A 72,089-nucleotide genomic window follows, 5' to 3' on the forward strand; every position below is an offset into this window, starting at 1 on the left:
ATGCCATCTTCTTGCTCCTGGCTTATTGATGCATCTTTAGAATTGTTTCTTCCATTGATCGTTAGTCTAATTACTAACATTCACCGACTTAGGCTATGCTGATCTAATCCTTATAATGAGCGCTCCGAATTCGGAGGCTTATTTGGCCTAAACGTGAAGGGCGCTTCGAATTCGAAGTCTTTGTTTTGGCCAATTATGACACGAAGGGTGCTTCGAATTTGGGGACTTATTCGGCCCAAACGTGATCATGCACGAGGGCGCTCCGAATTCAGAGTCTTTGTCTTGGCCAATCATGATATCCACGAAGAGCACTCCAAATTTGGAGGCTTATTCGGCCTAAACATGATCATGCACGAGGGCGCTTCGAATTCGGAGTCTTTGTTTTGGCCAATCGTGATATCCACGAAGGACGCTCTAAATCTGGAGGCTTATTCGGCCTAAACGTGATCATGCACAAGGGCGCTCCGAATTCGGATCTTTATTTTGGCCAATCGTGATATCCATGAAGGGCGCTCCGGATTTGAAGGCTTATTCAGCCCAAATGTGATCATGCACGAAGGGTGCTCCGAATTCGGAGGCTTTATCATTTTCAATGAGATGATCAATAATAAATAAAGAAAGGCATACTATATTACAAAATACATAGACGCATACATGTTTGTATAGCAACAAAAATCAAAAAATGAACTAGCATGTCGTACAAGTTGGCTTAATGATAAAATTTACGTAAGTGGGTCGCATTCTAGGGGCATAGTAAATTTATGCCAGTCATGTCTAAAAGCCGATATGCCCCCATTCCGGCAGTCGAATCAATCTGGTAAGGGCTGTCCCAGTTGGGGCCTAATTTTCCATATGTCGGATTTTTAGTAGCAGGAAGCACTTTCTTGAGGACTAGTTCTCTAGGTACATAACGATGCAACTGAACGCGCTAGTTATACGACTTGGCGATAGGGCTGAGCAAGGAATCCGTGAAATCCGTAATCCGATCCAATCCAGTCCAATCCGATAGGTTTGGATTGGTTTTTTGAATCCGTGGTTCGGTTTCGGATTGAAAAATTAAAAATCCGCAGTACACGGATTGGTTCCGGATTGAACCTCACGGTTCCGGATTGGAACCGATCCGGACCGTATACAAATAGTATATATTTTTATTATACATCCTCCCCTATAGTATCTTCTCTTATTCTATATAAAATCTAAACTCAAACCTAAAACCGTATAATATCTTCTTTTATTACTTTTTATTTGTTAATTTTTAGTTTTAATTTGTAATGGTCTAAATACTTATGGTGAAACCAGTTTTCTTATGGTTGTTTAAATTCTAGCACAGTATGTCGCTATTATAGAAATAGATGTTACTATTGTGGAACTAATATAGCGCTATGTTTATATTTTTATGAAATTAAAGTGTTATATATATTTTTTTGTTATTTAATTATGTGAATCCGTGGTCCTAAACCGATCCAATCCGTATTTAAATGGATTGGTTCGGATTGGTTCCATGATTTAAACGGATTGGATTGGTTCCAATTTTTCAGGAACCGTAGATAACGGATTGGTTCTGGTTTTACCCCAATCCGGTCCAATCCGAACCATGCTCACCCCTACTTGGCGAGCTGCTGTTGATATTGCGCCATGCATGCAAGAGCACGATCTTGGCGTTCTTCGATCAAAGTCAGATCTAAGGCCAGCATCATGTCATTACGCCCCATGTCAAAAACCTTCGATTTCTGTGTGGGCAAGCCGATTTCAAGAAGGATAATAGCCTGTGTCCAAAGTACAAGGCGAACAGTGTTTCTCCAATAGATCACCTCGGAGTGGTGCGATGAGCCCACAATACACTAGGCAAATTTTCCACCCACTTGCCTTTGGCCTTTTCCAATCATTTCTTAATGCCATCCAGAATCACTTCATTAGAGGCCTCAACCTGCCTGTTGCTTTGCGGGTACGCCGGTGAGGAAAAACAGGGTCGGATATCGTATGTGTTGCATAACTCCCGATAGACGCCATAATCGAATTAGGTGTCGTTGTCGGATACCAGTGCTCTTGGTATGCCGAATAAAGTTATAATGTTTCTCCAAACAAAGCGCTTAACATCAACATCTTGAATATGTGCCAATGCCTCTACTTCGACCCACTTCGTGAAATAGTCTATTGCGATGATCAGGAATTGTTTGTTTCCTGAAGCTCGTGGTAACGGTCCAACGATGTCAAGTCTCCATTGAGTGAATGGCCAAAGGACTAGTAATGGAATTTAATGCTTCGACAGACAGATAAGTTAATGGGGAAAACTTTTGGTATTGTTCGTATTTCTTGACGTAGTTCTTGGCATCAGTATGCATGGTAGGCCAATAATATCCCTGTGTTACGACAACGTTCTCCAAAGTGAGCACCACAACTACCCTCATGTATTTCGGCTAAAAAGTCCTCAACTTTATCTGGGCGAACACATTCCAAATATGGCCTAGAGAGAAATTTTTTGTACAGCTTTTCCTACGGATCCAAATAATATCACAAGGCTTTATTCCGCAATTTGTGAGTTTCTTTCTTATCTATTGGAAGGCTATTCTGAGGAAAGAAATACAGCGATAGGGTCCATCCAACTCGGTTTTAAATCAATGATGTCAATCTGAACTGTTTCAAAAGAAGTGATACTCAGCTCTGGGACGAACCCTACTTCGATGGTTCGTTTCACTTCGGAGTTAATGGCGGAAGCTAGACAAGCAAAGGCATCCGTATGCGTGTTCTGATTCCGGGTTATCTGATTCAGCTCGTGGTGGTCGAATTTCGTGAGCAAGAAATTCACCATTTTCATGTAGGCTGCCACTCGATTATTTTTAGCAGCATATTTTCCTTTCAACTAGTTGATGACCAACTTTGAATCACAGAAAACATGTAACCGTCGTGCACCAAGATGAAGTGCGTTTCGAAGGCCGGTTAGTAATGCTTCGTATTCAGCCTCGTTATTTGATGCATCGAAACCCAGTTTGACTACCTATTTGATTATTGCCCCTTTGGGGGTTATGATTACTATGTCTGCCCCGTTGCCATGTTTGTTGGATGATCCATCACAATACATTTGCCAGATGTCTCCAATATACATTCTCCAGCCGAGTTATGGTTGAAGGTGGACCTAATCAAACTTGAAGTCGGCATAGCATCCTGTGAACTCGGCTACAAAGTCAGGCAACACATGCCCCTTAATAACTGTTTTGGGAAAAAACTAGATGTCATATTGGCCGAGTTCCAAAGCCCATTTAGGGACTCGCCTCGATGCTTCCACGCTACAAAGCGCTGCTCGGAGAGGATAATCCGTTAACACCTCTATGGTATGAGCCTGAAGATAGTGCATCAACTTTTCAACAACCACTATGAGAGCTAGGATAAGTTTTTCTAGTGGTAGGTATCGTGTTTCGGTGTCAACCATTCCCTTGCTTACATAGTAGATTGGTCGCTGCTCCTCAAGTTCCTCCTTCAATAACACGGCACTGACTGCCCGATCGGATATCGCCAGATACAAGATGAGCAGATCGCCTGGCGATGGGGTTGCCAAGAGTGGCACTGAACGGAGATAAGTTTTCAAGCCGTCTAGTGCAGCCTGGCATTTCGGTGTCCATTCAAATTCTTTGCCCTACCGAAGTGTGTGAAAAAATTGTTAGCAGCAATTTGATGAACGAATGATAAACCTATTGAGGGCGGTGACCATTCTCTTCAACTTCTGAACTTCTTTGGCTGACTGAGGGGAGCCGAGTTCTAGAATTGATGTGCTCTGCTTCGGGTTGGCCTCTATTCCACGATGGTTCACAATGTAGCCGAGAAACTTGCTGGATTCGATGTCGAATGTGCATTTTGAGGCATTCAGTTTCATCTTGTGCTTTAAGAGAATGCCGAAGGTCTCTGCTAAATCGACTAGATGGGTATGCTTTTCCTTGGATTTCACCACCATGTCATCAATGTATACTTCCATGGTGCGGCCAAGTTGTTCCTCCAACATAGTGGTAACCAGCCTCTAGTGTGTTGCCCCTGCATTCTTTAGTCCGAAGGGCATGACCTTGTAGCAATAGGTTCCCCTTGGGGGTGAGGAATGCAATCTTTTCCTAGTCTTTTGGATGCATGGCAACTTGGTGATAACCCCTGTAGGCGTCCAAGAAGCTTATGCGCTGATGATGCGTAGTTACGTCCACAAGTTGGTCGATTCAGGGAAGAGGAAAACAATCCTTGGGACAAGCCCTGTTCAAATCCGTAAAATCCAAACAAATGCGCCAAAATCTATTTTTCTTCTTTACAACCACGGTATTGGACAATCATGTGGGAAAAGTTACTTCACGAATTGCCCCAGCATCAAGCAACCTGTCAACTTCGCCAACGACGGCCGATACATGCTCTGCGGCAGACCACCGAATTTTTTGAATGATTGGTTTGACTTTTGGGTCGATGTTTAAACGGCGTTGGGCCACAACTGGATCCACCCCCGGCATTTCATATGGTGTCTAGGTGAACACGTCGATATTGCCGAGTAAAAAGGAAACTAGCTCGTGTCTTTCAACTTCGTTCAGGGAAATGCCGATCATGAAGAACTTGTCAGGGTCCCCATTGATTTCGACTCGATCAAGGTCTTCAGCTGCCTTCTCACTGGGGGTTTTCCCAATGTCCTTGAGACTTTCTTGATCCTGTACTTTAATCGAGTTCACTTCTAGTTCCCTTAGCCTTTTTGCGGCAACAATAAAATAGCATGCCTGTGCCGATTTCTGAGAGCCTCGAATTTGCTCAATGCCATATTTAGTTGGAAAACAGAGTAATTGATGGTAGCTGCTTGGCACAGCCTGCATTGCATGTAGCCAGGTTTTTTCCATGATAAGATTGTATGGTGACGGGAGTTTGACGACTAGAAATTCCATGTCGACTGATTTGGTACCCGCCTGTACTGGTAGTGTGATCTTGCCCAAAGAATACTCGGGGTTGGCGTTAGGGGTGCAACTTGGGTGGGCTTAACCTGAACAACCCAAACCCAGCCCGATTTTTTTTAGAACATGGACAAGATATTTTCAAATTCGGTACGGTTTGGGCAAAAATTCAAAAGCCCGATTAACTTTGGGCAGGCATGGACAAAGATGTCGAATAACCCGAGCAACCCAAAGCCTGAATTATACATATATAGATATATAAAAATATTAAATATACATATAAATTATTGGTCATTACATGATATTAAAGTAATTTAGATTATTAAATCATATTGAATATATATTATATATACAAATAACATAAAACATACTCTTTTTTTTATATTTTTTTTTATTTTCATTCATAAATTGTAGGGACTACTATAACGGCATCTCTTTTACATTATATAAATTATTTGTTTTGATGGCATTAATAATTTTCTATATAAAAAAAATGTAAATAGAGTCAAATTTTAATAATTTAATAAAGTAGTTACAAAAAAAAAACTAAAATTCATTTACAATTCGGGCAATTCGGGTTTAACTCGGGTCGGACTTGGACAGGTAACCTCGGGTTACAATTCGGGCTTGGGAGGGCCTGGATAGGTCTCAGCACAACTTGGGCTGGGCTTGGACAACCTCCCAACCCGCTTGAGTTGCACCCTTAGTTGGCGTTGAAACCAAACAATGGGTAATTGACTGGTAATAGAACCGAATCAGTGAAGCCGAGTTTAATGAATGTCTTGTAATACTTTATTTCTGAGGTGCTTCCCTGATCGATGAGAACATGTTCGACCGTGAATTAGTTCACTCGTAGCTCGACGACGACGGGATCAACGTGGAGGAGAGTCACTCCATCTAGATCGGTGTCATCGAAGCTAATTTTGCCAGTTTCATGGGGCCGTTTTACTGGTGTGATCGGCTTGGATGGGCTAGGTTATAACTGAATTGTATGTACTTGGGCTGGTGACGAGAGGCTATATATCATGTGAATTATGCCAAATGGGAGTGAATCCGGCCGTAGGGAAACCATGTTTGGGATTGTTCTTTCGGATATGCTGCGCTAGTTAGCCGTCTTGCACTAACTCCTCCAGGTGGTTCTTCAGTGCATAACAACTGTTAGTGTCGTGGCCATGAACCTTGTGATATTTGCACCGCCTATCCCTCCTTCTAGTATCAAGGGGCTCCATTATCTTGGATGGCCACTTAAAGAACGGAAAATGCTGGACTTTGGGAATGATCTTACTGATCGGTTTCGCCAATTCCGTATACTTCTTATCCGAACGTCTGGTGCGCCTGCTATCCACTTGATACTGTTCGTTTGAAGGTGCGAACACTGCCTGCTTAATCGGCGCGAATCACGCCGGTTGTCTCGTTTAGCTCGATTTTGAGGTTCAGGGCTTCTTGGTGGCACGACGCTTATCGGTTGAACCACTATCGGGGTGTAGCCCCATTTTAAAGGCAATAATGGCCATAGAATCATTGCATGCATCATCTACCAAGTTGAAACACTCCTAATAGCGTGTCGAATACTTACAGAGGGTTTCTTCTGGTTTAATTTGCATCGCCCAGAGAGAGTCAACTTGCTTTGGCTGAACCTCGTTGTAGCTCGGCTTTTTCACGCCCCCTTTCGGAAGTTTGAAAAAAAGCCCTACAGTTCGGACTCCCGCGGTTCTAAATTTAATCTCACAAGTGCGATGTGAAATTGATAATCACCAAAGAGTCCAAATCTGGCAAATCTTTTGAAAAATTGATTTTGAATCAAAAATGCCAAAATTGGACTGCTTTGCCAGATATAGAGTCGCCACCTAAATACTTTATTTTGAAAAAATTTAGGAAACCCATGATTCGTGCCAAAGGCCACGTGTCCATCATCACCAAAGTTGCCTTGGTTGGGGAACTTAGGTACGAGAGGGGAAGGTCATGAATTGAGCACCCCCGCTCTCCTGATCAAAGATCGGCCTCTACTAATCATGATATGATTTTTTATCAATATTATGTGCTCTTGTTCCGGTTATTTGGCTAGCATTACTATGTGATGCGCACAATCAAGTATAGACTAGTTTGCTCAAATTAAAACAATTCGATTTCATGTTTGTTTGCGAAAAGGGTTTGATTTTTCCACCTCAGGTGAAAGTTTGCGAATTTGCCACTCAGCAAAGTAAGCTTAAAGTATACATTTGTTGAATCATTCCAATTCAAGCAACAAACCTTCATCCATAGGGATTCAAGCAGTTTATCAAGTAAGCATTCAGCCTCATGGCAAGCATGCTAGTTATGACAATCACTTATACTCATGCAAATATGCTAAAGCGTTAAAAACTCACCTAGTACTCCAAGCTAAGAAGATATGAGTTAGAAAAATATGCATGATTCCTAACTATGCGAGATGACTAATTGTAACATGCCCGGGGAGGGACCCGTGCGCGTTAAACAATTCAGACCCTCAGTCTCTTTGATCTAGTCTCACGAGTGCAATGTGAAACATAAATGAGAGTCTAGATTTGGCAACTCTATAGAAAATCCATTTTATTACAAAATTATTACCACAAATGGACTACATCACCAGATCTTAGAGTCGCCACCTAATATTATTTTGGAAAAATTAGGAAACCTGTTACTCGTGTCAAGGCCACTGTTCGTCGTAACCAAAGTTGTCTCGGTTCGGAACCTTAGGTATGAGAGGGGAAGGTCATTAATTGAGCGCCCCCTCTCACCCGATCAAAAGATCGGCCTTTACGAACCATGATATGAATTTTATTTTCTTTATATGTTCATGTTCTGATTATTTAATAAATCCTAAAATTTACTATGTGAAAAATACAAGTATAGACTATGTCACCCACTTTGGAACAACTTGATTTCATGTAGTTTTGAAAGAGTTTTAAAGATGTACAACCTAAATAAATTGAGCTTACAAACATGAAAATCAACATCATTCTAAATTAAGCGACACAACCTCCATCCACTGGCATTTATAGAGTTATATCACATAAGCAAATAGTCTCATGGTAGAATGCTAAACATTGTAAGAAAAGCACACACAAATAGGATACTAAAGCATAAAAACTTACATGTTTGATGACCCGCGAACAAGCTACAAAACAAAGTTAGTAAAATATGCATGATCTTGTATACAAAATCATAATACAATTCACTCATGAGATACAACTAAAGATTCGACTTCTAAGATATGACATGTGAATCATCTCAAGAACATGAGGTAGAGCACATAATCACATAGGAATTAATTAAATTCACAAATGCAAAATTAGTCGAATCAAGATGCATGAAACATGGATACAAAGCATGGATATAATGAAAGACGAAATATGATGCATATTCACAAATAAAGAAAGCAAGTAAAAGAACAAGATAGAAAGAAGTAGGGCGGGGAATTATTACAACACTTTGAATAAATTATTACAAACCAAATAAGAGAGAGAGAGAGAGAGAGAGAGAGAATATTACAACAAAATAAAAACCTCACAAGCTCTCAAAATAAAAAATAATAATAATAAAAATAAAGAAACTTCATGTGCTTTAGGGATTGCCAGAAAATATTTTACTTGACACCAAAAGACTGCTCCGTTCTGCCTGGGGAAACTTATTTTGCGGGAGTACTATTCATCCCGGGGCACTATTCATTGCCGACAATACTATTCACCACGATAATTACTAGTTACCCTTTTTGATCGTTATTCATCTTATTGGGCATTTTTCATTCGCAGTTACTATTCATTGCTGAAGGTACTATTCATCGCGGGGGTTACTATTCACCAGCAGAGGTTACTATTTATTCGGTGGGATAAATTATTTAAAGTAATAAATTACAACAGTTTATATACAATATTTAAATTACAGCAGATATGTAGGTGGTGCAGCCTTCCCGTTAAAGTAGTAAAACAATTATATTAAAAAAAAGTAATTTACAACAGATATGTGAGTGGTGCAGCCTTCCCGTTAAAGCAGTAAAACAATTATGAAAAGCAGTAAATGAAGTATTTAAAAAAATTATGTCACATTTTTAAATTAAATGAAAGTTTGCGAAAGCTCACCTTTTGGGAAAATGATGAATTTTTTGAGTCACAAACTTTCTTTTGATTACCCTCAAGTCTGTGGAATGTGTTCTCAATTCTCAGTCCAAAATTTGAAATTACAGCTTTAGTGGTTGTTTTTTGAATGGTGTATTAATGAAATGGAAATAAAAATATTAAAGAAAATATTTTATTTTCCCCTCTCTCTCAAAACATAATTTTCCTTCTTTCAGATTCTTTTTCTCTCAAACTCTCTCGCACCACTTCTTTTTTCCTCTCTAATTCTCTAATCTAATTCTCTCAGACTTTACAGATTAGCCCCCTCCCGAGCCTCTCCCTTTGATTGCTTTATATAAGCAAAAACTAGGAAGAAACAAACAAACAAAATATAATATAATATAATAATATAAATATTATATAATATATATCTATATGCAATTGAATCCAGCAAGCCAGCCAAACTCTCTCCACAAACAAACTATATACATATAATATAATAAATATTTAATATATTATATATATGCATTATGTGCTTGGATTTGGATGTCGGCAGCCAAGGGCTAACCGACATAAATTTTTTTTTTTTTTTTTATAATATATATAATATAATATATAATAACAAAAATATATAACTTATACAAATTTATATAAAAACACCAAAAATATGAACAATATTTGTCTTGTATAATATATATATATATATAATATAATATAGAATATTAAAAATATATAATTTATACCAATTTATATAAAAATACCAAAAATATGAACAAACACATAAAATTATGCAAAATTACAAAATACTAAACTAATAAAATATTTGATAGTTTAAAACAATTTTGTAACAATCTAGATTTTTAATTATTCTGTAAAATTTATACTAATATTATTTAATCACAGTTAAGAAAATATATAATTTATTTTGTATTATTATGTGTAATTTTGTAAAATAATATAATTATTAAAAATTTAGAGGTCAAAGTATAAATAAATAATAATAATAATAATGGATGTGAAAGTAAAATAAATAATTAATTTTCTGTTGGTATATGATAAAGTGTAATTTAATTAGGGATTAATTTATTTATATAATTATATTAAAAAGTTCAGTCAAAATGTAATTATTTTAAATATTTATTAAGGATAAGAACGAATCTATGAAATTAATTAATCGAATATGAGGGAGATTCGCTCAGGCCACGTATGCACTTCCCTCTCTATAAATAGGGAGGAGGTGATTCACCTGGGCGGAAGAAAAAGGAAAAGAAAGAAAGAAGGAGAGGAAATGAAGGAAAAAAAATAGTGGAAGCTGAGAGGGTCTTTGATAGTGGAAAGAAAGAATAATGTATTAAAGTTAAAGTGAGTTATATTATACCTTAAGTTACCATAATGTATTTTACGTATGTTTTGACTTACTACATTTATTTTATACAAGTTATGTTTTATAAATTATTATAAACTATATTATTATTTCAGTTACATGGATTATTTTTTTAACCCTATTTGCTTAAAAGGAAACCCATGGATATGTTTGTTTATATTTTAAAGAATATTTGACTATAACCTTATAAAGAATTATGTTTTGTAAGTACCACCACGGGAGTCTCATGCCTTGGGAGACTTAAATAACCATTGGCCTCTGTTTGACCACTTTGTGGTCCTCTGTTTGTCATGGATCCATTGACCTCTGTTCTGTGCGGAGATAAGTGCTACACTATTGTGGAAGCCACCTCTATAGTCCGTACGAGCCACCTCTATAGTCCGTACATCTGTTTTGACTATCACTTTTGTGACTTCTGTTCTGTTCTATTCTGTAGCGTGGTTATGGTTATTTATTTACATAATTTCTGTATTTCAGTTTCTGCCACTTAAATGATTTGTTTACTAATGATTTATTTACCAAATTTAGTTATGTAAATGTTTTGGCGATGGTTATTTCGTGTCCCTTTTACTCTTGGTATAAGATTTCTCACTCTGCCAGGTGCTTATAATTGTTTACCAATTTTCAGAAAACAATACAATTCAGAAATAACTTTTGGAAAGTCTTAGATACGGGGCTGCAGAATAGACACACACAACACTTTTATGATATTTTTATATGTAAATATCGGCATTTTTGGTCAATAAGTTTTGTAATAAAAGTATAAGCTCCAATGATTATTTTGGTACTCTCACTTAAATATTACTTCCGCTTACGTTTATTAATTTGTTTAAGAATTGGCTAGAGCTAACCTCAGTTACTGGCCATCACGATACTTAACCCTTGGGTACGAGGAGCGGGTCGTGACAAATTTGGCCATAATGGTGAAAGTTGGGATTAAAGTTCAAATTCCATCTCTCTTACTGAAGATTCTGTGAGAAACATATTCTAATTGTCATCATCAGGTAATCAAAAGAAAGCGCCCAAGTCTTAGGTCTGGTCAAAATGAGGTGTCTACACTAATGCAACACATGCAATAATACAATTAAAAGGCTCGGCTACTAATATGGCATATGAGGCAATTTGATAACATACGGTCTAAGCACGTATTCAAAGAAGTATTGAAATGACAATACAGTTTGAATGATGCGTTGAGCCTCGGTGCATGCAAGACAAGATGAATGTATGCACGCATAAGGTATGCTAATTGAAACATGATGTCCTTAATCTAAGCATCGAAAGCGGATAAATAAAAGGGAGAAAGACGTGGGGTTGGAAGACATGCACATTATTACATTTTGCTCTCACGAAGGAGAGTCCGAAAAAATAAACTAAGCTAAGCTAATTAAACTATGCTACTTAAGCTAATTATTACAAACCAAAATAAATAACTAGCTACACTAATTAACTAATTATTACAATAACAAATGAATTAATTAGCTAACTAACTAATTAAATAATTACAAAACAATTGCAACTAATAATTAAACTAAGTAACTAGACTAAGCTAATTAGCTACTCCGCCTCGAGAAATGAAAGATATGCATGCGCATGCTTGGTTTCCACCCAAAAAGACCTCCATTTTGCTCTTGAAAACCTTTGTTTGCACAGTTGAACACTTCCAGAATCATTTTGCTCCACCTTACTAACATTCTACTGAGACTTGCATCAGTGGCCATCTAACCACTGGTGAATATTGCCTGCCACCTGCCGGCCATCAATGGTGCTCTGCTGGCCATGGATAGTGGTTTGCTGACCATTGATGCACTAGTTAATCTTGCTGCAACAGAGCACAAACAGAGCAAAAAGAGGGTATTCCCAAGGATTGTTTGCACAACTCACCCTTCCTTTTCATGAACAAATCCAAGGAGTTGTGAACTTAAGCCACAAACCATCAACTTAAGCAATTTCATTTGCATGATGGCTTGTGATTCAAGATGTGCAAGCTCAATAAATGAAAAATGAGACACACAAGAACCATCACCATATCATGCATGATCAAAGGCAATGGAAACCTAGGAAACTTGACACATTTCATCACTTTGAGTATGAAATGTCCCAATTTCCTTTGTGTTCAATTGACATCTGATTGAACACACAACACAAGTGTTATTATCGTGCTCATTTTTTAATCCCAAGTTGTTAGTTACTCATTTTACTTTACCAACCATTCTTTAATCCAATTAAGTCCAAAAGGTGAATTAAAGTCCTCTAATGGAAAGAGGGCTCAAAACACAAGTTGTTTTGGGTATGAAATTGGTAATGAACCCTTTATGGGATTAAACCATTAAGTATGAAACCTCAATTTCACACTTAGGAAAACAAATGACTTGAAACCACTTTCAAAGAAAAATGAAAATTCAAGAAAGGAGGGAGGTTGCAGAGATGATTAGTGCTGAAATTAAGTATGAAAAGCTCTAAAAACATGCAATCAACTCAAACAAGCGATGTCTAGAGATCTATAACACCAAACTTGTGAGGACTATTACCCTACAAGCTGCAAAACAAGACTCAAATGCAACAACCAACCCAAAACAGAGTTAAAATAGCCTAAATTAGAGGCTAAAACACACTGGAATTAAGCTACAACAAGCTAGAAAAATAAGCTAACACATGGGACCAACTAGGCTAGCAAACAAGACACAAAGAGAGGAGGCTAACCCCTCTAATTTTGGATCTCAAAACATAATTTTCACCACTAAAAAAGCTCTGAAATTCAGTGGTTAAAAGCTTAAAAAAAGATAGTTTGAAAGTGGAAAACATAAGTGGGAAAACGTAACAAACAAGGTACAAAGAAGGGTGAATCACCCCTACCTTAAAATGGCTTCAAATCACAAATTTCAACCCACTTTAACAGAGTTTTTATAGCCTAAAAACAACTCAAAAATAGTGAGAAAAAGATAGGAAAACAAGCATGCAAAGTAAGCTAACAAAGCAAATATTATACCTCTCGAAGAGAAGAGTGATTCTAGGCAACAATTCAAGCCAAAACCAACTTCAAGAGCTCCAAAAAGACCCCAAGGAACCTCAGCTCAAAGGTGATCAAGTTTGGTTAAGGAAGTATAGGCAAGAGTGTAGTGTAAGTAGGCAAAAGTGTAGAGAATTTGTAGAGAGAGAAGAAAAGTTTTTAGTCTAAAATTTTCTAACCTCCAAACATGAGAGAGAGGGTCCCTATATATAGAAAATATGAAATCTATACAAGGAGATCCAGCCCTCCACGTGTGGACAGATGCAAGCATCTGTGCAAACAGCTGGCACAGTTGGCATAAAATATCTATAGAAAACACTGGTAGTCGGTAAGCTATCAGTGATGGGTCGCAAGGTATCATGGATGGCCGGCAAGGCACATCAATGGCCGGCAGACAAGAAATGATGGCCGGCAGCCTCTAGGGATGGCTGGTAGGCCACCAAAGATTGTAGGCTGGAAAGATAAAGGCCTAGTCCAAAAATGAGACAAAAAGGAAGCAGGGTTTGAAAGGCTCAAAGTTGTGGCATTCCGCTAAAGACTTCGAGCACTCGGCGAGCAAACAGACCTATCATCGGATATACCTGCAAGGACATTCAAGTCTTAAGGGCAGTCAAAAATGGTGTGTCTACACTCGTTAGCGATGAATCTTGCCCTGAAGGACTTTTGGAGCTGATGAAAGTTCTTTATTGATGTTGGCTCCAATTTGTAATACCATCTGATAGCCGATAGCCCCAGGCTACTTGGAAACATTCGACACATGAGGGCTTCATCATCAGCATGCAACGTCATCGCTTGTTTGTAATGACAAATATGGTCCGTGGTGTCTAACTTTCCATCGTACAGGGTAAATGTCGGTGCTTTGAACTTTTTAGGTAGTGCAACCCTTGCAATGCGTCATACGAAAGGGTCGTGCCTGCCTTCTTCATCCGAACCATCACTTCCTTCCCCTCGCCTGTGTTATACATACGGACTTCCCTCGGATGAGCTGGATACATCAACTCACCCCTTCTTTCTGGGTTCTTGAGATGGCGAGTCGGAATCACTACCATTATCAAGTTTCTGAAGTCAACGCCGTCGATCATCCTTCTTCTTTTCTGGTGATCAGCCTCGGTTATGACGTGCGGCCTGTTGAGATTTGGCTAACTCTAGGGCCAATTCCTTATGTAAATGCTCGTTCTGAGCCGTCATATCTTCCAGACACTGTTCATTTCATTTTGCTTGATCCATGATCATCCGCATAGTCTCCTACACAGAGGTTGAGGGTGAGGTTTGAGCCACTGGATCGAAGTTCAGGGCCCTTTGCGCGGTGATATTCTCCGATCCAAGCATGTTTCTTAGAGTATCATTATCTCTTGGTGTAACATTGTCAGCAACTACCAAAGGATCATCTGTCACGCCTGCCACGAACGCACTTGAGTATTCCCACAGACGGTGCCAATTGTGGTAAAAAAAGGTTTTAAGAATACTCTTGGATCCAATCAGACGATCTTGATCCATTGATTACTACTTGAAAAAGAAATGAACACTCCGGTCAGGGGTGCTGAAATTAGCACTTCGATGGACAAGTCAGTATCCTCTCAAGTTTACTTTTATTTCAAGTTATCTCGTTTATTTTCACATACCCCAGTTTGGCTGAAACTCCTCATTTTTATAGTACACTCTAGGGGCCCGCTTTTCCTTCATCTCCTTTCGCCATCATATCTGGGACCCCCAGATATGCCAGAAGAATTTCGAAATGCTCGGCTTTCGGATATATTCTACTTGGCCTTGGTCTTGTTCAAATGGGTCTGGTTATGCTGAATTATCCTCGCCAGTGTTTTCGACTCTCGGTATCTGAGCAGCTCCTAAGTTGTCTCTTTTACTCTGCTCCCACACATTTAATGAAATATTAATTTAATGACAATTATATCCTAAACAAAAATGACTATAATAGGCATCTAGCAACATCCATAATATTATATGAAAAAATTATCTATACACATCTTTTAAGAACAAAAAAAATCTCAATATACACGTTTTGAATTAAAAAAAATTAAACCCTAGTTTTTCATTCAACAACTGATCGTTGTTTATCCTCTCTAGAAAACATGCTATGTATTGATATACATCTGCTGATATGTTTGCCACTGTTAATACCACCAGGCTATTGAACACCATTTGCTTCTTCTTTCTTTATTTTCTTATTACTCTGTCTCACTCTCACTCTCTCTCTCTCTCTCTCTCTCTCTCTCGTTTCTATTACTAATTTTTCATTCTTTCTTGTCTCTCTCTTTGCTTGTGAATTGGGTCTCATTGAGTAATTAGTCGAACTAATACCATTTATTCGGAAGTCAATTTCCAAATTTACTCTATTGTTTTGGAAAACCAGTGCCGGAACCCCCAAATCGTAAATCACAAGAACGAAATTGAAGGTTATATGCCAATGAAGCGCACATAGATCCAAAAATAGTAAATGTATTAAGAAAATGGAAAGTTGCCTTATCTTCAACACTATTTTGGAGGGTTTTCAATGGTTTTCAATAGAGGTCTTCTATGCACGTCTTCAATTGAGGAAATTTCACTTCAAACCAAAGTCTCAAGGGTGTCTGGGGGTTTACAAATGTGGAAGTAGAGTCAATCAAAGTGTGTGGAAAGGAAGGTTAGTGGTGTTTGTACAATGGTTATGAGTGAAGGGTATAATTGTAACTTTAAGTGTGTGGATTGAGAAAATTAATTAATAATCAAATTAGTAGATGTTATATTGAGAAAAGATGTGCCCTGAGCTAATTAGGTGTGTGGAAATAGAATTCCCCAAACATATTAGACGCTGTACTAAAAGAAAAATCATTTTTCACGATGGAAAAAATCATCTATAAACAATATTGGTAATGAGAATCCCATTTTATTGCGGAAAGTAACTTTCAGGCGACAATATATTTTGACAACTGCAAAAAATTATAGCAAAAATGACAAACCGTATATTTAGAGACTAAAATTATAATTTTTTCAAATTTACTAATGAGGATCAAATCAAAATACTTTTTATAAATTAAGAATTAAATTGACACAATTTAAATATTGATTAAAGACAAACTAAAAAGTCAAAAATGTTTGGCACGCACTAAAAAATTAGGAAATCTTTTGTACCAGTTTGAACGATCAAATTGCTCTCATAGTGCATAGATGTTTACCTTTGAAAGGAAAAAACAAAAAATTCATGCGAAAAGTAAAAATATGTCACTTTTTCTCTTGCAACTAAAAAGATCATTTCCAAATATAATTAATTTTTTTTATCTCCTAGAAAAACCAATAAATAAATAATAATAATCCCAAACACTTATTAGTGTACTTTTTAACTTTTTATGAAAATATGTACAAAAAAGTAGAGAGGTGATGTGACCAAAAAAAGATAAAAAGTGTGTACTTATTAGGTTACCCCAAACAACCCCTTACGAACTGTGCCAGAATGACATTTGGATTATTAAATAATGAAAAAAAAATCTCAAGGTTTGACATCGATAACAAACCAAATCCTAATTTTTTTAATTGTTTCAATTTAAACTATAAACATCATCCCCTCTCTCATTAGCATTGACAACAACCTTCCACTTTTACCATTGTCTATCACTACCCCTTCATCTTTTTCAATCCATTGTCATCCCTCCATCCATTTTCCTTGTCCACCATCATTCCTTCTTTTCTCAAGCTCACTGTCACCCCTCTTATTCTTTTCTAGTTCATAGTTGTTATCGACATCCAATACCATCGATAAAAAGTGATTAAATAATCTAAATTATTTATATTTGATTAGAATTGAAACCATTTTAAAGATTAAGATTTAAATTAAATAATTTAAAAAAAAATTATTACTAAAGTCAAATTTTAGATTTTCTTTAACCCTTCGTTTGGGAAAAGTTAATTTAGCCTGGCTTTTTGACTTTTTCGCAACTCTATTTCGAAAAAACTTTGGACTTTTTTTGATTTGGCCACGATGATTAAAAACAAAAAAGTGAAATAATTATGATTTGAATATGACATTTTATTTTATTAATTAAATTAATTGTAGACATCCCATTTTTAACCGCCCGTAAGACTTCGACGCTTTGTCCTGCGCACTCTGTGATGAAAGTTGCGTTGAGTGTGGTTTGAGTTCTCAACGAGGGATTTAAGTTCAAGCTCCAAAACCAATCCCAAATTTCATATTCATACTGTTCTTAACCCAAAAATTCCATTTGAACATTGTACCACCCTACACTGAGTTTGAAATAGAGGAACAGGGAAACACATTGTATATTGTGAGCCGGCCGTGAGCATTGGGGGCTGGACGGCTCTCTTTAGCGAGAAACACTGTTCTGGGCGGGAATTAACCAGCTGTCCATTTTTGAAGATATTTTTGACCTATTTTGCTCAAATTCTATAAATACGAGCATGTATCTCAGTGTTAGAGGTTGGAAAAATTTCAAAGAAGTTAAAACATAGTTGAGAGCCCTTTCTTTTTGTGCAAGCTAACTTTGAGATATTTGATCATCCATACACAATATCTATACACTACGTACAACCTTAGAGCACAGCCTTGGAGCCTTAGTTGAGATTTCTGAATCACAATTCAAATTTGAGAGCGTGCTTGGACCAAGTTTGGTTCACAACAATAGCTTGTCCTCTTCAAGAGGTATAAGCTTACCACATTTTCTCTTACTTTCATTTATGTCCTTTTCTATCTATTTTGGGTGTCTTTGTGTTGTTTTGGATCCATTTCAAGTGTTAAAACTTGGGTTTGAATAGCTACCAAAGGTAGAAAGGTTTAACACCCTTTCTTGCACCTTACTTTATAGCTCACCCTCTTGTTTTTAGACTCTTTTCTTTGACTTTTAAACTGATTTTTAGAGTTTAAGAAAGGCTAAAAAAACATGGTTTGAGGTCTCAAAAATGGAGGGGATAGCCACCTCTCCTTACTCTTGTTCACTAGCATTGTATTTCCTTGTTTTTTTCCTACTTTTTTTATGCTCTTTAACATAATTTTTGGCCATTGGTTTTTTGCATATTTAGGGCTATTTAGGGCTATCCTAATTTATTAAATTAGTTTATGCTTTGAATATTTGCTTGTTGTATTGTACGTCCTTATAGCTTCGGTTGTTTAGGCCTTAAACATCGAGTTGTTTGAGTTGATAGCTTTATTTGTTTAATTTCTATGTTGAAGAGTTTCATTCTAATAATTGATCCCACAATCATTTCTGCAACCTCCCTCTTTTCTTCTCTTCTTTTGTTTGAGAGTCACTTCAACCAATAGACGGTTATTCAAAGCATGAGAAAGAAACCTATGCTCAGTGGATTAATCTCTACGGAGGTTCATCGTCAAGGCATAGGCTATCTTTCATGCTTAGGATCGCTTTTCGTTTGACGTTTCTTCTCATTTAGTGGACTTAACTATCACTTTGGACAAATTGATTAAAGAATGGGAAAGACTAATAAAATCGACTTAAAATGAACTAAACCGACATAAAGAAAATATTTAGAGTTGGTTGGATTCGGCCGGACGTTATGCCGAGTCCATCGTTCCAAGAATTGTTACGTATCAATCCATAATATGTTGATAACACTTGGTGCGTGTCTACTTCCCTCTTTGAGTCTTCATGATAGGAGAGAAAACTGGTTTTCCATTGCATTTGTTAAATTTTGTCTAAACGTGTTCGAAATCATCAAGTCATCAAATTGTGCTTATTGGTGGTTTTGGACTCGAAATCGTTCTTCTCTTGAGTTTCCTATGACAGAGAAGTGCATAAGGGATAAGCAGAGCCTAGAAGGGCTCTGTCTGCACTGTTCTTACCTCAGAGCACAAAAAGAGTTTTGACATAAAATTAGGGCACGACCGGATCTCATTTTGGGCCGGTAGGCTCCTAATGTTTGGCAAGCAGTGAGTTTTTTACAGAAACAGAGGGCAGTGGCTGAGGGTGAGGCAAAGCAGTCTGGGTAGACAGAGTAGCTTCTAAACACTGTGCATACAATCATTGTGCCTCATTGTTACTTGTATTCGTATTATTATCTTATTATTGTAATTATTGTTGTTGTTGTAAATATTAATTGTTGTTGCAATTGCATTGGATATTATTGTCGTGTAATTAGTATTGATATAATATCTTTGTTGTAATAAATTAGATAGTTAGCTTAGTGTTCGTCGAATTTGTAATAAGTAGTTAATTAACTTAGCAGGTTAGTTATTTAATTCATTTATTCGAATTTGTAATAATTAGTTAATCCGGACATTTGGACATTTATTCGGACCCTCTTGCATGAGGGCAAATAATGGTATATCTCTTCCAACTCCCATTTCTTTCTCCCTTTTATTTACCCGTTTATAATGGTAGCTTAAAGCATCATATTTACTTAACATTCCCATGTTCGCATACACTTGTTTCATGTACATTTGGGTTCGGCTCATCATACTAACTAATGTCAATTTCAATTTCATTGCTTGAAAATGTGATTTATCACATGTCTTGGATTAGATCATATACCATGCTCATAGCCGAGCTTATAAAAATTGCATAAATGTGTGCACTGCATAGTCACATTGTATTGTTTAGGAACATGCATATCTTCTAATCATTTTTCTTTATGGAGTACTAGGTGAACACTTATTATTTTAGCATAACGTATAAGTATGATTGTTGCCATGCCAAACATAATACCATGAGGCTAAGTGCTTAATTGATATACTTGTTTTAATGCAGATGAATGAAGGCTAATTGTTAAAATTGGGATAAATTGATTAATGTACATACAAACTCACTATTTTAAGTGATGCATATTCAAAATATTTTTTTTTTTCAAAACAAACATAAAATCAAATATTCCAACTTTTGCAAATTAGTCTATACTTGCATGCATCACCTAGTAAAGTTGGCCTAATAAATCGGAGCCGAGACACTTTGGTGATGACGGATAAGTGGCCTTTGGCACGAGTCCCGGGTTTCCTAAATTTCTCAAAAATATTTAGGTGGCGACTCTGTAATCTGGCAAAGTAGTCCATTTTTGGCATTTTGATTCAAAATCGATTTTCCAAAAGATTTACTGAATTTGGACTCTTTTGTGTTTATCTATTTCACATTGCACTTATAAGATTAGATTCAAAATCACAAGAGTCCGAATTGTAGGGCTATCGTATCCGAAAGAAGCACGAAAAGCACGCTACATTAGCCTAGTTATTTTTTTGTTCTTATTTAGTCATTTTAATCATTCTCAAACAAGGCTTAAATCTTCCCTAAAAATATTATCATTTAGAACATCTCCAACGGAGCTGCTATTCAACCTGCCAAAGCTAAAATTTGACAAGAATGGCAAAAAGAGGGTCTCCAATGGCCTGCTATTCTACTTGCCAAAGATAGCAGATGCCATATCTGTTCTCAAATTTGACAGGTTGAATAGCAGCTGCCAAACTTGCCAGATTAGCAAATATCAACAGATTTTTTAGCACCAAATTCAGTTGAAAAAAATAGAATTGAAATAGTAGGGAACCCAAAAAATTCAGAATCAAACCCAAGTATGAGAATCAAACCCAATTTTCAATTTTGTTGCCAAATTAACAAATTTCAAAATAAATTTGGCAAACCCAAATTTGGTTTCTCTTAATTTTTTATTTTTTTTAATCATTTATCACCAAATCAGTCGATCCAAATCAGATGGATATTATCACAATAAACCAAACCAAAATAGGCTTCAATTCTTTGAAGATCAAAATAAAATAAATGGATAAACAAAATAGATGGATGAACAAAAATTAAACCAAAAATCAAAATAAATAATTAAGAAAATTTTAGCAAACATACTAGATTGTGTTCTTTGAAGATCCTTCTAGAGATGCTTGAGTTCTTTGAAGATCTGGTTTGAAGCCATCGCGAGAATTGAGTTTCAAAAATCGCGATCACCTCAGATCCACATTAACAACCAGAAAAATCAACAAAAAAATCAAAGCATATATATATATATATATATGAATATGTATATAGATGGAGATCGTACCAGAGACAGAGACAGAGAGAGAAAGGAAATGAAGGGTGATTGTGTGGAGGTGAAGACTTGGAACCAAGGACAAAGTGAGAGAGAGAGAGAGAGAGAGAGAGAGAGAGAGTAGACATGTCAGAGAGTAGACAGATCGGTGAAGACTTGAGCTCAAGGACAGAGACACAGACAAAGAGAGACATTTGGATGATGGAGGAAAGTGAGAGAGCAAGAGGAAGAGTGAAAACAACTTCATAGGTAGAGAGAGAGAGAGAGAGACGTTTCGATCATGGAGAAGGAGAAGGGACTGGTTTGAGGAGATGGAAGATAGAGAGATGAAGAGGAAAAAGTGAAAACAGAGAGAGAGGGAAGATAGAGTGGAAACACAGAGAGAGAGGTTTTGATCATGGAGGAGGAGAAGGGAGAGTGGTTTGAGGAGATGGAAGACAGAGTGAGAGGGAGAGGAAGATGGTGCATATCAGTCGAATAGAGGTTGGATGATTCTAGAGAAATCATTTCAACCATTGAAGTTTTATACGTGGACGATGGAGATGCTCTCATTCTGTATAAAAAGAGCCGTTGTGCTCTGTATGGTTAAAATTATAATAAAAAAATAAAAATAAAAATAAATATTAATTTTTTTTACAACAGCTATCTTCAACCGGCTATTTCCCCCCAAACGGTAATATTTTGAATTTCTATAAATTGAAACCCTCCATGTCAATTTTATTTCACAACAAACATTTGGAATTAATTTTTCTTTTTTCCTCTCTTCTCTGAATTTGATTTCATAGCAAACCTCTAAAATTATTTTCTTTTTGGTTTTTTCATCCATTCACTATGGAAGGTTCATAAAAAATAAAAAGAGGAAAATCATTCACCATTGAAGAAGATATGACAATTTGTAAATCTTGGTGTCACGTTTCGGAAGACCCAATTTTTGGCAATTTGTAAACGTATGCTCATTTTTTGGAGAGAATTTACGAAAATTATTGCTTGCTTCAGAATGATCAGTCAAGAACACAAGTGTCTATTCAATCTCGATGGGGTATAATCATGAAATGTTGTAACAAATTTCGGGGGTGTTTAACCCAAGTCGAAAATCTTCACCCAAGTGGATATCTCAAGTTGATATAGTAAGTTTTCATCTTCAGTTATTATGTTTAGTTTCTTATTCTAGTATCGTATAAAAATTAACTAATTAAATAATGTTTCAATTTTTTTTATACAGATGCTTCAAGTAAAACTGTTATACCATCAAGATGAAAACAAACATTTTGCTTTTGAACATTGTTGGCCAATCTTGCAAGACAATATTAGGTGGCAAGATATAACTCCTACGAATATGGTAAAGTCAAGGATGCATACAACGTTTACCCCTAATTCAACCCCCGATTCCCCCATGAATAACTGCATTTCTCTTGAAGACGACAACAGTCCAAGTGTTGGTAATAATCCAACTGTTGTTGAGGGCAGTGTCTCTGCAAGGGATAAAATGCCTATGAATAGGAAAGCTGCAAAAGAATTATTTCAGAGAAATCAAGTCATTGAAACTGAAGTCCAAAAAATGAGCATACAATTGGAGACATTTAACCAACACCTTGCTGAGAAAGAAAAGAAAAAAAAGGAAAGAGAAGAAAAAATGATTCAAGCACTGCAGTAGATGAATGAACTTGAGATGAAAAAACATGACTTTGAAATGAAAAAAGAACATATAATAATGATTATGGACATTTCTCATTTGGACCCTCAGATGAAAGCGTATTAGACAATGCAAAAAAATGAGATTTTCGCCAAGTGGTCCTCAAATGTGAGCAACTCAAATTTTTATTTCCCCTATCTCTTGATGAATAATTACCTGATAATGTATTTTTAAATTTTGCAATGTCATTTAATTTTTGATGTAATTGTTGGTCTTTATTTGCAGTGTCATTTTTTATTTTGTAATGAAATCTCATGTGTGCGTGTTTTTTTTTTTTTTTTTTTGAGTTTTTTCTACAAAACAATGTAATATTATTTTTGCAATGTATAATGTTGACTAATTTTTAAAATAATTTAAATTTTTCAATAAAGTATAATGAAAAAAATAAATATATTTTTTCAAATGAAGGCAATAAAAAGATAAAATACATTAAATGAAGATAATTTTATTATAATAAAAAGGCATTAACTGTTATTAAAAAGATAAAATACAAACTTAATCTAACTCTCCAGCTCGGGACCACAATTGTTCAATTAGATCATTATGATTTGCATTATGGGCTTCAGTAGATCTAATCCTCTGCCGATTCAATGTAAATTGAGCATACTCCTCGTTCGGATCACGTGACACTTGACAACGGGTATTACTGGTATCAGTCTCAAGTTGTGCTGCACTACGTTCATTTTCTGGAATATTATGCGCATCTTCAATGATCATATTATGCAAAATAATGCATGTCTTCATGATGTAATACAGATCCTCATCACTCCAACCTCTAGTTGGAACTCTGACAATATTAAATCGTGCTTGGAGCACTCCAAATGCCTTTTCAACATCCTTCCGACATGCCTCTTGCATCCTCACAAATAGTTGTCTCCTTGCGCCTTAAGGTTGAGATATTGTTTTCACAATTGTTGCCCAACGAGGATAGATACCATCAGCAAGATAATACCCCATGATATACGCGTGATTATTGATGGTGTAGTTGGCAACAGGGGCACGTCCTCTAGTTAATTCAACAAATAAAGACAACCTATCAAGAACAGTAATATCATTTAGAGAGTCAGGCATGCCAAATCCACAAGTCATAGGAGGTAGCTACCTCGAGTACAACTGTTGGTTTGTGGTAGTGTCTAGTGTAAGCACTGACTTGGGCAGTTGGACATTTATCCCAATGCCAATGCATACAATCCAAACTCCCTAACATTCCAAGAAACCCGCGTTGCTCTCCCTCTTGCAATAATCTGGTGACATCTGCTTCATTTAGGGATCTTAAGTAAACGGCTTCATAGGTAGTAATAATTGATCTGGTAAAAAATTTCAAGGCGGCAATTGTAGTATTTTCGCCAATTCTAATGTACTCGTCTACAACATCAACAGGCACGCCGTATTGCAGGATCCGAAGTGCTGCAGTCATCTTCTTTACACTAGATAATCCAGGAGCATCAGTGGCATCACGGGTTTGGATAAAATACTCATTCACTTGTTGAATATCATGTAAGATACTAACAAACAATGATCGTCTCATTTGAAAACATCTTTGGAAATTTTTTTCTAGATAGACAAGATTATCTGCAAAGTAATCTCTATAAATTTGTTCGTCGCCTTTGATCCTCTCACGATTAATGTATCGATGACCACTTGTGGAACCAACACGTCTAGTTGGTTGGTTTAGGCTTAACGCTTGTATTCTTTGTTGTTGCACTGTGAACAGTTGCATCATGATGATATCATCATCAGATGATGAAGATTCATCAAAATCTCCATCGAATATGGCTTTAGTCAAATTGTTCATTGTAGGTGGATGGGTGAGTGGGTGAATACGAAAATTGTAGAAAATCTTCTGAGTGGGTACAGAGAGTTAGAAAGATATGAAAATAATAGGTAGGTGAATATGAAATTGTAGAAAACCTTGTGTTATATTTATAGAGAAAATTATGAGTGGGTGAATAATGGATGGGTGTTGGGTGTGTAGTTGTTGGTGAATGAATGCTGGGTTAATAATGAGTGGTTGTTGGTGGGTAATTGGTGATTGTTTATTTTTTATGTGTAGTTAAAAAAATTTATTAAATATGTAGTGATATGTTTTTTGGTGGGGTGAATTATATTTAATTTTTTCCCCAATGTTTTAATTTTTTTTTTAATTTTTTATATTTGTTTAGTTGGAAATAATATAAATATATAATTTTTTTTACAAACAGGTAAAAAAATGTCACAAAAGTCAAAAAATAAACAAAAATAAAATCATAAAAAAACCTATATTTAAATAACACCTACAAACTTAGAGAGAAAATTAGTTGAGATTTGCCAAAATAACAAATGACCATTGGAATACCATTACTAAAATTTGACAAAATAATATTATTTATTACCAAATTATAACAATGACAATAACATTATAGCAAGCATGGGTAGATGCTCTTACCAAATTATACCTTTTAAATTGCCATTCATGCTAGAGACCACTAGTTTAGGGGTTGTTTAGGGTGTTCTAAATAAGTGCATTTTTTATCTTTTTGGACTAAAAAATTGAGGTTGAAAATATGGATGTTTGGGTTAATTTTTTGACTTTTTATGGAAAAATGTGTAATAAAAAATTGTAAAAATTGATTTGTAGAGAAAAATTCGAATTGGGAGTTGTGCAGCCATAATTGTTGACTTTTGGTGAATAATGTTAACTTTTTAACTTTTTGAGTAACTTTTTAGCTTTTTGAATTTTTTACAAGTTTCCAAACTTGGCTTTAATAAACTATTTAGCTCATTTAGGGGTTACTTGGGGTGTCCTAAATAAGTATACTTTTGTCTTTTTAGACTAAAAATTTGAGGAAAAAAATATGAATGTTTGGATTAATTTTTTGACTTTTTATGAAAAAATGTGTATTAAAAAATTGTATAAATTAGTGTGTAGGGAAAAATTAGGATTGAGAATTGTGTAACCGTAATTTTTGACTTTTGGTAAATAGTGATAACTTTTTAACTTTTTAACAATTTGCCAAACTTGACGTAACTCTAAACTCACCATTAATATGGTGGAAAAGTAATTAAAAAAAAAAAAAAAAAAACAACACAACACGTACCGTAACAATAAACAAGACCCACTACAACATTATTAATGATAACTTTAATTACAACTTTCACTCATTTTCCATCGTCATTTACACAACTATCGCAGGGAAGTTGACCTTAGAAACACCAAGTTCCATGTCCTATGTGAACACATTTTAAACACGTGGGTTAAAAATAAAAATCAAAAAAATAAAATTTGCATATTCCAAATATTGGAAGAAGCAAAAAATTAGTGGAAATAACAATTTTTTAATATTTGGATTTTGGGAAGTTTGAACTGTGACACTGTCCCGCTCTCTCTCACGCTCCTATCTTATATCTCTTCTTTATTATTACAACCAACACCACCACCACACTCTTCTCTCTCTCTGCAATTTGTGCGATTCGAAACCCTAACTCTGCTATGAAGACCGCCATTGAAAAGGTCTATCGGAGCTCTCAAATGCAGCCGAGTAAGCTCACCTCTCTCATGCGTTTCATCTATTTCAAAATTCAACTACATTGAGCTTCATTATATGTACTTACATTGTCTTCTTTCCAAATCCTATATCGATGCGTAATTACATGAATGAGTATGTACATCTATATGTATATATATATTCAGCTTCGCAACGCAGATCTGTGCTCGGCTCGGTTTTTACTTATTTTTGGCCTCTGTTTTTGGTTATTTGCTCCATAATTCACTCGATTTTGTTATAATTTCCTGTTATTGACGTTGAAGATTTCCTTAAAAGCTTCAAAACTTTAATTGTTATTTCTTTGTTTCTTTTAACAGTCTTATTTATTTGAATTTTAAATAAGTGTTTGGTTTCAAAAGCAAATGGTGTGTCAGGTCCCAACAGACCTCAAAGAGCCTATATTAGTAGGACTGTAACTCAGGCAAAAAATGATATTCCTCATTTCTGGGCAATCGATACGGACTTGGCAAATCTTTTTCGTGCAACAGGTCATTGTGTCAGATCCTGTGAGTTTTTCGGTTGTATCTTGAAGTCGTTTGTGTGGAGGGAGCACATAATGACTTTAGGATAACGTTTTTGACGTGCCTCTTACAATTGCACAGGCTATTTTCTGAACCCTTTTTGTCGTCTTCTTCTTATTCTGTTATGTGTATATATATATATATATATATATGGTTTTATCAAATTAGAAAAAAACCCTTTTTCAGAATCTGCTCTGTTTAATATCTTTATTCTATAAAATTGATTTAGAGTAATTATTGTTCAATTCCCACAACAATTGGTTGATTATGTCTTTTGAGAAAATAATTGTATAAAATTTGGGCTACATTCTGAGATTTTTTACTTTTTTATTTTGAGTGTTTTTGTACTTTGGTTTTATTGTGTACATTGGTTTGGATGTGAGTTTTGAACCCTTTGTTACATATATTGATGGAATTACGAAAAGCAGAGAGATTTGAAGAATCTAAAGCCTATGTGGTTTATGATACTTGATCTTCTTGACATCGTATATGTTAACATATAATATACATATAATATATCCCCCACTATGTATAGCTGTAACCTTGCATCTGTAAAGGCAACCTTGCATCTGTAAAGGCTCCATGTGTAGCTGTAAAGAAGGGAACTTCACTTTAGCCTTAGTTAATTCCAGGCATCCGATGCTAATTGTCTCCCTCTCCTCTCTATAAAGAGAGGGAGCTTGCTCTCTTGTAATTAATACTGAAACATAATACAATAACACCAACTTTCAGTCCCTCTCTTTTTCTCTCCCTCTTTACCAAACTCACATGGTATCAGAGCTTAGAAACACAATTCTGGCATCCCTCAATTTTAGGTCTTAGTTCCGTACACAGTGGACTATACCAAACAGCTCGGAATTTCCCTACGATCCCAACGGCACCAAGCCCATCACCAAACAAGCCTTCACGCGCTCTCACGCGCCGCTTCTTCTCTCGGCGCGTCTCTGCTTCCGTTGCCACTCTCACACGCGCTGCCACGCGCCTTCCATCCTGCCCTGTCGTGCGCCGTACCTGCTACCGTGCACCAGCGTGCGCCGTTCGACTACCGTGAGCCGCGTGTGCGCCGTTCCGCTATTGTGCACCCGCGTGCGCCATTCTGCTAACATACACTGCCAGTCCCCTCTGCTACCGTGCGCCGCACGCCCTTCCTGCTAACGTGCGCCGCTGACCTCATTTTCCACCCTGCTGACATCATCCTTGCACAGCCCACCTTTCCTAGCTATTTTCGACCTTCCGGACTCACTGGTACACTCTGTTTTACCTAATTTTGCTCCTACAGGTCTCTCCCTATCCATTTAGACCTCCTCATCTATTATTATGGATCGTCCTGATGCCTCCCATCCTATTTCCGTTATTTTGGATGGTTCCAACTATGTTCTATGGGCCCAAGCCATGTCTTCCTTCCTCAAAGGAAAGAAGCTCTGGCGAATTATCACCGGGGACATCACCCAACCGGTCAAAGACACTGCTGAAACCACTATTTCCCCTGCTACTCCTACATATGAAGATCGCCTTGAGGAATGGGACAGTAAGAATTACCAAATCATTACCTGGTTTCGGAATACGTCTGTTACCTCTATCAGTCTTCAGTTTGGCCGCTTTCAGCTTGACTCTGTCACCACTCCTGCCAAAGATATCTGGGATTTTTTGAAAGAACGCTACCAGACTACTGGTCTTGCTCATCAATATCAACTTCAGAGCCAACTTCATCGGATGCGCCAAGAATCTAGTCAGTCCATCAATGACTTCCTCTCTCAAATGTACTCCGTTTGGGACCAGCTTGCTCTTTCTGAACCAACTTGGCCTCACCAAGAAGATGCTGTTTTATTTACTGCTTATCGTAATCAGCAAAGGTTGGTGCACTTTCTTATGGCTCTCACTTCATCTTTTGAGCCTGTACGTGCCTCTCTTCTTCATCGCCATCCCTTGCCCACTCTGGAACAAGCTATTTCTGAGTTGCTATCAGAAGAGACTCGTCTTGGTACTCTCCAACCTCATCATGTGGACTCTGTTCTTGCCACTCCCCCGTACCAACCATCATTCCCCCAGCGGACCACTGCCTGTCTCTACTGTCAGAATCGGGGCCTTCCTTCCACACATCTCCTGGTCAATTGCCCAGTCAGAACCTGCCGATATTGCAACAAACTTAGTCCTGGTCATCTGCAACAGGATTGTCTTCGCCATCCATCCCGCTCATCCTCCAACAACCACTCTTCTCGCGGTGGTTCTTCTCGGGGGAGCTTTCATCGTTCCAGAAACCAATCTCATCCTGGGAATCAGTTTCCTCACACCGCCACTGCTGCTGCTGCCGCTGAGGGTTTTTCTGAGTCTCCGGCTCCGTCTACCCCTCTCTTTTCTCCAACAGATGTCGAGGCCATGTTCAAACACCTTCTCTCCCCTTCTGGTACACCTCCTCCTACTGCTTTGTCTGTAATTCCAGGTAACTCTTCTTGGTATTTTGATTCTGCCTGTTGTAATCATATGACCTCCAGTTCAACTATATTTTCTTCTATCTCTTCCTCTCCTCATATTCCCTCAATTCAAACTGCTGATGGTTCTCTCATGACTGTCCGTCATCTTGGTACTGTTTCCACATCTTCCTTAACTTTACCTCAAGTTTATCATATCCCTGCTCTCACTTTAAACCTTATCTCTATTGGTCAATTATGTGAACTTGGTCTAACTGTCACCTTTTCTGCTACTCATTGTTTGGTGCAGGACCCTCAGACGAGGCAGACTATTGGGATCGGCCGTAAGCATGGACGTCTCTATGAGCTCATTCACCTTCATGTTCCTGCCTCTCCTCAGATTGCTGCTCCTGCCTCTGCTTCCTCATTATCTCCTTTTCAGCTTTGGCATTGTCGCTTAGGACATATTTCTATTACTCGCTTAAAGTCTTTGGTTTCTAGTGGACAATTGGGTCATGTAATTCCAGATACTTTCGATTGTATACCCTGTCAACTTGCCAAACAACCTGCTTTATCATTCAATAAAAGTACTTCTGTTTCCTGTGCACCTTTTGATCTTATACATTCGGATATTTGGGGCCCTTCCCCTACCACTACTATGGGGGGATCTCGTTATTTTGTTGTTTTCATTGATGATTTTTCACGGTTTACCTGGATTTTTCTCATGAAAACTCGGTCTGACCTCAAAACTCTTTATTATCGATTTGCCCAAATGATCCACACCCAATTTTCTAAAACCATCAAACTTTTTCGCTCCGACAATGCTATGGAATATCGGGATTCAGATTTCCTTTCTTTTCTTCAGAGTCATGGTACACTGCCTCATCGTTCCTGTGCTGGCACGTCCCAGCAAAATGGCCGTGCTGAACGGAAACATAGGCATATTCTTGACACTACTCGCGCTCTCCTTCTTTCTTCTTCCTGCCCTGAAAACTTTTGGGGGGAAGCTGCCCTCACTGCTGTCTACACTATCAATTGTGCTCCTTCCCCTGTCATCCATAATCAAACTCCATTTGAACGTCTGCATGGCACTCCCCCTTCCTATGCTAATCTTCGGGTTTTTGGCTCTGCCTGCTTTGTTCTCCTTCAATCTCATGAACGCACCAAGCTTGAACCGCGTTCTCGTCTTTGTTGCTTTCTTGGGTATGGAATTGAACATAAAGGCTTTCGCTGTTGGGACCCTCTCTCTAAACGTCTTCGTATCTCCCGCCATGTAGTTTTTTGGGAGCACCAAATGTTTTCCTCCCTATCCTCATTTCACTTACCTGCACTTTCCACTAATGTACTGTTTACTAATCCTTCCATCGATCTCTTCTCTGATGATTTTGATACAGGTCCCTCCGTCATTGAGACGCCCTTGCTCACTCCTGCTCCCCACCAGACTGCTCTCCCTGAAGGTCCACCTCTCCCTGCACCACCTTCTTCTCCACTGGTTCTTCCTCCCACCGATCCTCCTACGGGTCGACCACACCGGGTAACTCAACCTCCTATCCACCTTCGTGATTATATTGTTGGGTCTGCTGCCTTTTCTACTTATGAACCTACCTCCTATCGTGAGGCTTGTACTAATCCTCTTTGGCAGCAAGCTATGACTGATGAACTTCAGGCTTTGGACAAAACTCATACTTGGGATCTTGTTGACCTTCCTCCTGGCAAAACTGCGATTGGCTGCAAATGGGTTTACAAAATCAAGACTCATTCTGATGGCTCGATTGAACGCTACAAAGCTCGTCTTGTTGCCAAGGGTTTCAACCAGGAATATGGGATTGATTATGAGGAAACCTTCGCTCCTGTTGCTCGGCTTACCTCTGTTCGCAGTTTACTGGCTGTTGCTGCTGCTCGCCACTGGGAGCTTTTTCAAATGGATGTCAAAAATGCCTTCCTCAATGGTAATCTTCTTGAGGAGGTCTACATGCAACCTCCCCCTGGGTCTACTTTTCCCCCTCATAAGGTTTGCAAACTACAGCGTGCCCTCTATGGCCTCAAGCAAGCACCCCGTGCCTGGTTTGCTAAGTTCAGTTCTACCATTCATGACTTTGGGTTCACCTCCAGCTCCTATGACTCTGCTCTTTTTATCCGGACTACTCCTCATGGTACCACTCTTCTCCTTCTGTATGTGGATGATATGATTATCACTGGTAATGATGCAGCTGGTATTCTCCACCTCAAACGCTTTCTCCACCGACAGTTTGAGATGAAGGACCTTGGTACTCTCAACTACTTTTTAGGCCTTGAAGTCTCTCATGATCCTACTGGCTCTTACTTATCTCAGGCCAAATATGCATCCGATCTTCTGGCTCGTGCTGGTCTTACTGATTGCAAAACTACATCTACTCCAGTTGATCCTCAGATTCGTCTCACTCCTCTCGACGGGGCTCTCCTCCCTGATGCTACTCTCTATCGTCAGCTCGTCGGCAGTCTTGTCTATCTCACAGTAACTCGTCCTGACATTGCCTATGCTGTTCACATTGTTAGTCAGTACATGTCGGCTCCTCGCACTCCCCACTATACTGCTCTCCTTCACATCCTTCGGTACATCAAAGGCACCCTGTTCCATGGCCTTCACTACTCTGCTTCCTCATCTCTGGAACTGCGTGCCTTCTCTGATGCTGATTGGGCTGGGGATCCTACGGATCGACGCTCCACCACGGGCTTCTGTTTCTTCTTAGGGGATTCTCTTCTTACTTGGCGTAGCAAAAAACAATCCCTCACTGCCCGTTCTAGCACCGAAGCTGAATACCGAGCTCTTGCCGATACTACTCAGGAACTTCTCTGGCTTCGCTGGCTCCTCACTGATATGGGTATTTCCTCTTCTGGCGCTACCGCTCTTTATTGTGACAATCAGAGTGCTATTCAGATTGCTCACAATGATGTTTTCCATGATCGCACCAAGCATATTGAGATTGATTGCCATTTCATTCGACAACATGTTACACGTGGTACTGTTCATCTTCTCCCAATTGCTTCTGCCGATCAACCTGCTGATATCTTCACCAAGGCTCATTCTCCTGGGCGCTTTCGTGATCTTGTTTCCAAACTCAACTTGGTCGATGCCTACCCTCCTTGAGTTTGCGGGGGGCTGTTAACATATAATATACATATAATATATCCCCCACTATGTATAGCTGTAACCTTGCATCTGTAAAGGCAACCTTGCATCTGTAAAGGCTCCATGTGTAGCTGTAAAGAAGGGAACTTCACTTTAGCCTTAGTTAATTCCAGGCATCCGATGCTAATTGTCTCCCTCTCCTCTCTATAAAGAGAGGGAGCTTGCTCTCTTGTAATTAATACTGAAACATAATACAATAACACCAACTTTCAGTCCCTCTCTTTTTCTCTCCCTCTTTACCAAACTCACAGTATAAATCACGTTCTGTTCAGAAGAATCTTAAATTTGACGTGTGATTTTGAGCTACAGAGATTTGAATTTAACAGGTATTCATTATTTTTTCTCTCAGTGCATTTGACATTGGTTGACTGACTATTTATTCAATCAACTTATGCAACTATGTTTATTTTTCTCTGGGCAGTTTACAGATTGCCGGCCTAGTATTGAACTATTCAAATATAAGGCTTACATTACATCTCTATATCGGTTGACCTGATATGCCATTTTGTTATGAAAAAAAAAAAATGGACAAAATGACTATTTTTGCAAGTCTGTTATTATTTTTCCCTACGTGAGTTCATTTACCTGAGAACATTGTTCCTCTTTTCACCCTTTGATATGCACATATCATTTGCTGGGAAAAAAGAAAAAAAATAAAAATCTTTTTTTTAAAAAAAAGCAGCTGTTTTTACAAACTAAAGGAAAAATGAAGACACTAGAGGAATTAGTCCCAATATGATGAATAACTAGTTATCTGCCTGGTCTAAGTTTCAAATAAGAGTGGGAGAATTTCATAAATTTTTTTATAATTGTAAAGAAAACTCATGAAAATGTCTTGCAGTATTCAAATATTTCCACCTACGCAACTATGAACATAGGTTTTTTAATTATTTAATATCGTATCTTTGGCTATTCCTAGTTGCTGAATTTGTTTTCAGGTCCTTCACTTATCTTTTCTGAGCATTAAACCAATCACAGAAATGCAGGTCTGATGAAAAGCATTTCAGCTTAAAGCCATGCATAGCTATTCTACAAGGCATGCAAATATGAATAAAGAAAATAGAACAGCTGCTAAATTTGAAGAGCCCACTGTTCGAATTACAAGAGCACGGGCTAAGGCATTAGCTACATCGGGAGGATTACCCCCATCAAAGCCTTCAATGAAACAAGAACAGAAGCTAATCCTCCAACAAAGTTCAAAAAGATCAGCATCAGATGAGAACAATCCTTCCGTTAGCATCACTGATTGTCTCCAGCATAAGAAAAGGGCAGTTCTAAAGGATGTCACTAACATTTTATGTGATAATCCATATATCAACTGCATTAATGCAGTCAAACTTCAGGTAAGGACAATATGTTAGATGGGTTCTTAATCTGAAGTCCAGTTTTCTTTTTTTCTAAAGCCAAAATTTATTTCCCATAAATTGTTTATTAGTTTTGTCGATAGCAAAATGGAGATGAATATTGAGAACTTAAATATTTCTGGGATGTTATCATTTTCTGTTCATGCAAAAAGGAACTTCTTATTTGTAGTTGGCTATATGCTCAATAAGCTCACCATCGATGTTTCTGCTTCAGTGTAGCAAACAGGTTAATAAAAGCATTGGGAAGAAGAATGCAAAGGTGGCTCCAGTTGATGTCCTAGAAAATCCTCTGGTTCAAGAGGGTGCAGATGCAAAAATAACTGAAGAAATATCCAGATTGAAGATGGAGGAGTCACAACAAACAAACTCAACAAAGGGACAAACTAAATCAATTAATGCCAGAGAATTTGGTGTAGCAGACATGATGCTTATAAAGCAAAGTTCCAATACACATGCTCGACAGCGAAGTCCTTCAAAGAAAGGTTAAATACTCTGCTTCATCTTATCCACCAGGTCATAACATATGAAAATATGGTTTGGCTTGCTATTTATATAGTGGCTGACATGAAATGCACTGTTTCAACCGCTTGATTTATGTTCCTTTTTAATCTGCATAGAATCTTGTGAGCATCTTTGTATCGACTACTACAATATGCTGATCACATTGACGTGTGAAGTTTCTGAGTTTTCAACAAGATCGCATCTATTTATTACACATTTACATTGATCTATGAATCATTTCATATCTTTTAGTATCATTGATTTAGTCTTGAATGTCCTCTTGGTAAATTCATGCCCCCTTTTTTTGCTAAGCAACAAAAGTGTCTATACGGGAAAACTGGTCATCAAGCATGCTTCTTCAACATTTGGAGTCATATTATTAGAGGAACTTGTTTTTTCCTGTCATATGTTTTAGACAGTAAAAGTTAATTGTTTAGTCTCAAAATATTTATTAAATAGATTATTCTCCTTCAATAATTTATTAGCCAAGCATAATGTTCTTTTCTTGGGTCATGCAGAAGACAAGCATTGTCAAAAACTGGACACCCCAAAAGATTTGCAGATTGCAGATGTCGATTCTAACCACAAGGATCCTCAAATGTGCAGCCTGTATGCCCCTGATATTTATAATAATTTACGTGTTATGGAGGTTTGTATGGCTGCTGACCTGCCACATCATTTACTAATAGTTGTCACTATTTTACTTGCCTTTGATTTTGACTGTGCTCAATTGCACACCCTGCTGCTGCAGTACCAACCACTTTCATACGTGTTAAGTTATTGTCAAATTCTAACAGCAAGATAGAATTATGTAATCATTATAGGACTCCAACACAATATGATCTCCACATTAGTTGAGTTTGTCTCATTGAATGGCAATATCTGAAGACAAGAACTATGCATTTGCTTAATTTCCTTACTTTTTAAATAAATGCCTTTTTGCTTTCTTTTTGAAGCACATCAGCATTTTGGTTTGAAGTTTGAATTTTTTTTTTTACAACAAAATGTTTTTAAGTTTATACGTTCACATGTGTGAATCCCTCCTATTTTCAGCTTGATCGAAGGCCTTCAGTCAATTACATGGAAATGTTGCAGCAAGATGTTAATCCGAACATGCGAGGAATTCTGATTGATTGGCTTGTGGAGGTTTGCTCAGCCACTTGGGCTTATGTACATTACATTGCTATGTAACAGTATATGCATCTGTTTGGAAAGACATGCAGTTTTTGTTTGTTCCGCTCAAGATGTTGGTGAAGCCTCATGAATTGTTCCCTTGGAATTATTTCAATAGACCAGAAACATTAATTTGTTTGTGCATGAATCTGCACCATCCATCTGAACAAACATTGGATTCATGATAAAAACTCATTTCGATTAATTTCTTCAATGCTCACTCTATAACTTTGCAAAGTAAGTATCAACTTCATTTGATTCTATCTTTCCTGGATAAGTTTCACATCTAAGAAGGTTGAAGCAATTACAATGTATAAACGCATATGGTCTTCTTTCCTGTATCTCACTTTGTTGCTCCTTTCGTTTCCAATAATTCCTTGTTTTTCCTCTTATTCTTTATTTATCTTTTTTATTACCACTGTTAAGCAGCGTAGTGTACATTGATGATTATTTTCTATCAATGAATATGAAATTTGCATTGAATCACTGATTGCTTTTTATGGGTAGGTCTTTGCTTTCAACTTTTTCTCTTTTCTTTCCTTGTTTTAATAAATGGTAGTCAGTTCTTATTTTGTTTACAAGTACCTAACCGCTATTAGTATTATTTTGGATCTTCACTTTCTATTCTGTAATATTGATATAAATCATGGAGTAGAGTACACCATACACTATCATATTATAGCAACATCTGATGTAAGGTTCAAACCAATCTTCGCTTGAAAACAAATTTTCACTCTGATGATCACTTGCTTTTTCTTGTACTTTACTAGTCAAGCTATACTTGTCAGAGTGTATTAATTTATGTTGAAATTTAATGTATAAAGAGAATTGTATTATTGATTGATATATGTTGTTGTATATTACAATGATTCATGATTCCTATATATAGAAGAGGGTGAGTGTGTAGTAGGTAAGGAGTAGGTGAAGTGGAGGTGGTAGTAGTGTAGTGGGTTAGGTTTAGTGGAGTAGGTGAGGTGGTAGTGGTGTAGTGGGTTAGGTTTAGTGGAGTAGGTTTAAGTGGGTGAAGTAGGTGATAGGTTTTAGGTTTTAACAGCCCCCCGCAAACTCAAGGGGGATAGGAACTAACCAACTTGAGTTTGGAGAGAGTTACAAAACAAGAAAATACATAAAAATAAAAGAGGATAGGTGACACTGTATGGTCGTGTCAGACCATTGGTGAAGACACTGGATGGTGGTGTCATAACGTTGTAGAGGACACGGTATGGGGGTGTCATAACGTTGTAGAGGACACTGTATGGGGGTGTCATAACGTTGTAGAGGACACTGTATGGTGGTGTCAGACCGATGTAGAAGACAGTTTATGGGGTCATGTCGGACCGTTGTAGCAGACAATGTTGTGACAGTTGTTGTGACAGTTTACAGAGTCTTGCTGGACCCTTGTAGAAACTAACCGGAATCAATGTCGGGACAGTTTACAGAGTCTTGTCGGACCCATAAAGGAGCTAACCGGAATCAATGTCGGGACAGTTTACAGAGTCTTGTCGGACCCATAAAGGAGCTAACCGGAATTAATGTCGGGACAGTTTACAGAGTCTTGTCGGACCCATGAAGGAGCTAACCGGAATCAATGTCGGGACAGTTTACAGAGTCTTGTCGGACCCCTAAAAAGTCGCACCCTCAAAAGGTGTGCCCAATCTTTCAAAAGGGCGTGCCATCAAAAGGCGTGCCCAATCCATAAAAAGACGTGCCATCAAAATGCGTGCCCAATCCATAAAAAGACGTGCCATCAAAAGTTGCGCCCTCAAAAGGCGCGCCTACTTCATCAAAAGTCGTGCCCGACAGAAAGCGTCGAGCCATCAAAAGGTGAGCCGGAGACGCGGCGAGGCACGTGAGCGACAGAGTGGCGTGTCGGCCGCGTCGTCTGTGTCGATATAAACCAATGCGGAGGCTGTGCTTGAGGCAGAAGCGAAGACAAAAAAACCTGGGAAAAAACTTCTGAAAAACTCTTCATTTTCTGAGAGATTGCCTCTAAGAGCTGCAAATCTTGAAACACTCCCCTTCCGAACATTATCAGTCTGAAATTGCTATTTCGCTGAAACACTCAGCAACCCAAAAAACATGGCCTCTTCTTCCCGTTCAGCTACCCAGAATATGGCCTCTTCATCCCGTGGTCTGCTCACTCTCTTTCCCGACCTCAATGAGTCAACAAGAGAGAGAACTGGTGCGGTGGCCAGTGAACCTCAACCAAACACCTCTGTGTTTGCTCCGTTGAACTTTCCGATGCGGTCGGTGGAGCAAAAAATGGCGGTGCAAACTGATATTGAGGCCAATCAGTATACTCTGAAGTCATGTGTGGAAACCATGACTGCGGTCACAAACTTGTCGCACCGGCTGCAGAGCAGGACAAATGAGGTGCAACAGTTAAACTCCCAGCTGGCTCTGCTCCAACGCATGTATAAGGATACGCGAGCAGAGATAAGTGTGCTAAAGACAGAAAACAAGGAGCTGAAGCGGAAGGCCACCGTGATGTTCCGATTTGGAGGTCCGCCATATGCTGTAGTGGAGGAGCAGGGTGGAGTGATCGTGCCCAGTGGAGTGGGAAACACGGAGGCAACACCGGCAAGGGCTGTCCAGGACGGAGGCAAGAAGAAGAGACCTGCAGCAGAGTAGAGAAGAAAAAATCCCACTGTGGATGTGGGTGTGTTGTGGTGGTTTTTTTTTTTTTTTTTTTTTTTTTGTGTGTAAAATGGTGATCGGGGTTGATCCCTGAAATGAATAAAATATGGTTTGGTGTGCAAAGCTATATATATTTTTTATATTTTTGTTTTTGTTGTTGTTGTTGTTGTTTTTTTTTTTTTTTTTTTTTTTTTTTTTTGTGAAAAAGGGAACACAAAAAAGATAAGAGAAATAAATAAAAATTCTATTTTGTGGTGAGGGAGTCGGTGAGGGAGGTGTAAAAGGTGATTAAAAGAAATAAATAAAGAAAGTTTAATAAAATATGAGTGAGTGGGTATTCAATCCTGCCAAAAGGAAGATGCTTATCACAGAGCATTATTGATTGCACTAGACAATAACAAGATGTGCAATTTGGGTATTTGCTTGATGAAGCAAGGGAGAATTGCCGAAGCGAAAGAGACTCTTCGGAGAGTAAAACCAGCAGCCATGGATGGCCCAAGAGGTGTGGACTCCCACCTCAAGGCCTATGAGAGGGCACAGCAAATGCTTCGAGATTTGGAGTCTAAAATGATGAATAAGAGCGGTGGAGATAGAGAGATGTGATGGAGGCTTTTCGTCTTCTGGAAGTTGCATTGCAACAGTCTGCAACAGATCACTCCACTGGAACCATTGGTATGGATCTCATTACAACTGGGGTTTCTGCAAGTGAAAGGATGAGAAGGGAAAATCTGTTATCCGCAACTCGCAACATAAGTATGGAGAAGATGCAGATTGGAGGGGCCTCTACTCGGTTCTTGGAGTTACTGGAAGAGTTGGCGTCAATTCGAGCTAGCAGTGGTTTGAGTTGCTGCAGTGGTTATTGGCGGTGATTGGAGAGGAGGTATGTGTTGAGGTCCGGCGGGCGGCCAAGGCGAGACTGCCGCCCGCCGGTGAAGCAAAATTACTAGCTTCTTAACCTTGCTCTGATACCATGTTGAAATTTAATGTATAAAGAGAATTGTATTATTGATTGATATATGTTGTTGTATATTACAATGATTCATGATTCCTATATATAGAAGAGGGTGAGTGTGTAGTAGGTAAGGAGTAGGTGAAGTGGAGGTGGTAGTAGTGTAGTGGGTTAGGTTTAGTGGAGTAGGTGAGGTGGTAGTGGTGTAGTGGGTTAGGTTTAGTGGAGTAGGTTTAAGTGGGTGAAGTAGGTGATAGGTTTTAGGTTTTAACAATTTAGATTTCTAGCATTTAAGTTGATCCTTCTGTTAAAGTGCATAGTTTTTTTTTTTTTTTATCAGTGGAGGGTGATGAAAATGTTTACCATTATTTCTATTTTCTCCTTCAGGTTTCTGAAGAATATAGGCTGGTCCCAGACACCCTTTACCTGACAGTCAATCTCATTGATCGATTTCTCTCTCAAAACCACATTGAAAAACAAAAACTCCAATTGCTTGGTGTTGCTTGCATGTTAATTGCCTCGTAAGTTCTTTGTTGTTGTTGGTGCCTTACTATTATTCATTTGAAATACCAGGAAAAATTGCATAGATATAATGTTCCAGATTCAAAAGCACTAATAGATTTTGATGATGATGGAACTTCTTTAATGTCAACAATATGATTGAATTCTTTACTATTTCAGTTTCTGTTTTTTTTTTTTTTTCTTTTTTTCCCTTCAAGTTGCAGCCTCTCCACAAAAAGTGTGGTCAATTGTGTTGTTAGTGTAGGCAGAAGCCTTGTGCATTAGGAATGTCCCTTTTCTTTAGATTCATGAACTAGATTGCAAGATGTATCAAGTAATAGATAGATGAAGGCCAAAGATATCATATTGCATTTGATTTGATGAATTGGGAAGGAATTAATGTTTGTTTTCTCATTTAATTGTAACGACTCTGATTTGGATTTCAACAATACCGTATTACTGTCAATACCCACAAATGGATTTGAGAGATTATGTTGGTGAATTTCAAGTAGCAAAGGGAGTTCTTTTTTGAAATCAATCCAGTAAAGGATTCTAGTTGGATGTTTCCCACCTCTAGTCTGTACTCTTCCTTAACCCCCCTGAGTCTGACACCAATAAATAAATCCCTACATGTTTTTGAAGCTGTAATTTCCAAAATCGTCATCCCAGCTCATCCTGTCAAGAATTAGATATTGGTGAATATGCATTCAACAGTTATATTATAACTGCAATTATTTGTCTGAACCCAATTATTTATCTGAAGAGTCAAGTGTAAAAAGGAGTCATCATGTTTTCAACAATTGCCTTCACTAGTCCTTCGACGAACTGATGTCAGAAGATTTGTGAAATCAATATTAAGTACATTTGAAATCTCTTACTCTCTCACATGTGCATGTATGCCCATGAAGAAGCAACAACTTACTTCATCCATCATATTATTATTACATTGCTCTTAGTTGGAAGAATTAACTAACTGCAACAATTCACCTTATCCATTATATTATCATTACATTGCTGTCTTGATTGGAAGAATGAACCAACTTGTTTGTAGTTTATATATCCCAAAATCTCTTGCATGCATTGGGATTTGGGGCTAATGTATTACATAGCTTGTGGATCTTCTCCATAACTCAGGGATTTTATTGTTTGCTTCTTTTCTATTGTTGCCTGAAGAAAATATGAAGAAATTTGTGCACCCCGTGTAGAAGAACTTTGCTTTATCACGGACAACACTTACATGAGAGAAGAGGTATGTCCTAATCTAATCTTTGAAGCTGGGTTCTTCTGAATGCTTCAATCTATATTATGCAAAGAAAGAACTGTGGGATATTCAAAAGAGAGACAGCAGATGTACCAATTCTATTTTCACTCTAAAGCATATTTCAACAACCTCAGTTTTGTGTAAGTTTTCTAAATGAAACTGTATGTTCACTTGTGTAATAATACAAAGAATACATCGGATTATATAGTAAAACTAACCCCAAGACTAAAGGAAACACTGCCTAAAACACTGCCATATATATAAATCTAACCTAACGGAAACACTGCCATATATATACACCTATACAATCTCTCAAAAAAGAAAACATTGACTAACCTAATATTCTCACACCCCCACTCAAATTCAAGGTGTTGTTATAGAAAACATTGAGACTTTGCCAAGAAGAAACTGAAACAGAGTAGTGGTGTGAGTTTTGGTAAAAAACTCAGCAAGTTGTAAAGCTGAAGAGGCGAAATGAAGCGAGATAGAGTCGAATTGTAGATGTTGACGGACAAAGTGACAATTAATCTCAATGTGCTTGGTCCGCTCATGGAAGATAGTGTTATGGGCAATCTGAATGGCACTACGGTTGTCATAATAGAGGGAGGTTGGAGAAGACTAGGGGAACCCAAATCAGATAAGAGACAACGAAGCCAAACAATCTCAGCAGTGGCATGAGTCATAGCACAGTACTCAACTTCGGCAGTAAAGCGAGCAACAACAGTTTGTTTCTTGCTTTTCCAAGAGATCAAGGAATCACCAAGAAACATACAGAAACTAAACGTGGACTTGCGATTAGTAACATCATCAGCCTAATTAGAATCAGCATAGGCCAACAAATCTAGAGAGGAAGTAGAGGACAATAGTAAACCCTGAAATATAGTATCTCAGAGATAGTGAAGAATTCAAACCAAGGCAGCCCAATGTGTGGAGCGAAGAGCAGAAACAAACAAGCTAACCACATGAACAACATAGGCAAGATCATAACGAGTAACTGTCAGACAGACTAAGCAACCCGCAAGCTTGCGATATAAAGTGGGATCATCCAGAGGGACACCATCAGTAGAGTTGAGTTTCACATTAAGCTCAGTAGGTGTATCAGAAATCTTAGTATCAGTAAGACCAACATGGCGAGTGACCTCATTAGCATACTTAGCCTGAGACAGAAAATAGTCCTTTGGGGAAAAAAACAACCTCAATACCAAGAAAATACCGCAATTGACCCAGATCCTTCATCTCGAAGGTGCGGAAGAGATCCTGCTTGACCTCAAAGATAGCAGAAGAATCAGAATTAGTGATAATCATATCATTCATATATAGTAAGAGAGCAACAAAACTAGCTGAGGTATGTTTCAGAAGCAAAGCAGAGTCGGAAGCATATGGATGAAATCTAATTTCAATAACAGCAGTCTGAAAGTGTAGCGCCCTACTTTTTATTACTCAAAGTCATTACCAAATTCATTAACTTGATTCAAGTTCAGAGATAACATGCGGAAATAAACTCTTTAGTCCCATAAGTAGAAATAAATAACATTTCTCTCATCCGAATGCAAATTAAATACAACATGAATATACTGAATAAAATGCCCGAAGGCTTACATCATTAAAGAATCAAAAAGAAGGGTGTAACCTTTTTTCATATATGGCATCCCGCCAACACAAAAGAGGCCCCGTGGCCAACAAATAAGAAGATCCACATCTTGTAGCACATCCTGCTTAACACCTGAAAAAGATTCAACAACGTGGGATGAACATATAGTCCAGTAGGGATCTCAACATGGCCCTCAACAATAATAACTTACAGATAGCTATGATCATGAATGCCCAATCTCATACTAGAATAATAATGTGGCAGTTTATACAAAATATACATAAGTATAAACTTTCCTTGAAAACAGCCATTTCATTCAACGCTATAAGCGATTCATCTTTCTTTTCTTTTCACTACCCTTTGTTCCCAAACTTTCATAACAATAACCACTTCTTAGAAAATTGATTTCTCTAAGCCCATTACCTTTCTCTCATTTTCTATACTTACAACAGATTTTCCCTTTTTCAAAACATACTTTCAAATACCCAATTTTCCTTCACACTTTCCCAAAATCTCATAATGGCATTTTGGTTTGTTCCTAATACATTCATATCTATACATGCATGCCTTCAATAAAGGGAGATAACAAATCATCAACATGTATATAATCAACAAATGAGGCAACTTGGCCCTCCAAAACTGTAAACATCACAATCCATAATATACTCAGATACACTGAGACAAAAACAATAAAACTCTGCTCTACCGGCTATATGCACAGTAAGCCAAAGATACAACTCTCACAACGGTATGCCATTTTACCAGGCACTAGCTGGAAGAGAGTGGTACCTTAGATTCTCAGCGTAGTCAGTTCTCCAGGCGCTAGCTGGAAGGTAACGGTACCTCTGATTATAAGCGTAGGGTATAACACCAATAATCACGATACAACAGAGTATAACCAACAAGTGTAATACATACACATAAACTATCAAGATACATAAGAATGTATTAAAGTATATGAACACATAGGTATGTGTGGAGTACATCCTTTATCTCCTCCCACACACTGGAGTACATCCTCTATCTCCTTCCTAACAATTATACATATATAATGTATCAAAGCACTTCATTACATACAATGTTCAATCAACACAGGTGTAATGCATATACGACAATTCAACACAACCATGTCATCCTCCACCGATGACCAAGGACAAAACCTCTAGATGCATGTATTCAATACATCTATTAAAAGACTCAACTATCGTGAGATCTTAAATCTAACAACAACGCTAGTATGATAGGTAAAGTTAAAACCCCAAATGTGTGTATTCAATACTCAAGATACAATATTTCAATTTCCAAATTCATTTTCCATTTTCAAAATCGACTTGTTCCACCACTTTTTCCAAAAACACTTTTCCCATTTCACAGAACCAATATCATTCCTCTCATTTCACAAAACCAATTTCATTCTTTCATAACCTTCCAAATCAATTACGCAAATTAATTCATTACGGTAAATTAGGGCTTTTCTCCCTCTTTCTCAATATTGACCAAAAAGGCTCAAATACCAACAACAAACAACAATGACCTCATTTGAGACCCAAAATACATATGTATTGGCCCAAAGTACAAAACCCCTCTTTCATTTTATCAAATCAAATATAAATTAGGGCTTTTTCTTCTTTCAACAATGATATACTCCCTCCGTCCCAAAATATTAGTCCCTTATTCCATTTTTCATTGTCCCAAAATATTAGTCCCTCTTCAAAAATCAAGTACAAAAATAATATAAATTTCCTATTTTACCCTTCTTTTAAATTAATAAACAACATAAAAAGTACAATTATGCATTGATATTCTCAAAAAATGTACTATCAAAAGGATAATTTTGGAAAATCAACTTTTTTCAAATGCAATAATTATACTACCAAAAAAAGTTGGATTCCCCAAAAGGGACCATTATTTTGGGACGGAGGGAGTACTAATTTACACCCCAATTGGTCCAAACCACAATCAATGATAACAAACCCATTTTCAAACAACCAACCGTAGGTTCACCCTCATGATTTTCAAACAAACCCAACATGGATATGATTTTCATGCAATACAAAACTACCACATGTCTATCTATAGACGAAGCATTGTAAAAGAACAAGGAAATCCCTACCCCAAATTTGGAGCTCAAATGGAGAAGATGATGAAAACTCAAAGTGCTCCAAATCCCAAGATTTTCGGATGGAAATGTAGCTCAAGCCAAGCTCTACACTTTTTACAAAGACACCAAGGTAAGAGATCACTCAAACTAGATCAAACCCTAGTGAGAAGTTGTGTTTTAGAGAGAGAGGCTCTCCAATGGAGGTTTTGAAAAGTAAGAGAGAGAAAAGGAGTTGAAAAAGTGATCCAAAAAGTCGAACTTCGGACTGATATACAAGTCGCCCCGCTCGAGCGTGGAACTCCCTGCTCGAGCGTCAGACACAGGCTCATGCTCGAGCGTCAAAAGCGCCGCTCGAGCGCCGGATGCACACTTTCAGAAGTTTTGCAGACCATGGTCCCCGCTCGAGCGTCAGACTCCCTGCTCGAGCGGTGGAACAAAAACGAAAGGTCCCGCTCGAGCGTCAAAACTCCCGCTCGAGCGTACGACAACCTGCAGAGACAAAATATTGGGAGATGAATATTCACGCTCGAGCGTCAAAACGTCCGCTCGAGCGGAGAAGCAACAACAAAGGGTCTGCTCGAGCGTCAAAATCCCCGTTCGAGCGTGAAGGCCAAAAGCTGGGCATTAACTTTTGATTTCTAACACAACCAACCTGTTCCAAACCTGCCCAACACAACCAAAGACTCAAATACAAAGAGTAAAAGATGGAAATGAGAATAAGACAACAACATAATCACGAAACCAAGTCTGGAATGCTATAATCAAAGGAAAGGAAAAACCGGGATCGCTATAACCTTCCCCTCTTAAGGAATTTCGTCCCCGAAATTAAGAACACGCCAAAAGCACAAGGCCAATAGATCACACAGCACCCAACACCCGAGTACTAGGAAATAAACTATTCTCGCAACAAACCTGCGGTTAGCTCTCACCAAAAGAAAGGCTTACCAAGGAAACACGTTTCAAAAGACAACACTCAGGCACAAAAAGCTTCAACAAGGCCAAACCTTTCCCGAAACAATTCACTAATATCCGACTAGCGCTTCAAGCTAAGTCACTACTCAACAACATAATTCCCAAAAAGGCAACCAAAACAAATCCTTTGTATAAATATAAAAAAAAAAAAAAAAGCATTTTCTTGTTCATGAGACATTTCTCAAAGATAGTCAAATTTTCAACGTTGACATTCCGAAATAAATTTTGCACTTTCCAACTGAAACTCAAAAGTTTTGTAAACATTTGTCACAAACATGATGCCACCCAATAAATATAATCATCTCCAGTTCATTTGCCAAAACTACTTGTTTGGAAATTCTCATAACATTCAAATTAAATCAAATCCTCAACATTTTCCTTTTGACAATGCCCTTAAAAGGCCATGACAACTAGGAAGAATTTATTGTCTATTCCTTTTTAAGATAACACTAGCAACATCCATCACTCACACGGTGATGCCACAGCCAACACATAACATAACATTTCTATAATGATAGTTAATAGAAATAAACACTTTGCTATCAATACATAAGGCATAAGAAATTCATGGTTTTGCAATTTCATTCCACCTTCCTTTACTTAACCAATTTAAAATCATAAACATGGCTCAGAACCTGACCGAACAATTTAAATGAGACTACATCTCATGCCAACAATACTCCAAACTGCCATTTCACGGAAATTGCGTCCGCAGGATTCGGCACCCATGTGTAATTATTTTCTTATAGCCATTTTACGGAAATTTCATCCGCGGGACTCGGCACCCATGTATAGATATTTTCGGATTGCCATTTTACGGAAATTTCATCCGCGGGATTCGGCACCCATGCATTCAAATACTTATCACATACAATGACTAATCAATTCACAAATTTGCTGTATTATTCTAACCGTCAAATTCAATGACACATTCCGGGTGATTAGTTTCAGTTTTCCCTAATCAACACACGATGACTACAACAATCAAGACTATCCTCAAGGTGACCAATGTCAACCCAAAATCCGATGCCAATAAGCTGACTAATCAACTCAACAAACCTCCACACTCAGTAAACCACACACTGATGTGCTTCTAAGGGAGTCATCATCCCCTTGCTTACATAGCAAGCGTGCCCATTTCCTCAACTTAAGACCGACATGGTCAACCTCAACCACACACTCCCAAACACGAAGGACAATTTTAACCAACGCTACTCTCGTTACCCGAGAACATAAACTGTTCTTCCTTTCAAAGAATGCTGCTATTATCCACTCAAGAAATTCTCTTTCCTCTCACAATCCACACCCAATAACCAATAACACCACTAACTCGTCTTACCCACATGGTCACCAACCGATAGCAAGCTCACAATATACATAATTGATGGGATCACAACGAACTCATTAACTAGTAACACCCAAAATACCAAACAATACGCCGGTACCATTCCTGCTAACCTGAGGTCTTCAACTCTACAACCAATCTTAATCTGCTGCTTGGACATCCGATCCTACACAGGACAGATAGAAAAAGAAAAGATAACATCAAACCGGAGGCATCAAGCTGATTGATAGATAATAAATTGACAGATAACTGAGGAACATAAAGAACGGATGGAATAGATACAGTAGACACAACATACGGTAAGACAGAGCCAACATATATAATAGACATACCAGACCCATTAGCAACATTAACAGTAATAAAATAGAAAAGAGTACAATTTTGAAGTAAGAAGAGATGGAGAGTTATATGATGAGAGGCACCGGAGTCAAAAATCCAGACAGACGAAGAGATACCTGAAGAAGATCCAAGCAAACCTGAATGAAGAGAGAAAACAACCGAAGCAGACAGGGTGGGCTAAGAGGTAGATAAAATATGTTGAAGTTGACTAATCTAAGTATTCAAGGAAGCCAAGTCAGGATCAGGAGCTGGAGCAGATGCAGTAGAATCGCCGAGAGGCTGAACAGTACTTAGAGAAGGGACGCAAAACTGGATCGGAAATTGCTAAGAAACGAGGCAGACACAGGTAAAGCAGACAAACATCACTTTTTGGGACAATAATACTTCCAATGGCCCCTCTGATGGCAGAAGGCACACTCATCTGGTGCTAATGGCCCCTTCTTAGGCTTTGTTAGAGACTAAAGCTAATGGGTATCCGTCATTATGAGTATATTCGTAAACAAGAACAATGAACACACTCATAATAGTGGCAGTCAAATGAGTCCAACCAAAACTAGAGATACAAACTGTGGTCAAAACGTAATAAGAGATACTTCAGAACAAGTTAAAGGACCAAATAAAGCGATCACCCAAACAAAGAGATCACCGACTGAAGTCGAGAGAACCAAAAGAAGAGAGACAGACTAAGCTGTCAGAAGACGAAATCACTGCTACCACGTCGAACAGATGGGTCGACTAGATGTCATCCAGAAAGAAGATGTCGAACCACGTCAGAGGTCGAGAGAAGAAATAGACCTAGGCAAACCAAAATCAAACAACTTCGATCGAGACCAACGAACTAGAATTAGAGACTAAAGGCTTCAATCGAACAGAAACAACGGCCCACGATGAGTGTCAAGTTGCGTTTTTGAACTAGAGAGAGAGACGAGGGCCCTTTGCGATTAGGCCTAGAACAGAGAGTTGCGACTTCAGCCTAGAGATAAGAAGCTTTTGCAACTTCGTAGAACCACCAAGAGAACTTTGAACAACCTAGGGTTTTTGGCTCTGATATCATGTAAGTTTTCTGAATGAAATTGTATTTTCACTTGTGTAATAATATAAAGAATACATCTGATTATTAGTAAACCTAACCCCAAGACTAAAGGAAACACTGCCTATAACACTGCCATATATATAAACCTAACCTAAAGGAAACATTGCCATATGTATACACTTGAAACACTACCATATATACACACCTAAAACACTGCCATATATATACACCTATACAATCTCTCAGAAAAGGAAACATTGTCTAACCTAATATTCTCACATTTTGATCCGCCAGTTTCTTAAAACTACCCCTCTAAAACCATGGATCATCAAGACAATCTATCCTATGGACACAAATTCTACCAAGCTACAGCTATCAACTCAGTTCTCACAAAATTCTTATTTGCCTTCACAGTCCAATCAACCTGAGTCATATTACTCCTAGGTCCTGCAATTAGCCTTCCACACATGAGAACCATCTTCGCTTCTTGTACCCATTTTGTGATCCCCTGTATTTTTTATTTTTTTTTTAATTCTCATATTTCATGGAAATAACATTCTTTCTAGTTAACGATTCATACAATATTCTAAAAAATTATGCTTTTGTCTTATCACGTGAAATTATCAATGTATAAGTGCATTGTATTGGCTTATGAATGAAGTTACATGGCAGGTATTGAAAATGGAGTGTCAAGTTTTGAACTTATTGGGTTTTCAATTATCTGTTCCGACCACAAAAAAATTCCTTAGGTACTTTGCATATCCACCATCCGCCGTCTTTATCCCAACTACACCATCTGACTGAATTAAAGCTTCTAATTTACACTAATCACATACTGGTTTTCAGGAGATTCATCCAAGCATCACAAGTTTCTTACAAGGTATGTTAGATGGTGTTTACTGCCCCTTTTGACCTTCACTGACAATTCATGGCAAAGTACTCTAGCCCCTGTATCGAATTGCTTTGGTTTGCAGGTTCCTTGTGTTGAAATGGAATTCTTGGCAAATTATTTAGCAGAATTGACTCTTGTCGAGTATAGGTTCCTCAGGTTCTTTCCATCCTTAATAGCTGCATCGGCAGTATTCCTAGCCAGATGGATACTCAGTCAGTCAGATCACCCATGGGTCTGCATTGTTTGTGCCTCTTTAACTTTTAACTTTTTTCTTGCTCCCTTTCAACTACAGAAAGTGACTAAATACGGACTTTTTGCAGAATCTGACTCTAGAGCGCTATACCGGTTACGTGACATCAGATTTGAAAGGCACAGTTCTTGCTTTGCAAGAGCTGCAACTAAACACTGAAGGATGTTCACTTAATGCTATTCGTGAAAAGTATAGGCAACAGAAGGTAACAAATGTACTGGATTTTATGACAACTCTTCTCTCTGTGTTCATTTGTTTGCTTTTTAGCAAGTATAGACCACATAAGCTTTCTAATTAGTGGTCATATGTGCCAATTACGTCTCTTAATTATGAACACCGCAATGTATCTTTGGATTTCAAAAGATTGAGCTAATATCATAGTGCACTAAATGTGTTTTAATTGTTACTTTTCTAAATGAAAAACGTTTGCTTCTAAATGGAAAATTGCAGCTGTGTTATGAACACGAAATTTTCACAAAACGGGACACAAATATGTGGGACAAATGGTGTGTCCCACATGTGGGGTCACCATATGTGGGATTCATCATTTGTCTTGTAATTGTGTCTTATTTTGTGAAAATTTTCTGTGCATTTCGATTTACTAAGAAAATCTCTCCATTTGTTAGGCTTTTATATTTTGCCAAACATATGTCACGCTTTGTGTTTCTAAATTATGTTGCCCTGTTAAAGACTTGAAGTTCCTCACCTTTTTTGGGGCAGCAAATGCTTCTTTTGCTGTATTTTTTTTTTTTTCAATTTTTGGTCTTTAGGCCTCGTTTGGCAACAGACCGGTTTAGCTAAAAAGTCAAAAAGTTACTAAAAAAATCAAAAAGCCAACAACTCATACTAAAAAGTCAATGATTCTTTTTTCTCTCTACTTTTTACACATCTTTTGTAAAAAGCCAAAAAGACATCCCAAACATACTAATTTTTTTTAGCTCATATTTTAGCTAAATAGTCAAAAAGTTACTAACTTAGTCTGTTCCCAAACGAGGCCTTAGTACTTTTTGTCAAATTTTAAATAATTTTTTTAGTGTTTCTAGACTAGAAGACCCAAAAATTATTATTTAAAAAATCTACTAAACAAAGCCAAAAAAGTGGACTTTTTCCATTTAAAAATTTTGGGCTTCAGTCTAGAAGCACCTAAGAAGTAAAAAATTTAGTGAGAGATGTAGAAAAAGTTAACTGAATTAAACTCCATATTTGTAGAAATCCCCATTTATATATATATATATATATTGGTATTCAGTTGTGTTAACTGATAGAAAATGTGGGTATCATGACAGTTCAAGTCTGTGGCAACTCTAACTTCCCCAAAACGGGTTGAATCAGTCTTCTTAAAGTTCAACAACAGCTGATTCTTGTCCCAGAACTGCTCTTCACCTTCTGGTATTTCGTTGGCACTCGTGATGTCAGTCTTTGAATCTGCAGTTTAACCTCTGAATTTTCATTTTTTTTTTCTTTTTCTTTTTGTAAGTTCTTGTGGTTGTTGTGTTGTATCCAGTTTGGGTGCTCTACCGGACCGTATCCTCATATGGTGGAATTTGTAAAGTGGGAATAATTTGAGCAGTAAGTTCACAATTACATACAGTTACTGAGCATGTTTTGTAAACATTTGTAGTCTGTTGGGAGTAACTTAACATCAATCTATAACTATTTGATGGGTTGCAATCTTTTACGTATCTGAAGATGACATGTATGGAAAATCTTGATGAAATTTTATTTGCTAGATTTCCTTTGCATGATATCCATTGTTTTGTTCATGTTGATTGGGTATACTTGTGTTGATTGAGCCTTGAGATGCTTGAAACTTAGGTGTAGTTTGATATAGTTGTCAATTTCTTGTTTTCTGTTTTTTATAAACCGAAAAACAAAGAACAAGGTTTTGTTTTTTTGTTTTTTGGGTAAAGAACAAAAAAAAAAGTTTGTTTGGAGTTCAAAAATATTTTGGAAAAAAAAAAAAAATGTTTAGTGAGCTGTCAGAGGCAGTGGGGGGTGGATGGATGTGGCGGTAAAATTTAGTCTTTAATTGTGTATCTTTTGTATTTTATATCATTATAATCATTTGTTTCATTTATCGTTGTCTTAAAACTTATATTTTTAGTGTATATCAAAACCTATATATCTTTTGACTATTGGTCATAATTAGGCATTTTTAAGTCTTTAAGATCATAAAGAGGTTTTAGACACTAGATAAATACATTAGGAGGGTTTTAGGTACTAATAACAATCTATAATGACAATTAATCTTGAAGATATAATATGCTTTGAAAATACAAAAAATGACGTTAATAATAAATATAACCACAGTTTGCATATTACTAAAGAGTCTACAAATATAAATAGTGTGTGTTCTACTTTAAATAATATTATCGATATTATGTGCTCTTAGTTTTCTAAATTAGATAAAAATAAAAAATAAATCAAAATTATCTAGAAACTAAAGTTGAGTTTATAGAATTCAAAATAGACAATTTAGGTTCTATAATAACTATTGACTTAAACAAAGAAGCAAAAATCCAAATAAACAATTTTGTAACTCAATTAGAAGCCATATCCTTCATAAACAATGATGCAATGAATAGTCCAAAAGATAACTCCATTCCTAGGCTATTTTATGGTATAGAAGATATTTTGGTACTTCAAACTAGTTCTTATAATATGACTAAATATAAAAACATTGTTGAAATATTGGATTATTGGAAAAAAATTATATAAAGACCCAGATATAGGTATTGATGAAATAAATAGGCTACTAGATCAGATAAGAGAAACTTATTTAGAACATGAAGCCATTTGACAACACTTCAATTATGATATTAATATATCAACTAATGATGATGATAATCATTCTGATCTGAAGAAACAATAGATAAATAAATAAGGGAAAAGGAAAGGTAGAAGAGCCGAATGATCCCGAATTGTTTGGCATATGAGAAGATGGAGAAAATTGACTTTATTCAAACAAATGAAGTTAAAAATAATACTAATACTGGAAGTACCCCCAATCCTATACCTGAGCGAATAATATCTAAAAAAGATAATAATCACTAGTATCCAATAACTCAAAATGGTACTTATTTAGACTTGTTTCATGTTCCATTTAAGGATCAACCACAATCAATTGATGATTGAGCACAATAATTGTCCATTATTATTACCAATTATAAAAATAGTTGTTCAAAGAAAAAATTCCTTGATTATATTACAGCAACTCTTCAGGGAGATGTGTTGCAATGGTTCAGACAATGAGAAAAATCTGAAACTGAAAAAAGTCAAAAAACAGTTTTGTTGGCAAATTTTTTCACACTTGACACAATATTAGCTGAGTTTGTAAAAATCATAAAAGAAAATTTATATGGTTTTGTAGGAGATACTAATTTGCAAGAAGATGCAAATTATATTTTGACAAAATTAGAATTATGTAATGAGAGGGTAATTTTTGGTAAAAGTTGGGCCGAGCTGCGAGATGGACTTTATGGCCCAAAGTACGAAGGACTGGATAAAAAGGCCCAATGGAAATATGAAAGTTACTCCGGTCAGAGTGATAAAGTTACTCCGACCCAGGAGAGATGTTGAGTTACTTCGGTCCGTGCAGCCTTTCTAGTTAGGCCGGTCTCAGAGATAGTCCGGTCATAAGGTATTCCGTTTAGATCGGTCGGAATGTTGCTACTCGGTAGAACGGTCCGAACACACCATGGTTCGTGTATGAGAGAACCGAGATATGGTGTAACAAGAAGAACCGAACTACTGTTAGTACGGCCTACTCTGTGGCTTAGTATAGCCAGGCTTATCTCGGTCGTATGGCAGTTCGGCCATGATGAAAACCATCCCATTTGGTTAAAGCAGTGGGGGGGTGTAAAAGGATAAGCATTATCCTTAGGAGTATGAATCCTATGAGAACTTTGCATGGAGGAGTACAAGTCCTACTAGGGTTGTGCCACTCGAAACCTATAAAAGCTTACAAATATCACCTTGGAGGAGGAAACAGAACACAACACACAATTTTGCTTTCTGAAAACATAGAGCTTTGTCTATTTGTCAAGTTTACTGACTTAGGCATCGGAGAGGTTTCCGGCACACACCCGCCGGCTAGCTCACGTTTGTATTTTCAGGTGACAAAGCGACGTCGTACGGAGGAGCGTGGACTTGGTCAACAGGATTATACGAGAAGGCGTATTTCTTTCCCGTACAATTGGCGCCGTCTGTGGGAAAAACAGACAGAACGAAACCTCTTGACTAAGCTTCTCCTTTTCTCATTCAATGGCACACATTGAAGACTTGCCGCAGTCCGCCGTCGACGGACTAACTCCAGAAGGGGGCGCAAGGCGTGAAGGATTACCTTCTGTCCCTCCCATGGCGGACTTGGAGCCCCAAAGACATACCTCCAGGAGGGATGCTAGGGGGAGACGGACTCACAGCCCCCGTCAATCCCATTCTCAAAGTCCCGACAGACAAAGACGGAGGATTGACCCTCAAACCCTGGAAGATCGCGTGAAAGAGCAAGATGAATTGATAAAGAAGATGGCGGCGGACATGGAAGCCTTGAAGCGCCAGATGAAGAAAAAAGAAGTGGCGACAGGAGAGGGGCGCAAAAACAAGACGCCCCCTCGCCACTCAGAAAATCGTAGTAGGAATACTACACCCTCGCAAGGAGAGAGCAGAAGCCTCAGGACAGGCGACACTCAATCCTGGTCTTCCAAAACTCGTCATTCCAGGTCTAAGAGGACGAGATCTGAGAGATCATACACTGAAGGAAGCACATATTGGCCTTCACATTCGCACCAAACCAGATCTAGACAGACAGAATTACCCAGATCATCCGACTTACGAACCGTGCTCGAAGAGAAAGCACGATGCAAGGAGGATGCCAGGGCAAGGGATCCACATAGAGTTTCAGCCTTACAGTGGTTGGCTACTCGGACGCATGGAAGCGTCGAGGTTGGAATGCCAATACCGCGACCGGCCTACGAACCAACGGACAAAGCATTGGCAAGACTACAGATTTCGCCGTTTGTTCCAGCAATCGAAAACGCGCCCCTACCATCAGGCTTCCTTCAACCGAAATTCACTACATATGAAGGGAAGACGGACCCGTATTCACACTTGAGCCACTTTCGCCAAGTCATGGCCGTATACAGGCGAAACGAGGCCTTAATGTGCATACTCTTCCCATCAAGCCTTGGCGACCTAGGCTTGACTTGGTTCGAAAAACTTCCAGAAGGCAGCATAGCCTCCTGGGCTCAATTGGCAGAAGCGTTCGTAACAAGGTTCCGAACAAACACAAAAACACCGGTGGAGATCGACCAGTTACTCTCCATCGACATGGGGGATAAAGAGACCCTTAGATCCTACAACAGTCGCTACTAGGAAACATTCAATCAGATTGGGGACTGCCCCACCAATCTCGCCATTGCACAATATAAAAGAGGCCTTCCAGTTGGGAACAGACTGAGGGACTCGATTACCATGACGCCACCCCTCACTATGGAAGCCCTGATGGAAAGAGTGCATCAGCACATCAGGGTAGAAGAGGATGGCGCACGTGCCAAAGCAAAATCTAGTACGACCGCAGTACCTGAAAAGAAGACCTCAGGAAAGGTCAATGCAGTAGATCGTCAGAGCAAAAACGGACGTGGCAGACGAGATAACGGAGAAGACCCTGATAAAACATGGTTGAGAATCCGTACTGCCATAACCACGGTGTTCAAGAAACCGATATATCGGATTCTTAGCGAAATAAGAGATGAGCCTTACGTCAAGTGGCCAGCCAAGCTAGGAGAAGCCCAGAAGGATTATAACGAAAGATCACGGTGCACCTTCCACAAAGAAAAAGGGCACCGCACTGAGAATTGCACACCATTGAGACAACACCTGGAAGAATTAGTGGCAGCAGGCCACTTGGATAAATACATTGAAGGAGGGACGCAACCAGCCCCCCAGGATCACAATAACCCCAACGGAATGCCAATCGACGCCCCACCTCAAGGCATTATCAATGTAATACATGGAGTCTTTGAACCTGAGCGTGTATGCGAGCTCAGGGGATCAATCAAGAAGGCTGAGCACTTTAGAGAGGTGCTAAGTGCCCAACCAGCCATCAAGAAGGGAAAGACAGAGGCAACAAATGTAATGTCCTTTTCGGATAAGGACTTGGATCGAATATACTGTCCTCACAATGATGCCCTAGTCGTCACTCTCCGAGTCAAGGATTTTGACGTCAAGCGGATTCTGATTGACCAGGGTAGTTCATGTGAAATCATGTACTACGACACATTCAAACAACTGAAGCTACAAGACAAAGACTTGGCGCCTGCAGTTTCTCCCCTAATTGGATTCAACTCCATGCCAGAATGGCCCGTCGGCAAAATAATTCTTCCAGTCAGAGCAGGAAGCGTGACAAAACAAGTGGAATTCTGGGTGTTGAAAGTCCCCTCCACTTACAAAATCATCCTGGGCAGAACATGGCTGCATGCCATGCGATCGGTGGCGTCATCTTACCACCAAGTAATGCGGTTCCCCAACGACACTGGTATAATTGAAGAAGTCTATGGAGATCAGATCATGTCAAAGCAATGTTTCGCCACGGTGAATGGCAGCCGCGCTGCCAAAGGATACGTTCATTCGGTGGAAGAACCGGAAAGTAATGAACTATTCGCGGACGTCGGTAAAGAGGCTGATCAAAAAGCGGTGGAGGACTTGGTGGAGGTAAAAATAGATGAGAAGAACCCGGATAAGTTCTTATTGCTTGGATCGTCGTTGTCCAGCACTGAGAGATTAGAGGTCTTGGAATTCTTGACCTCTAACATCGAAGTGTTTGCCTGGACGCCCTACGACATGCCAGGCATTGATCCAAACTTCATCAGTCACCAACTCAATGTCCACCCATCCGCCAGACCAGTCATTCAACGCACACGCAGATCGGCACTCCACCACGCCGAAATAGTGGCAGAAGAAGTAGGCAACCTGCTGGAGGCAGGAGCAATTAGAGAAGTGCACTACCCAAGATGGATCTCCAACACAGTCGTAGTGCCAAAAAAGAATGGTAAATGGCGTGTCTGCGTCGACTACAAAACTGTCAACAAGGCCTGCCCAAAAGATAGCTTTCCTCTACCAAGGATAGATCAACTGGTGGACCTGACGGCAGGGCACAACCGACTTAGCTTTCTGTATGCATACAGAGGCTACCACTAAATCGCCATGCATGAACCAGACCAGGAGGTCACATCCTTTACAACACCAAGGGGATTATACTGCTACAAGGTCATGCCCTTTGGCCTAAAGAACGCAGGGGCGACATTCCAACAGATGGTCACCAAGATGTTTGAACCATTGTTAGGCAGAACAATGGAGGCTTACATCGACGACATGGTGGTCAAAAGCAAGGATGAGAATGACCATCTTAGGGACTTGGGAGAAATGTTTGAAGCCTTGAAGAAACACAAGTTGCGCCTCAATGCGTCCAAGTGCACATTCGGAGTTGGATCTGGCAAATTCTTGGGCTTCCTTGTGACCAACCGGGGTATAGAAGCAGACCCCTCCCAGATCAAAGCAATCCAGAAGTTGGAGAGACCAAACTCAGTCAAAGAAGTGTAGCATCTCACCGGCATGGCGGCTGCGCTCAATCGGTTCATAAGCAAGTCGTCAGACAGATTATGACCATTCTTTCAAGCTTTAAAAGCCAAGTTTGAGTGGGATGAAGAATGCGACCGAGCTCTGGAAAGCTTGAAAGAGTACATGTCTTCCCCACCACTGCTTGTTACTCCAGTACCTGGTGAAGAACTCTTTTTGTACCTGGCAGTCTCTCAGCACGCAGTTAGCGCAGTGTTGGTTCGTGCAGAAGGAATACAACACTTGCCCATCTTTTATGTCAGCAAGACATTGTTGGGAGCCGAAACAAGGTACTTGCCCTTGGAGAAACTAGCATTAGCATTAATGATGGCATCCAGAAAATTGGCACACTACTTTCATGCCCACACCATAGTCGTTCTCACAGCTTTTCCACTAAAAACTTTGTTTGAGAGGGCGAACTTTTCTGGGCGAATCTTAAAGTGGGCAGTAGAGTTGGGACAATTCGACATCAAGTTCCAACCCAGAACCGCAGTAAAGGCCCAGTCTTTGGCAGACTTCGTCGCAGAATTCACTCCTGGTAGTCATCATATCTGCCCAGTCGACCTAACTGACACGACCGAACTAGGGATGGAAGTTGACGCCGGAATAGCGCAACCCCTAGCAGTTAGCACTCAGTCAGACTCCAAGGCAGACCAGACCAAGGACAACAAGGAAGAAACAAACAAAGATTCACCAACAGTACAATCAGATGACGAAGGGCAGACAGCAAACATGGACCTTGAAGAAAACACCATCCTTGACCCTACGACATCATCTGACCCCTCCACTTGCTGGAAGTTATTCGTTGGAGAGATGTGGAAGCTCTTTGTGGATGGAGCATCCAATCGGCATGGTGCAGGACTTGGCATAGTCCTCATCTCTCCAAACGGCCTGGTTGTAGAGCAAGCAATCAACCTTGGCTTCCCAGCATCCAACAATGAAGCGGAGTATGAGGCGCTTCTCGCAGGACTCAAGTCAGCACACTACATGAAGGCCACCGAACTAATGGTTTACAGCGACTCACAACTGGTGGTAAATCAAATTTCTGGCGACTATGAAGCGAAGGATGACAGGATGGCCAAATACCAAGAGTTGATCAGAACAGAGATCAAGAAATTTGAAGTAGTAAGGATAGAACAAATCGGCAGAGAGGAAAACAGCAGAGCAGACGAACTAGCAGGCTTCGCCTCAATGGCAGATTCCTCCATACCTCATCCACTACTGATCGACTATTTACCAAGACCAAGCATAGAAGATCCCGAAACAGAAGAAGTATGTTGCGCAGAATTAGGCCCCTCTTGGATGGATCCCATAATCCTGTTCCTAAAAGACGGCATCCTACCAGAAGAAAAAAAAGAAGCCAACAGAATAAGGGCGAAGTCGCAGCGATTTTGGCTATCTCCATCTCTGGCATTATACAAGAAGTCATTCTCAGGGCTTTACCTAAAGTGCGTTCATCCCAGCAAAGTAGAAGCATTCTTGTTCGAAATACACGAAGGAGTGTGCGGAAGCCATCAAGGGGGAAGGTCGCTAGCTTACAGGGCCATTTCACAAGGTTATTGGTGGCCATATATGCAAGCAGACTCAGAGAAATATGTGAAGAAGTGTGAGAAATGCCAAAAATTCGCACACCAAATACATCAACCAGCAAGAGAACTCCTACCATTAACTAGCCCATGGCCTTTCGCAATGTGGGGCTTGGACATAGTAGGACCACTTCCAACAGCACCCGGCAATAGAAAATTCTTTCTCGCAGCAACAGACTACTTCACAAAGTGGGTGGAAGCAAAAGCATTGGCATCAATCAAAGAAAAAGATGTGAAGAAGTTCGTTTGGCAGAATATCATCACTCGGTTTGGCATACCAAAAGCACTGATCTCAGACAATGGTACTCAGTTCGACGGCAGAATCTTCAGAAACTTTTGTGAAGAGTACAAGATAGAGTTCTACAATTCTACACCGGCATATCCTCAAGCGAATGGCCAAGCAGAAGCATCAAATAAAGTCGTCTTGGATGGACTAAAGAAAAGGCTAGAGAAGGCAAAAGGCAAGTGGGCGGATGAACTTCCTCATGTTTTATGGGCTTACCGCACCACACCTCGGCGATCAACAGGAGAAACACCATTTTCCTTAGCCTACGGAATGGAAGCAGTAATCCCACTGGAAGTTGGCCTCCCCACAATTCGAAGCAAAAATTTTGATCCAGACTTGAATGAAGAATCCATAATATTGGAACTCGACCTTGCAGAAGAAAGAAGAGAAAGAGCACTGGTTCACATCGCCGCTTACCAACGAGAGTTAATCAGAAAATACAACAAAAAGGTGCATCCCAGACAATTCAAGATCGGCGATTGGGTACTGCGCAAAGTAATGGGAAACACCTTGGTTCCAGGAGACGGCAAGTTAGGGCCAAACTGGAAAGGTCCTTACAAGGTGGTTGGGTTAGCAGGCAAAGGGGCATACCACCTAGAAGACAAGGACGGCAAAGCAATCCCTAGGCCATGGAACACGGCCAATCTCAAGTTATTTTACTTTTAGCTTTTCTTTTTCAAACATGTGTAATTTTTTCTTTCTTCAATAAAACTAGCAATTCTTTTTAGCACGAGTTGTTCTTTGTAAAAGATAAGCTTTAGTGACGATTAGGTACATTGCAAGCATTTTATTCGAAGTTAGCTGGAAAAACTAACTTAGAGGTTGGCTGGATTAAACCAACACCTTCCTAAGCCCAGGATTAGGATCCAGGCTGCAGGACGTTTGGTCGGAATAACCAAACATTATTCTAAGTTAGCTGGAAAAACTAACTTAGAGGTTGACTGGATTAAACCAACACCTTCCTAAGCCCAGGATTAGGATCCAGGCTGCAGGACGTTTGGTCGGAATAACCAAACATTATTCTAAGTTAGCTGGAAAAACTAACTTAGAGGTTGGCTGGAATAAACCAACTCCTATTACTCTTCAGCCGAAGTAAGAGTATGGCTGAAGAGTGGTTGGCTGGATTAAACCAACACTTGTTACTCTTCAGCCGAAGTAAGGGTATGGCTGAAGAGTGGTTGGCTAGAATAAACCAACTCTTGTTACTCTTCAGCCGAAGTAAGGGTATGGCTGAAGAGTGGTTGGCTGGAATAAACCAACTCTTGTTACTCTTCAGCCGAAGTAAGGGTATGGCTGAAAAGTGATTGGCCGGAATAAACCAACTCCTGTTACTCTTCAGTCGAAGTAAGGGTATGGCTGAAAAGTGGTTGGCTGGAATAAACCAACTCCTATTACTCTTCAGCCGAAGTAAAGGTATGGCTGAAAAGTGGTTGGCTGGAATAAACCAACTCCTGTTACTCTTCAGCCGAAGTAAGGGTATGGCTGAAGAGTGGTTGGCTGGAATAAACCAACTCCTATTACTCTTCAGCCGAAGTAAGGGTATGGCTGAAGAGTTGTTGGCTGGAATACACCAACTCTTGTTTCTCATCAGCCGAAGTAAGGGTATGGCTGAAATTGGATTGGCTGGATTAAACAAACTCTGAGTACTCCTCAGCCAAAGTAAATATATCGGCTAAAGAGTGGTTGGCTTGTAAGCATAGTTTAACCAGCTAAAACTGAAAAAACAGTTCAAGTAATAGAAGACATTACAAGTGCAAGCACACGAATCAAAACCGGAATAAGAGTTCAAGCAAAATTTTCATTCATTGAAAAGCCATTACAAAGAAGGGGCATAGTTCGATTACAAAGGTAAAAAGCAACAGAAAAAGAAAAAGTACATAATCAAGAGAAAAGTTCTTCAATATCGGCATCAAAAGCAGCATCAGCATCAGCATGAAGACCGGCTTCAGAAGGGAGCTCACTCACGGTTGGAAGAGTGGTTTCGGCTGGAACCATGGTTTCACCTGGAAGATCAATAGTCAGGTCTTCCACCGGGGGCTCCAACCGAACTGTCTGGTCCACACTAGCAACCGGAGTATCCTCAGAAGAAGAGTCTTCATCAGAATCTGAGCCTTCAAGGAACTGCTGCTGCATGGCATTTGCATACTCCGCAAGGGAATTCGGTATGAAGTAGGCTGGAGGGTTGAAGTCCTCGGTCTGTTGATCATGACCGAGCTTCTCAACAGCCGCCCTCCAGCCACACTTGAAGAACAGCTCCTTGGCAGCATTGCATTGCTTGGCATAAGCATCCTCTGCCTTCTTGAAGCCTTGTTTGCCGGCTTCCTTCGCGCTCTCTTTTATTTCGGCATCTTTCTTTCTTTCGAGCTTTACCAGCTCGCGTAGGTATTTGTCCTTCAGAGATATGGCAGCCTGCTGCCTTTCTGCCTCGGCCGAACTAACTAGTCCGGTCAGTCTGCTGTTCTCGGCTTGTAGTTCGGCCATTTGCTTCTTGATGTCTTCTACCTCGGCCAACTTCATTTCAGCTTTTGCCACAGCTTCCCTTGTAGTTTTTCTGAGTTCCAGCACTTTCTTGTGAGTATTGTAATTTTTCTAAATTGCCTGGCAAAACAAGGACTTCTCATGAGCCGAAGTAAAAGTTTAAAAAACTAGACAGAAAAGCGAACAGAGCTACCTACCAGGATCATGGACTTCGTTGCAGACCGAATGGACTTTAATTCGGTGTTTAGCTGCTTTTGGTGGTGCTCCATATCCTTGGGGAGGCACACACTCTTGGCCAGACTAAAGGCCAGCTGGTGATCTTTTTCAGCGACAACCGAATCAACATCTAGGACGTCTCGGTTGTTAAAAGTAAGTTTCGGTGCCCAGCTGGTGTTAGTTCGGTTAGTGGGCTCCGGTTGGGGGCTCGGTGGCAGGATCGGTGGAACAGCAGTCTCATCTTCGTCAACCAAACTTGGTTCAGACTCAGTGGTTCGAGCGCGCTTGGTTCGGCGCGATGAAGATGGCTGTTGAGAGGGGAGGGCCACAACGGCAGGCTGCGTTTGGCTTGGTAACGGTACTTCGGGCCGGCTTGTCTCGGTCAGAAGTGCCCTTAGTCTGTTCTTCTTGGCCATTTCCTCTTCTGCTGTTAATGGAATTAATCTTATTTGCGGCAAGTTTGGGTCCGGCTCTGGGGCGTCTTCGAGAAGAAAGTCAGTTACTCTGGCTTTTCGGCGACCGTTGTACCGGTAGGTCAGCTCAAAGTTTAGAAGCTTAGCCCAACTCCTTTCTTTAAGCCGTAGTGCAGCTCGCAAAATCGCAAGGTTGGGATAGCTGTATAAGGAATGGAGGTGGGCGGAATCTGCAAAAGAAGAACTGTTAGTTCGGTTGACAGACTAACAAACCGAAATAAAAATATATATATATATATATGCAAGAAAGATAACCGAAGTTAAATTACCGGGCTCTCCTTTCTTCCAATTTATAGGTTGGCCAGGAATTTGGGCTTGAAAATCCTCAAAGTTCCCAGAGACCCAGAAAAAATCATCGTCGTTTAAATCTTTGTCCGGTGTATATTTAATTATCTTCTTTCGGCGGCGACGTATTCTAAGATAATAAACCCACCCATCTTCTTTTGAGCCGATGGAATATTGGTGGAAGATTTCGGCCAGGCCAAGGTTTAGTCCGGCTTGGTGGTTCAGTGCGGCTATTCCCATAATGATGCGATATGAATTGGTGGACAGTTGGGTAGGGCATAATCTGGTCTGCCTGAGAAATTCACAGATCAATGGTTAGACTGGAAACCGTAGTCCGATTTCTATAATGGATAAAAGGGTGAAGGGGACAAAGCCTTCATTATCCCATGGGATGACATCTTTTTTGGCTAAGGTCAAGTGGACATCATCAGGTATGTTATAGTCCTTCCTGAATTCGGCTAAACCGCCCGGAGTATCTACTAGATATCTATACTTACCCATTTCTGGTATAAATTAAGGATAAGTTAGATCGGTGCAAAAGTTGTGCTCAGTAGCTCGGTTGAGCACACGCGGGAGTGCCTGGGCAGCCTAAGTCTGCAAAGTAGAAAACAAAGGGGTTAAGCACAGATCATTGGACCGTGCTACAAATTAAAAGCAAGGTACAAGAGCCCTACTTCGGCCTTAAAAACTGGTTCTGCCTCGGTTCGTCAAAAGGTTTGGTAGCTCGGTTTAAGCAGGTTGGTTATTAGACCGGTTCATCGTCTAGGGGCAGCTTACTTAGTTCGGTCTAGAAAAACTAAGAAAGCTGGTTTAGCCCCAAAAATGCCTAAATCGGTTGAAGTATGAGCTTTGTTGCTTCGGTTGAGCCTCTAGGGGCAGCTTTTCAAGCTTTGGTTCAGAAACAAAGAAAGCTGGCTTAGCCCCAAAGGCTTAGCTCGGTTGAAGATCGAAGTTCCTAATGTGTTCAAACCTCGTTCGGTAATTTTATTTCGGCTACAGTGAATCAGGAGTTGGTGACTCAATGAAACTTTTGTTACAAGTTCTAGTTCGGTTATTGTTTAAAGTGATCTACCTATATAGGACAAACGGTATCCTGGTTCGGTTGCTACATGATTTTGGATCTAAGTCTAGTTTTCTACAGAAGTTCATACACGCATGAGTTCTGCTATTGTTTTTCCATGAAAGTACAGAAGCGAAGCAGAAATGGAAGAAAATGTTTTGCAAAAAATACAGTAAACAAAATACATAGAACAGATACGAAAGCAAAACAAAGGAAGCAAAATGAGTTTACTTACCAGGTTGAAGAAGAGGGAACTGGAGATGGGAAAGTGGCAGCAAAATCAGTCTTCAGAAGCAACGGAAGAACAGCAAGAGCACAGAGAGAGAAGATGAAGAATGGAAGGTGAATGATTCAAAGATGGAGGGGTTGTTTTGTGTAAAGGACGAAAAGGCAAAAAGGGCGGGACTGTTCAAAAAATTTCGTAGTACGAGGGCGGCGTGACAGCTGCCCCTGGCTTATCAGAGTCCGCCACGCGTCATTGGAAAGGGAAGCATTATAGACGCTGTGATTGAAGAGACGTTTTGACCGGACAAACAGAGCCCGGAGTAAAAGTAGCTCGGCTGAAAGGTTTGACAAGTTTTTAGCACGACTTAAGAGCTTAAGAGTTTTTTTTAGCTCAGCTGGAGAGGCTAAACTGTTCTTTTTAGCTCGGCTGGAAAGGCTTAAGAAACTCCAGCTCGGCCGATAGACTGGTAATCCCAATCATGCTATGCAGATGGAATTAAGGGGCAATTGAGAGGGTAATTTTTGGTAAAAGTTGGGCCGAGCTGCGAGATGGACTTTATGGCCCAAAGTACGAAGGACTGGATAAAAAGGCCCAATGGAAATATGAAAGTTACTCCGGTCAGAGTGATAAAGTTACTTCGGCCCAGGAGAGATGTTGAGTTACTTCGGTCCGTGCAGCCTTTCTAGTTAGGCCGGTCTCAGAGATAGTCCGGTCATAAGGTATTCCGTTTAGATCGGTCGGAATGTTGCTACTCGGTAGAACGGTCCGAACACACCATGGTTCGTGTATGAGAGAACCGAGATATGGTGTAACAAGAAGAACCGAACTACTGTTAGTACGGCCTACTCTGTGGCTTAGTATAGCCAGGCTTATCTCGGTCGTATGGCAGTTCGGCCATGATGAAAACCATCCCACTTGGTTAAAGTAGTGGGGGGGGGGGTGTAAAAGGATAAGCATTATCCTTAGGAGTATGAATCCTAGGAGGACTTTGCATGGAGGAGTACAAGTCCTACTAGGGTTGTGCCACTCGAAACCTATAAAAGCTCACAAACATCACCTTGGAGGAGGAAACAGAACACAACACACAATTTTGCTTTCTGAAAACATAGAGCTTTGTCTATTTGTCAAGTTTACTGACTTAGGCATCGGAGAGGTTTCCGGCACACACCCGCCGGCTAGCTCACGTTTGTATTTTCAGGTGACAAAGCGACGTCGTACGGAGGAGCATGGACTTGGTCAACAGGATTATACGAGAAGGCGTATTTCTTTCCCGTACATGTAACATTTGTCTTTTGGAAGATTATGTTCAAGCTTTTTAAAAATATTATTATCTTATTAATACACCAGCAAATTAATCCTGGTTAGATCAATTTTTTCATAAACTCCATAATCCATGGGATGAGTTATGTATTAAAACATATCTTGACTTTCTCAAAAAAATAGAGAAGGAAGAATATGATAATCTTAGTTTTCGCATTAATTATGTTCTAAGACTGATAGCAGATCGGTGTCTAGAGGCAAAAGCGAAAAAACAAATAAAAAATCAAATTTCCAACTCACAATATGGTCAAAAATGTTGTGATAAAATTTTGAAAGAAAATTGGAAAATTGGTTGTAATACATTTCCCAAGCAAAAAAGATCTTTCAAAAAACGCAGAAAATATAAATGGAAACCTTGGAAAAAGAACAAAATTTTTTCAAAAAAGAAAAAATATATTCAAAAAAAGAAACCAACAAGTGTTTCAAAAAAGAAAGCTTGTAGATGTTACATTTGTAACGAAGAAGGTCACTATGCACCCGAATGCCCAAAAAGGGAAAAAAATGCAAAGAAAATGATCAAAATTCTTAAAGAACAAGATTTTGAAATAATATATGGTGAAGAAATTTCTGATGAAGAAGAAATCTTATATGAAATTTCTAGTGATGAAGAAAGTTTAGATGAAGAACTAATCTTCATGATGACTAATATGGATAGTCAAGAAATATCTCAAGAAGTAGATAGTATATCTCAAGAAAAATTACAAACAATTCGACTTAGAGATGTAATCGGAGAAGAAAAAACGTTTGCTGAAGAAGAATTAACAAAATTCGATAAAAAATGCAAGCAGTTGTTATGCCAAAAATCTACGAACTTTCAAAATTTAACTTCTTTTAAGCAAGAGTGTTTGAATAATATAGTGCCAACACTCAAGCAAAATGGTCAGAAGAAAGAAATATTGATATTCATTTTTTTGATAAAAAAAAAAGGTTGCAAGATGGAAAAAGAAATATCTTAAGATTCAATATATTCATATTGGATTAATACAGGTAACCATAATGGCCTTATTCTGACAAGAGATAGATACTCCTATTTTGGCAGTAATGTTTAATAAAAGATTTTCCGACCCAATGAAAGCAATTATTGGAGGAATTCAATCTAATTTGGAAAATGAAGTTGTTTGGTTTAATGTTAGACCAAATTTCTTTATTTTCATAAATGATCCTAATCTTGAGGACATAGTCAGAATAAGAATTAAAACACAAGGATTAGGAATGAAATCGAATTCCCATGATTTGGCTATTCATTGGAAAACAATTCACGAATTGACCAAATTTCTTGAAATAAAAACAAGATCAAACAATAATAAAATCGTTGAAATCTTTGAACCAAAACCATTTGACACGGAAATCCAACCGCGTCTAATGAATTGGAGTGATTTAGAAGTCTCTCGACAATGGTTAGTCTATGACCTAGTGGGACAAGGAGAATCGTTTAAAACAAAAAATCCTGCACAAATACAAATACAAGCATCAGGAAAAAATTTATATATTCAAAATACAGTTCTAGAAATTAAAAGATCAACTTCTGTATTTGAAATTTTTTTTCCTAACAAAGTATTTTCAAAATTAAGCATTAGGGAATCAAGTAATAATTCTAATAAAAAATCTATTGCTTCAACAAATGTTCAGATTCTTATTTTTCCAGGAACAAGAAGACAATCTGAACATATTTAGTCTGTATATATGTATCATTTTCAAACAAAAAAATGATGATATTATTTTTTCTCCTAGCCAAGGAAAAAGTAGATACACATGTATTGGGAATATTTAATTTTGCAGGTTATAAATCCTATAGCCTCAGTGTTCTCATAGATACAGGAGCTACAATCAGTCTTAGCCAAGGAAAAAGTAGATACACATGTATTGGGAATATTTAATTTTGCAGGTTATAAATCTTATAGCCTCAGTGTTCTCATAGATACAAGAGCTACAATCAGCTCATGTAAATGGAATGCCATACTAATGAAACATCCAATTTTGGTTATTGAAATTGATGACAATCATACTTCTATATAATTCAAGGCTAAAAATATAGCTATTTGGATGATAGCAAGTTCATTATACCAAAAATTCTATGTTTTCCTTATATGCATGGAGATTTCCTTCTTGGAAATAATTTTATATATAAATACCTTCCAATGCAAATACAGGAAAAAACCATTTCATTAAGCATAAACAATGTTTTAATTCATATTCCATTATTAGAACAACATAAATATATTTGTGATAAAGAGTTTGCGCCCGTTCCACGTGGTGATTTAACTCCCATCATCAAAACTATTGATGAATTACATTGGATTTATAAAATCCTAGAAGAAAATTTTAGTGAAAATTTATTATAATTATGGCAACGTAATCTGCGTTATTAGACAAGATATAGATGAATTTGATATTCAACTTCAGAACCTTTTAGATAAAAAGTTAATTGAAGAAACTAGAAACCCTCACTCTAGTCCAGCTTTTGTGGTAAGAAACCATACTGAAATTAAAAGAGAAAAAGTCCGAATGGTAGTCAACTATAAATGATTAAATCAAAATTTAAAATTTGATGGATATTTTATTCTAAGAAAAGATGTTTTGATTAACTTAACCAAAATATCAAAAATCTTTAGCAAATTTGATTGTAAGAGTGGATTTTGGCAAATTCAATTGACTGAAGAGTCAAAAAAATTAACAGCTATCAGTACGCCTAGAGGACATTACCACTGGAATGTTATGTCTTTTGGTTTAAATATAGCACCACAGGTATTTCAACGGTAGATGGATACAATCTTTAGAGATCTTAAGGATTGTTGTGTAGTTTACATTGATAATATACTTATCTTCTCTAAAACCTGGGAAGAGCATAAGAAACATTTAAAATTACTTCGTGAAAAATTCCAAAAATATGGAATTATTTTGTCACCAAAAAAGATTGAACTAGAAAAAGAATCAATTGAATTTTTGGGAATAATTTTAGACCATAAAGGTTTAAAATTATAAAAACATATTTTGTCCAAAGTACGAGATTTTCTTGATACTCTTGAAAATATAACACAATTACAGAGTTTATTAGGTATTTTAAATTATGGATGAAATTTGATCAAAAATCTTTCAAAAATAGAAATTTCTTGGTTAACCAAATAAAGGGAAAATGTTATTTTTGAATAGACGGTAGAGGATGTTGCTTTAATTAAACAAATTAAAGAAAATGTTAAAACTTTGCCATACGTTTATCTTCCTCAAACAGGTGATAAATTAATTTTAGAAACAGATGCTTCAGAATCATGTTGAGGATGTGTTCTCAAAGCAATACCAAGTAAATTACGGCATGATAAAGATATACCTTTATCAGAAAATGGGATTAGACCAAGAAAAAATTCAATACCCATAAAATTACAAAAAGAAAAACTAATTTGTGGATATAATTCTACAACATTTAAACCAAATGAACAAAAATATATTATTTTTGAAAAAAAATTACTTGCAATAAAATTGGCAATAAAAAGTTTCCATATTTATTTAGCCCCAAGAAATTTTATTGTACGCACCGATAATAAAGTAGCAATAGATTTCTTGATCAATAAAAAACCTATTGAGCAAGGAAGAAGATTAGTCTGGTATAATAAAATTTATGAATATACTTTTGAGCTAGAACATCTTAAAGGTACTAACAATTTTTTGGCAGAGTTTCTTAGTAGGAACTGTTTTCAGAAAATTAAATTACTAAATAAGTAATTTTAATTTTTGCAAAAGACCTCTAGACGAAGAGGAAAAAATGAGCAAGGGTAAACAACCCGCACAAGGGGATTGGGTGACAATTGCTAAAAAAGCAATCCCCAGATAGAAAAAGTTTATGTGGTGTTTGCAGGAAGATAACTTGGAATTTACACAGAATGGAATGATTGCAATAAGAAAGTTTGCAGATTTCCAGGAGCTAGTTTTAAATCCTATAATAGCATGACCAAAGCTAAAAAAGCTTTTTACAGTGCACCAAATATGCCTGTTTATCAAAATAATTTTTGTTAAATGAGAACTAACCCAGTTCCAACTAATATTCAGACATCTAAACCAGATGAATCTGAAATAAAAGATTTTTTCAACCCTGGTATATCCAGAGAAATTTATACAGAACTCAATGGAGTTTGGAAAACTCACATTGTAGACAACAAAGTGAAATTTTGAAAACACATGGAAGTTCTGGCCAACAAATTAGCTGAGCAAAAACCTTTGTTCCAATATTCTTAAACAAATGAATTGGAATGAAGATTTTAATTTCGAAAAGATAAACAATTTTCTTCAACTATCAGATCTCATATCAGATGAGTTTTTTGATTCAGTTTTTGAATAAATAAAAAGAATATGTCTTTTTAAAATAGCAAGAACTTTGCTTCTAAAAGAAAATTTTCTTTTAATAAAAAATCAAGTTAAGGATCATTATGATAAGATTAGACAAATCTTAGAACGATCCTATAATAAATTAAATTTTAAAGATGAAATTCCAAAATAACCATCATGGCAAATCAAGACATGTGGTTTTTTGAAGATATAGATTAGGGAATAACTAATCAAGTTATTTTCCAAATTTTAGATCCAATCCAATGGATAGAATATCCAATGATCATAAAAGTAATGCTCTCATGGGTAGTAAAGGGCTTCTGATGGAGTAAATATTTTACTTTTCGGATCTCTAGCACAATCGGTTGGCGAGAATGAGAACATTTTATATCAAATTTGATATCTTAAAAAAACTGAAGATTTCAAATTTGAAGATGACTATTTGGATAAAGAGCATCGGAGGGAGAGATTGGAAAATATTCAAAAACTTCCTTTAACAGAATATTAGATAGACATTCTAATAACAGTTTCACAGCAGCTTCTTATATATATGGCTCAGCCAAGTTGCCATTCATGGTCACAGATGGTAGAATACTATTTGTAACTCATTTTCCCATAACATATCAAAGGTCTCCTACACAAATTAATGAGGCTCTTGACATGTTATTAAATCTCAAAAAGAGAAATAATTTGAATCTTCCGTTGGAACTAGCCATGACCGCGAACGATGTCGAACAATTTCGGAATGAGCAATACAGCCAGGATTCTAATTCCCTTCCATCAAAGACTGATGAAGGATATCATAATCTCGTAAACATGATGGACGCATAGTAGACCCCAGTATCAGATGCAATTGTCTTATGCTCGATTCCAACCTTATCCAGGACACGTGGAGCAACCTGCATTACTAGGCGAAAAGTGGTCAGACAAATCCTTTCAGCTAATGCTACACAACAAACAAGATCAACCAAATCTTATCTACATCAGTCTATCTCTCTTAACCATGGGGAGGGTTGATAATGTATATAATTGGTAGTTTGTAAGAATATGGCAAATAATTGTAGTTTTTCATTTATGTTTCTAAATACTTTTTTGTCTTTGTATTTATTTTTGTGGAAACTTTGTGTAAGCCTATGCCTTGGCTTGTAGACTTTTGTAGAAAGTTGCAAAGTTTTTGGCCGTATTGGTGTTTTAAATGTCAACAAATTAGATATGCAATAACTTTATGATAGACTTTTTTGGATTAGGATAACTTTTTCATTTTTGTTTGTATCTACAAGATGTATTCTATAAATTGGCATTCAAGCCAACAACTGAAGTAATGTGAATTCTCACCATCTCTTTGTTGCATACTTCTTTGCCTAACTTCTCGTAACTCCATAACTCCATAATAAAAATAGTAGAAAGCTCATTTCCTTTGTTATTTTGTAATTGGTATCAAATTCTAAATTTTCATTTAGTTGTTTATAGTTGACTACCATTTGGGCTTTTCCTGTTTTAATTTTGAGAGGGAAATTTATATGAAAAGTGGGCCAAGCTGGGTAATGGGCCATTATGGACCACAATACGGAGGGCAGAGTAAAAAGGCCTTGAAGATTAGTCCGGTCCCAGAGCCTTGAAGTTAGTCCGGTTCCAGACGGCCCTAAAGTTAATCCGGACCCAGAGAACCTAGTGTTATCTCGGTTCGGGAGAGTACTAAGGGTAGCTCGGTTGCCAGGATGCCGCACACAGTGTTAGTCCGGTCACGGTATAGCGCAGCTAGCTCTATCGGACCTAGCTAATGGTTAGCACGGTCTAAGCAATACTAAGGTCAACGCTGGGAAAACCGTGGTAGGAGCAATGAATGGAAGAACCGAGGTAGAGTTATCTCGGTCTAGTCTGCGGCTTAGCATAGCCATGCTTACCTCGGTCATATTGGAGTCTGGCCATGGTAAAACTATCTCACTTGGTTTAAGCAGTGAGGGGGGTGCGGAAGGATAAGCATTATCTTTCAGGAGTATGAATCCTAGGAGGACTCTACATGGAGGAGTAAGAGTCCTATTAGGATTGTGCCACGCGGAACCTATAAAAGCTCATAACATCACCTATGGAGAGGTAACACACAACTTTGATTCTCGAAGACACAGAGCTTTTCGTCTTTGTCTATTTTGCTGACTTAGGCATCGGAGAGGTATCCGGCACACACCCGCCGACTAGCTCACGTTTGTGTTTTTAGGGAGTAAAGTGACGACGTACGGAGGAGCGCAGACTTGATCAACAGGATTATACGAGAAGGTTTATTTCTTTCCCGTACAATTGGCGCCGTCTGTGGGAATTCAAACTAGAACAAAACCTCTTGATCAAACTTTTCCTCTTTAGAAGCAATGGCGCACAACGAAGATTTGTCGCAGTCTGCCATCGACGGACAAACACCAGAGGAGGGTGCAAGGCGCGAAGGCCTACCTTCTATCCCTCCCATGGCGGACTTGGAGCCACAACGACAAAATCCCAGGAGGGATGCAAGGGGGAGGAGGCGGACTAACAGCCCCCGTCACTCTCATTCACAAAGTCCTGATAGATAAAGGCGGAGGATTGATCCTCAAGTTTTGGAAGATCGTGTAAAGGAGCAGGACAAATTAATATGACGGATGGCGGCGGACATGGAGATTATGAAATG

General features: G+C 38.4%; 3 protein-coding genes across 7 annotated transcripts; 1 reads left to right on the forward strand and 2 right to left on the reverse strand.

Annotated features, from left to right (window-relative positions):
- Positions 1 to 23,539: 23,539 nt before the first annotated feature.
- Positions 23,540 to 23,902, reverse strand: LOC145802610 (uncharacterized). Its single transcript, XM_082895369.1, has one exon. It carries the CDS (start codon positions 23,900 to 23,902, stop codon positions 23,540 to 23,542), a length of 363 nt encoding a protein of 120 aa, XP_082751495.1.
- Positions 23,903 to 23,929: 27 nt separating this feature from the next.
- Positions 23,930 to 24,839, reverse strand: LOC145802611 (uncharacterized). The gene is made up of 2 exons (XM_082895370.1): positions 24,250 to 24,839; positions 23,930 to 24,077 (listed from the first exon to the last, which is right to left on the reverse strand). The coding sequence occupies exons 1-2, from the start codon at positions 24,837 to 24,839 to the stop codon at positions 23,930 to 23,932; spliced, it is 738 nt and encodes a 245-aa protein (XP_082751496.1).
- A 1,535-nt stretch (positions 24,840 to 26,374) lies between these two features.
- Positions 26,375 to 51,320, forward strand: LOC114293411 (cyclin-A2-1). 5 transcript variants are annotated; one of them, XM_082894706.1, is made up of 13 exons: positions 26,375 to 26,562; positions 33,645 to 34,009; positions 34,245 to 34,512; positions 35,050 to 35,180; positions 35,585 to 35,677; positions 39,678 to 39,811; positions 40,965 to 41,040; positions 49,106 to 49,182; positions 49,280 to 49,313; positions 49,408 to 49,566; positions 49,646 to 49,780; positions 50,862 to 50,964; positions 51,080 to 51,320. In XM_082894706.1, exons 2-12 carry the CDS (start codon positions 33,683 to 33,685, stop codon positions 50,931 to 50,933), a joined length of 1,506 nt encoding a protein of 501 aa, XP_082750832.1. In that variant the 5' UTR covers positions 26,375 to 26,562; positions 33,645 to 33,682; the 3' UTR covers positions 50,934 to 50,964; positions 51,080 to 51,320. The 5 variants fall into 5 exon arrangements, with proteins under 5 accessions (XP_082750832.1, XP_082750834.1, XP_082750836.1 ...); XM_082894708.1 differs by having other exon boundaries at positions 49,408 to 49,557; XM_082894707.1 differs by having other exon boundaries at positions 26,398 to 26,562; positions 33,653 to 34,009.
- Positions 51,321 to 72,089: the final 20,769 nt, after the last annotated feature.

Source organism: Camellia sinensis, chromosome 11 (genome assembly GCF_055761805.1).
Source record: "Camellia sinensis isolate YWXY chromosome 11, ASM5576180v1, whole genome shotgun sequence".
In the NCBI taxonomy this organism is placed as follows: domain Eukaryota; kingdom Viridiplantae; phylum Streptophyta; class Magnoliopsida; order Ericales; family Theaceae; genus Camellia; species Camellia sinensis.

Bases quoted from the DNA above. Each gene is read 5' to 3' on its own strand.
- LOC145802610 (XM_082895369.1), bottom strand. From the start codon at position 23,902: ATGCAAGAGGCATGTCGGAAGGATGTTGAAAAGGCATTTGGAGTGCTC.
- LOC145802611 (XM_082895370.1), bottom strand. From the start codon at position 24,839: ATGAACAATTTGACTAAAGCCATATTCGATGGAGATTTTGATGAATCT. The intron at 24,078-24,249 runs GTTAGGGAGTTT...TGTTCTTGATAG, and splicing joins CAACGCGGGTTTCTTGGAAT to GTTGTCTTTATTTGTTGAAT.
- LOC114293411 (XM_082894706.1), top strand. From the start codon at position 33,683: ATGCATAGCTATTCTACAAGGCATGCAAATATGAATAAAGAAAATAGA. The intron at 39,812-40,964 runs GTAAGTTCTTTG...TGTTGCCTGAAG, and splicing joins GCTTGCATGTTAATTGCCTC to AAAATATGAAGAAATTTGTG. The intron at 49,314-49,407 runs GTATGTTAGATG...TTTGGTTTGCAG, and splicing joins CATCACAAGTTTCTTACAAG to GTTCCTTGTGTTGAAATGGA.